This window comes from Aristolochia californica, unplaced genomic scaffold, assembly GCF_029961685.1.
Source record: "Aristolochia californica isolate CCGP_79_NKW_82.1479 unplaced genomic scaffold, dmAriCali1.0.hap1 SCAF_11, whole genome shotgun sequence".
NCBI lineage: Eukaryota > Viridiplantae > Streptophyta > Magnoliopsida > Piperales > Aristolochiaceae > Aristolochia > Aristolochia californica.
Genome location: NW_027181782.1, coordinates 3,196,756 through 3,267,895, shown reverse-complemented (window position 1 = coordinate 3,267,895; position 71,140 = coordinate 3,196,756). Strand labels below are relative to the sequence as shown.

The window sequence follows — 71,140 nt, the reverse complement described above, 5'->3', positions numbered from 1 at the left end:
TAGACAATGCCCCAGGGTGGCCTCCACCATCCTCATATCATTCTGGCTCTGTTGAAATACAACACTCAATATAGCATGCATGATAGTTCGTGTTGCCGCATTGCCATTGAAATCAACATAAAAAAATTTCAATAACACAAAACATTACCAACCTTAACATTGTAAACTTGGAAAAACTTAAAGGAAAATTTATTTGAACAATTTGTAATATTTACCTAAGTGGAAAGATAAGCACAAACTATTTGATGCTCGATGTAGGATTTGAACTTTTCCACCTTCATCTCCTTAAAAGCCCTTTTAACACATAGCCCACCCAATGAGTGAAAATGACAGTATTGGAGTCCCAATGCCCTCCTATGCCATCTCAAAACAACACCACAATCCTCCTTTCATTGGGAACCCTTTCTCGGGCCTCATGATCGCCTCGTGTGCCTCATGATCGCCTCGTGTGCAAGGATGTAGATGGAGCCAATGTGGATGGACACACCGATGATGGAGATGATGTGGATGCATCTATATACACAGAACATAAATTACCGTGGATGAAATATAATTTAACATAAATGACAAGGGCTTAGTTGTTTGGGACAAGATCATCCCATAAGAAGGTTGTACAAGATGATGTGGCGTCACATAGACCGGTTTGACTGACATGGGGGCATTGACTGATGTGTTGTGATTTTAACTTTTGAAATCTGGTATTTTCTTAAGTAATTTTTTTTCTATATTTTTCTAAATATCCCTGGTACTCCCTTTACAGAAACAGCGATCCTCCACCAAGTATCTGAATTTGCTACTCCGTTTTAAACTTGTCTCAACGTGATTTTAATGAGAAACGTTACAGTACAAAACGACAAGGCCTCGTTCAGTTCTTCTGCAAGTGTTTTGATTCTCAGCAAGAAATGGTTGGCTGGTTTTGCTTTTTTTATTTCTGACCTGACTGCAATTTGAAAACGCGACCACCAAGAATTCATTGAACCACATTTTACACACCATTAACCTGACATTTTCTAGTATTTCTATATAAGCTCTCAAAAGTCCCTTCAATACTTGCTCAAGATTTGTAGAATCCAGCTTCTCTTGGGTTGCTCAAGATTTGTAGAATCCAGCTTCTCTTGTTGTAATCGCAAGTGCGTTTGGGTTGAAGCATGAGAAACCAAAGCTCCCATCTCCAGTTTTTCGTGTTTCTGTTTCTGTTAGCCTTTGCTCGTCATTCAAGTTTAACAAGCGCACAAGAAAAAGGTATGGGAGGAAAAGTTATACACAGTCTGTTCTGCTGGTTCTATTCCATGTTTTAATGATCTGATGCAGTCGGTTTATTTGGTTTTCTTGTATTGGGCAGAGAACGAGGAAGAGTTTGATTACATTGAAGGGAGTGGAAGGGGACCTGAACACTGGGGAGAACTTCATGAAGAATGGAGTTTGTGTAAGAATGGGACGATGCAGTCCCCAATTGATTTGCTGTATGAGAGAGTTGAAGTTGTTCCCAGTTTAGGGAGATTGAAAAGGCTTTACAGGCCCTCAAATGCGACAATCAAGAATAGGGGCCATGATATAATGGTAAAAGATCTGACCGCAGACGTTTCTTCATATTGTTATTGTTTTTTAGAACTATTCTTATAAAGTTTTGGTTTGAATGGGATAAATTGATGCAGTTGAAATGGGTAAATGGTAGAGGATCGCTCTATATCAACGGAACTGAGTTTGTGCTGAGACAGTGTCACTGGCACACACCTTCTGAGCACGTCATCGATGGCCAAAGGTAGTCTTTTCAGATCCATTAGTGGATCGGTGTGTTTGTCTTTGTTCAATGAAAATCCCCTTTTCCATGCTGATATATAAACTGGTTTTGATCGTACTTCAGACTGGTTTCTCTATGGCAAAACACATCTAATAGTAAATGTTTCGGCAATCTTTAGGTTCGATCTTGAGATTCACATGGTTCATCAAAGGAGTGGCACCCAATTACCAAACGTGGCTGTGGTCGGAAAGCTGTATAAATTTGGTAAACCGGATTCATTTCTGTCTGAGGTCTCTCTCTCTCTCTCTTCTCTCGTTCATTTGTTCTGTATCTTCAAAACTTGTGTTTTTTTCTTCTTCTATTATCAGCTGGAGATGAGTATAAGCTCCATCGTAGACAAAAAAGAGAAGGTGGTAGGGATGGTGGATCCCAGACTCATCGGAGTGCCCAGCAAGAACTACTACAGATACATGGGCTCCCTCACAACCCCTCCCTGCACCGAAAATGTTGTTTGGACAGTCACAAAAGAGGTATTATCTCATCTTCACTATTCATCTCTCTTCTTTATTCAGCAACGGAGTTTACACTCGAAACTCGTGCCTTCAGGTGGGGACTGTATCAAGAAAACAAGTGAAATTATTGAGGAAGGCCGTAGATGATGTAAGTCTCTTCCTCACTCAACAAGATCATACATATACAGGATGAGTTTGGATTTGCCAGTTAAAATGGATAAAAAAGTTTTCTTTATTAATCAAGTGGAGAAGACTTGATTTATGGTCATTGTATCTTCTTCTTGTGATTGAAGGCTAATCGATGAAAACTGGCAGATTTAAAGCCATTGAAAACTGCCTTTGATAAATTCTGTCTGATTTGGTTAATTTGTCTTAATAAGCTTGCTTTGTTGCATGCAGAATGCGGAAAATAACGCAAGACCACTGCAGGCAATCAACGGGCGCATGATTCAGTTCTATGGCCCGAAAATAGAAATGATGAACAGAGAAGAGGAACCGGAAGCGAGCATGTCCCTTTTATCTTAATGCCACTTGTTGCCACCACCTCGGAGTCTTTGGTGTTTTAATGGCATAAAAGGATAGAATAAACTTAGAGTGGGATGAATATGTTTATCAAGTTAATGAGTCAATCTGAAGTCCATGTGCTTTGAGTCTGCATCTTAATGTAGAGAAAAAAGGAAGGGTGATGGCTCCCTCCTCTCTGTGAGTTTCTTGACTCAGAGGAGAGGAGATCTGTTCATAAGGGCAGGGATTGACTAGTTTGTTAGCTTCTACTACTAATTTTAACTTCTTTTGGTTAATGTTTGTATGTGTATTTATGTTTTTAATTAGTATAAGTACAAACGGAATCTGATTGGGCATACCGGCCAAGACCCACAAAGGGATTTTTTAGTAGCTCATTAAGCTACACAAGCTTAGATTCACATAGGGATTTTAAGCTGCTCACTAAGGATTTTCAACACCACCGGCCTACACAAAGGTCTTATAGCTTAATAATAATTGATGCCACTTGTCAACTTCTACTCTTCGGCCAATCCTAGTTTCCAAATCCTATAGCAATCCCGACAACTTCTTAGTATTTACATCTCAATTCAAACAACTTCTTTCACAAAATTTTCAACAGCTAATTCACCTTTTCAATCTCGACACTTCAACTACCACAACTTCTCTACTTTTATACTACAACCCCAACAACTTTGCTACTTTTATAAATCAGCCTCAACAATTTTTCTCAATTATTTTAACATTAAATATGGTCTTGCCTACTCAAGATTTGACCAAATTTGGAAGGTTTACTTGCTTACAATATAACTCACATAAATTGCCTTTCAAAAGGCAGATTTAGGTACTCTAGTTCTTAAGTACCCACTCAAGAAATCGAATAGCTCAAGAAAGTCCTTAATGACTAGATTTTAAATATATGTAGAATGAAAAGATGGAATTGATTTTTCAAACTAGAAAAACATACCAAGCAACTCGATGTAATGATTGATTTTAAATTACTCCCAAGAGCTGTAACCTAAACTTGTAATTTCAATGAGTAAGATTCACTAGTTTTATGTACTGTACCTAGTAGAATTAATATTACTCAAAGTACATATTTGTATATACTTGGATTTGAAACTTATCCTTAAATTTCAATCTTTTGTGAAACCACTTTCAAATATTTCACCAAATAAGAATACTTGCATATATGATATTATTTTAAAGTTAAAGATCTAGTAATTTTTATTCACTAAAAAAAAAATCTGACTTCTACAAGCGATTTTTTTGCTAGCGGAAGTTCTAATTTTGTTGGCAAAACCATCTACAAGCGAGAGATTTGCTTGCAACTTTCATTGGCTAGTTTTCATTTGTAGAGGGTTCTGCCAATGAAATCTCAAATTTGCTGATAGAGATTTCTCCAAGCGAAATTAAAATTTCGTTAGGTTCGATCTCAACAGATAAAATTTAAATTAAATAAATAATTTTTAGATTAATTTTCATTCTACCAATGAAATTTAAAGTTCATTGGTATAAATAGAATTCTTGGTAGAAATAAATTTTGCTAGAAATTTTTTTCCTTTTGCATAAATCTTTGCTTGAAAATTTTATTTTGTTTTTAGAAATTTTCTTCCTATAGAAATCTATGTCGATGAATTTTAATTTCGTTGGCAAAAGTTACTAAATTTTCAAAAAATATTTATATTTTTCATTTATTCCATGTTTAATGATTGATTAAAATAAAAAAAAGTTAAAATAAAACAAACAATGTATAACTAAAAATTTATATTATTAAATATATTTTTTATGGAATATAAAAAATTGTGTTAACAAATTAAAAAATTTCAAACAATAGAAATTAATACCTAATTAAGTTCATATGCGGGAGAACGATTCAATGACTATTGGTTTCGAGTCGGCATTTGTATTTATAAGTTCTTCATTTTATTCTCTTGTTGTTCAACACGATGATTTACATTTCTCAACTCTTCCAAAGTTTCAGATAGTTATTCTTTAGTTGCCCGCAATCCCTCTTTAGTTACTCGTAACTCATCCTCTATATGTGCTGGTGGTTGAGACAAAGATGGTCGGGCCATCCTGGGTAGAGGCGGTTGAGACAATTCCAACCTCTTAATGTAGCCAGACCAAAATCCATGAACCCGACGCACAATGACACTCTCATCAACTAACTCACTAGCCTCTCAGACAAACCATTTCATCTCTTCCTGTAAAAAATAACATGAGGTAATTTACAATAATTTAATATTAAAATAAAATATGATATTTATAAAAAAAATTATGTTTACATATTGTTGTCAATGCATTCGCCTTCATCGGGCTGATGAGTAAGCCAAAATTGCTCAATATCAGAGCAATATGTAACCTACACATTTATAAGAACACATGCATGTAAATATGATAGAATAGTAATTTATTTGAAATAAAATATACTCCCAATTTAACATACATATCATCGCCTCTTAAAATGCATAAAAGACTTTGATCTCGTGGTATGTCGAACATTTTTTACATTTACTCAAGAATATCTCTATAAATGAAAATCAGACATGATTTAAACTAAAAAATAATTGATATTTTAAAAGAAAATTCATACAAATCTAATTATCTTGAACCTCTATCCCTCAAACACATTCATGCACAACCACTGCCATTTCTCAAGGGAAACTGCTTTGTAATGAGTAGACAATGCCCTAAGGTGGCCTCCACACTCCTTATAGCACCCATCATATCAGTATGGTTCTATCGAAATGCAACACTCAATATAACATGCATGGTAGCTCGTGCTTCCGTATTACCATTGATATCAACATCAAAATTTTCCAATAACACAAAACATTGCTAACCTTAACATTGTCTACTTGGAAAAACTTAAAGGAAAATTTAATTGAACAATTTGTAATATTACCTCAATATAAGGATAAGCACAAGCTATTTAATCCTTGATGTAGGATTTGAACTTTTCTACGTTCACCTACATAAAAGTCCTCAATACATTGCCCACCCAATGAGTGAAAATGACATTATTCGAGTCCTAATGTCCATCTTAGAACAACACCATGATCCTCCTCTTGTTGATGTTTGCCACCAGCTCATCAACTTTGGAGTCCCTATTTGGGCCTCATGATCGCCTCATATGCTAGTATGTAGATGGAGCCAATTTGGATGGACACACCGATGATGGAGATGATGTGGATGTATCTATATACACAGAACATAAATTACTGTGGATGAAATATAATTTAACATATATGAGAGGGGTTTGGTTAACTTTTGCACTTTGTGTCTCTAGGATAAGATCATGACATAAGAATTTTATACAAACTCATTATAAGATGACATGGCATCACATGGACCGGTTTGACTGACATGGGGCATTGATGTCATGTGATTTCAACTTTTAAAGTCTAGCATTTTTTAAATATTTTTTTATTACAATATTTTTTCTCTGTCTTCCATTATAGATACAGAAGAGAATTCCGTTCTACCTACATCTCAAAACAGTTTGTATTTGAATTTGCTACTCCATTTCCAACCTCAAGCTTTAACTTAGCATTGAAGAATTGTTCATGGAATCATTATTAAACATGTCTCAACGTAATTTTAATTAGAAACGTTTCAATACAAAAGGACAAAAGCCTCATTCAGTTCTTCTCCAAGTGTTTTGATTCTCAACAAGAAATGGTTGTCTGGTTTTATTTTATTTTTATTTCCATCTCTTTTTCTTTCTGACTTGACCGCAATTTGAAAATGCGACCACCAAGAATTCATTGAACAACATTTTACACACCATTAACCTGACATTTTCTAGTATTTCTATATAAGCTCTCAAAAGTCCCTTCAATACTTGCTCAAGATTTGTAGAACCCGGCTTCTCTTATTGTAATCGCATGAGAAACCAAAGCTCCCATTTCAATTTTTACATCTCAATTCAAACAACTTCTCTCACACAATTTTCAACAGCTAATTCATCTTCTCAATCTCAACACTTCAACTATTGCAACTTCTTAACTTTTATACTTCAACCCCAACAACTTTGCAACTTTTATAACTCAGCCCCAACAACTTCTCTCAATTAATTTAATGTTAAGGATGGTCTTGCCTACCCAAGGTTTGACCAAATTTGGAAGGTTTGCTTGCTTACGGTGTAACTCAACATAAATTGCCTCAAGCAAGTAGGTACTCTAGTTCCTAACTACCAACTCAATAAATCAAAATCTCATAAAAGTCCTTAATGACTAGATTTGAAATATAATCAAAATGTTAAGATGGAATTGATTTTTCAAACTAGGAAAACATACCAAACAACTCAATGTAATTATTGATTTTAAAATACAACCTAGAGCACTAATCTGAACTTGTAATTTCATATAGTAATATTCACTAGTTTGATGTAATCTACCATTTTTATTACTCAAAAGTACATATTTGTATATACTTGTATTTCAAACTTATCCTTAAATTTCAATCTTTTGTCAAATCCTTTTCAAATGTTCCACCAAATAAGAATACTTGCATATATGAAATGATTTTAAAGTAATAGATCAAGTCAGTTTCATTCACTACAAAAAAATCCGACTTCTGCAAGTGGTTTTTTCTCTAGCAAAAGTTCTAATTTTGTTAGAAAAACCTTCTACGAGCGAGAGATTTGCTAACAACTTTCACTGGCTAGTTTTTGTTAGTAGAGGGTTCTGCCAACAAAATCTCAAATTCGTTGATAGAGATTTCTCCAAGCGAAATTGAAAATTCGTTGGGATAGATCTCTACCAATGAAATTTAAATCATAGAAATAATTTTTAAATTAATTTTCATGTTGCCAATGAAATTTAAAATTCACTGGTAGAAATAGAATTTCTTTGACAAAAATAAATTTGGCTAGCAAAAATATTCATTTTACAGAAATATTTGCCTAGAAATTTTAATTTTGTTTTCAGAATTTTTCTTTTGGTAGAAATCTCTATCAAAGAATTTAATTTCGTTGACATAAATTACTATTTTTTCAAAAAAAAATATTTCCATTTTTATTTCTTCCATGTTTAATGATTCATTAAAATAAAATAAACAATGTATAACTAAACATTTATATTATTAAATATATTTTTTAAGAAATATAAAAAATTGTGTTACAAATTAAAAAATTAATACCTAATTAAGTTCATATGTGAGAAAAGGATTTAGTGGTTGTTCACTATAGGAAATCAATGGGCGCATGATTCAGTTCTGTGGCCCGAAAATAGAAATGATGAACAGTGAAGAGGAACGAGAAGCGAGCATGTCCCTTTAATCAAGACAAAACAGGTGAATGGAGGTGGCCATGAGAGAGATCTTTATTTCCTAGATTCTTCAATATTAACAACAACAATAACAACAACAAATAAAGAGACTCACCGAATTATTTTTCAACCCGGGTAAAACAATGTGTCTTCTAATTTATTTGCTATAGTTCATTTTGATGTTTAGGGACCTATTAATGTCTCAAATATTTCACATTCTAAGTATTTGTTTAATATTTATAGTTAATTATAGTAGAGTTATTGGGTTATATTTGATGACAAATAGATCTGAAGTGGTTTCTATTTTAAATTCCTTCTATGCTATGGTTGAAACACAATTTCAAAAGAAAATTCAGGTTTTTATTTTTAGTTTGATATCATTTTCAATTATTACACTTTCATTTATAATATTTAATATTTAATAATTAATATAATAAAGTTACCGATTTGTTTACCTATTTACCCATCTATGCATGGGTTAACCAATCAAATGAGCAAAAATGAAGTAGCTAGTTGGCTATTTGGATGAACTAGAAAGGAAAATAAGTGGTGAGTAATCAAATAACAAAATACCCATTAATTTACCTTTAGATATCCATTTACAACAGTAGAAGGGTAAAAAAATATTCATGATCAGACAACCCTGAGGGGTAAATAGGAGGCATACATGTGAAAGCAACTAAGAGGTGACTAAAGAGTGAATATGATTAGTTGACTTTCCCTAACTTTCTTATTCAAAATAGAGGAAGCAAGTTCAAAGAAAGGAATTCCTTCACTTTCAAAGTCAAGGGTATCTACGATAGACCCTATTCCTTTCATTAGCTGCTTGAGAAACCCACAAACAGATGAAAGAGAGATATATTTAGATGTTGAACTTAACCACACTTTTACAATTGAGTAAGGGTGATATATATACATGATGAGATAAATACAATGTGGGATAAATCTAATGGGATCTTATCCGATAACTGAAGGGATTATGCTTATCCCTTATCAAGAGAGAGAGAATTACCTCCGTTAAGAAAGTATCAGGTCTGCCAATTTTGTACATAATTCCAACCACAGCAAGCCTTCCATCTGAGCTTTTGTGAACCATGTGAGCCTCTAGGTCAAACCTGCATTGATCATGGATAAACCAGCTAAATTTATTGAAGGGCCTTTATCTAATGTCCCTTAAGATTGACTAAGACTCGCTCTCAAAAAGCTAACTTGGCCCTCATTAAGTCAAGCAGACAATCTACTCGTTTCAATTTAAATTATGATTTTGTCAAAATCATGTAAATGTTTTTGTGGGAAGATGATATATCAGTTGATAATTTGGCCGCTCTAGATGGGTAAAGTTGCAGAGGTTGAGAAAAGGAAAATGTTTGGCGAAATGCCCCAAAGAGATAAACTGGTAACAGGTATGAAGAAATTACAATTTACAGAGGTTCATTTCACGTGGTAGGACGAACTCAAATCTTATTGATTGCTGAAGAAATTTAGCTTACCTCCGGCCATTGATGGTGTGCTCAGAAGGCGAATGCCAATGGCATTGCTGAAGCTCATACTCCGTTCCATTGATAGAAATCCATCCAGCTTCCCCAATCCATTCCAACTACAGTAATCAACCACATATTACTAAAAGATGTTAAATCATTTAATCCAACTGATTCTTAGCAGAAAGAGAAATTGAATCCCAGTAATTGTTCCCATTCCTCTTGTTAATTTTCAACTGTGGCATCAATTTAATATCCCCAGTTAAAAGAAAACTAAAGAAATTAAAACTAGAAAGGAATTGTCTCTCTCACCATGTTTGAACCAGGTTTGAGCTCTAACCTATATTTAAAACTATAAAAATAAATAAATAGAATATTATGATGAACTTAGTATTATTGAACCGCAAGTTATCACATACGAGTCCAAGAGTTTGTAATGGGGAGACTTGCAGAGCTAATATAGAATGACAAGGGCAGGAAAAATGGTGCCTGAGTATAATTTTAAAATCTGATGACGGAAGTTGCGTTTCAAGTCACAGTTTCGAATAGTCACAGTTGCGAATAGAATAAAAAAATCAAGCCGGTCATCTCTTACTTTATCAAACCCAATAAAATGTGAACAAGCAGCACAGAAGAAGGTTCCTGGCTTGTGTACGGTTCTGTCTGTGAAATCCATGGAGGCTGGGAAGATGGATCTCTCACGGCTCGGCTCGTTTGATCTTCTGTCACGGTAGAAACTTTAGTTCTACAAAAAATGGTAGCCCTGTGACAAGGTGGCGCGACGAAGTGACAGACAACAATGGCGACCCTGTGTTTTCTTGTTCGGTGGATGATGAAAAACAAACCGGCCTTCGTTAGACAGAAGCCTGTTTTTTGGTCTTAGCCGTGGAATGAAAATTTGTGACTCCAATCAGTATCTTATTTAAATTTTCCTGTGGCTAAAAGTTAAGGGGTGTTTCAGTCGAAGAGAAAACAACTATTTAGAACAAAAAGTCATCTTAAGTTAGATTAATCAACAAAAGAAAGGAAAAAAATAATTTAGTTTGATATAGGAAAATAAGAGTCTTATATATATTGAAGTGCCTTTCTATTTGTAGGAATTGGGGATTGGTTGGGACTTCTTCTGAGCTCTAGTTTTTTAATTGCAGATTTTATGGAGGGGACGATGTAGGGTTAGATATAAATAGAACTCTAAAACCACCACTAAAACTACAAAAAATGAATATAATTCATAGAAAAATAAGGGGAGATTTGACTTCCTTTCGTCACTATCTTGGTTTCGAAAGGTTTTGCTTACCTCTAGTTATGGTCAACGCTATAACGGCCGCAATTACTCTCTTAGCCAGCTCCTCTTCCCAATCTAGCTGAGATTGCGGGGGTAATGGTAGAGATTTTAAAATCATCACCTCTAGCTGAGAGAGAGAAAATCTGGGGGGGGCGCTTTTTGTCGGGCTCCTCAGCTCTGTAATTTGTTCCTCGGTTACAAAAAATTGATTGACGACGAAGAATGAAGAGATTGAGGAAGAAATCGAATAAAAATGAAAACTTACCTAAAGGGCCAAATTGTAGACCTCTTCTTTCTTTGTTTAGGCTTGGGAAAGATTCGACTGAGGGAAGTTCACATCGCCATCAGTGATTTCCTTCCAATTTTCATATGATTTTGCTGAGCCTTTCGAATCTCTTATTTGCTACTCTCCAATATTGAAGAACAAAAAAGTCGAAGAGAGGAAAGAAGGTTTATCGAAAATATTAGGGTTTGGGCCCAAAATTGCTCATTAAGTAACAAGCCGGCTTGCAAGTCGTTGAACCAAACCGTAGTTCACTCAAGCTCGACTCATTTACATAAACGAGCCCGAACCTCATCTAAACTCGGTCCGAGTTTGGGATTTTTTTAGCAGAGTTTGAGTTGTTCGCAAACCGGCTCGGTTCTATACCACCCCTAATTCCAAGCAAATTTTAATGCACTAGATCAGAAATGTGTATCTAGGGAAAACTTAGAGATTTTTTCATGAATATTATAGGTTTTTAAGATATGTTTAATTTGAGGATTTGTCACTCGCTCTCGAGGAAATTCGTAAAAAAATTCTAGCTTTTTTTATAGTTGTTATTAGTATAGTTTCAAAGGAAATGATAGAAATATCATATTTTGCATATAGTTGAGTTCATTTGAATTCCAACATGAGAATGTACGAGTTACAAGATGAACTTGATTTGCCCCCACATCATTTAAAGACTTAGCTTGAATTGGGCTCACTCAAATGATTTGAACAACCCCATCTCACTAGATCAAAACCATATGTCTTATTTTGGGTTGGTGCTTGGTCAAGAAAACCCGTGTTGAGTGAGTTGGCTCTAATATGGTTGATCTCTATACGAGAATAAGGGAGCTCATGAATTATAATGATGTCATATGAGAAAGTAATTGATAAGTTGCAATGTCACAAGTGTTGGCCCATGAGGGTTCTCAAGAGGGAGGCGAATTGAGAATTTTGAGTTAAAAACTAAATAGTGCATGTAATAAAAAATTGTGTTGTAAGGCAATTTCAATGTAAAGTAAACATGTGCACACCATAGGAGAAGAGAATTTTTGTGATCGATGTTCCCTATTAGTATTTACCGCCCAACAACCCTTGGGAAATTCTACTATTTTTAATAGCTCTAATAGTTGGAATTACATAAAGAGATTTTGGCTCTCTTTAAGCTACATGTAGCTCAATGAACCTTTTTTTACAAATACAATATCTCCAAGAGATTGGTTAGATTCTAGTTCTAGTTGACCCTTTCTATTTAGATTAAATTGGTTCTAGATGAACCTTTGTCATATGGAAAATAAAAGAAAGGAAAACTTACACCTAAAACTCAGAGAGTACATTCTCATTTAGAGATTCAAGCTTCCACTTCTTTTCAGCACAGAGTAAGGTGTTTAGGAGCTTATCTATGATGATATGTAAGGAATAGGTGGAGGAATGAGGCTTGAAAATGCAATTGGGTATTACTCTTTAACTCAAAGAGCACATTTGAGAAATATTGCAAGATTGAAAATAAAGGCATTAAGGATTTGCCAATAAATGTTTATTTTCTTCTTTAGGTGTGATTTGGTGACGTATTTATGGTGGGGGTATTTATAACTTCCCCAAGCCAAACTAGCCATTTTTTGTCAGTTTAAAAAAATTAGACTGGTGATTGATTGATCATTGTAAAGTAATTGATCATAACAACTTTTTTATGTCAGGATGTGACTTATTGATCAATGGATTTGTCAATTAATATGTTATTGGCCTTGAAAAGTTAAGTTGATCGATCATTACTAGGGGATGATCGATCAATGAACTTCCTATGATATTGTATGCTTTATATCCCTGACTAGCAAGATTTTGTTTGATCTACCAATCGGGTGGGATGATCGATCATTTCATACAATTTTTGCTTACTTGGACAACATTAATCGATCAATCCAAATGGGATGATTGATCATGTGTTATAACAAGATATCGCCATGTTCTAGATGATCGATCAATCGACTAAGGTTGATTGATCATTGGCAGTGGTTGATCAATCATTCCAGTGTCAATTCAACTAAATTGATATTTAAAGCATGAGAATGATTTAGTCTAAATGCTCTAACATGTTATAAAGGATATATATGATGTTCCTAAATATGTTTATGTGCAATGTATGTCCTAAAGCTCCATGTTCACCATGGTAAAGAAAAGAGTTATGAAAGGTCTCTTACATTTGTGATTGAGTTTTGACATATAACATTATCACTTAAACTGTAGTCTTACTGTTGACTTCTTCTTCATGGGTGCTTCTTCAAGAGACGTCCTTCAATGTTGCTTGAGGTCTTGAATATGCTTGATCATTTTGAGGCTTTAGACCTTGAGATGCATTGTCTCTTAAACGCAAAGTATCTAAAATACTTTAGTTTGCAAATTGTTAGTTCTATTAAGTTTTGTTATTATCAAAATCAATAAGGGAGTCTAACCTAAGGTCAAAAACAAGAAATAGAGGCCACATGCAACAATTTGGCTTGGAACTTGGGACATTGTTGAGAGAGTTGATGAAAGAACATTGTAAGAATATAAATGGGTCTACAAGACAAAGTACAAGTTAGATAGGTTAATAAAAAAAGAGATATTAAAAGCTTGATGGCCAAAACAATTACACTTTAGACAAAGTTGTGAATATGACATTGTCGAATATAAATAGGTCTGCAAGGTTCTTATGAAGAAGACATTGTCGAATATAAATAGGTCTGCAAAGTTTAAGTACATGTTAGATAGGTTAATAAAAGGATATAAAAATAGTTTGATGACCAAAATGTATAATCAGTACCATTGTTTGGATTCTAAAGAGACTTTTAAACCTATGGAAAAGATATTAACAATTAAGAAAACCTTTTTTTAAGCTTCGACAAAACTTCTGGGTTCTATTTAAGAAACGAATGCACTATTTGCCATAGTTTCATTAGTTGTTCTCCTAGTTGAAATTTTACATTGAAGGTCATCAATGATTTGTTCTAGAGGATGATTAGTCATGAACTTATATATATGGAACAACTAAAAGGATCCACAATATTGGGAGTTGAGTAACACTGGCTATATACTATAAGTAGCATAGTTACTCTTCCTTGACTCTAAGTTGTGCACTGTGATCATATTCGCCATCTCTAATACAGTAGTTGAACACTTTCTTCTTTACTAATAATAAAATTTATTGAAGTTTTTACAAAGGGATATTTAGAAAAATACAAAAAAAATATTTAGGAAAATACCGAAGTTTGAAATTTATTTGCAAGAATACCAGATTTCAAAGATTATTGCCATTCATCCCAAATATAAAAGAAGACAAGTTATTTCCATTCATCCCAAATAGAAAGGAAGATCATTCTATCATGTACCTTTTTGTTGGCTTTTTTTGGTCATTTGATGGTTTGTTTTTTCTAGGTGTTTACAATTTATTTAGACATTTTCTCTTATGTTGCAGCCTTTTCCAAATAAAAAAAATTCCATTGACCAACTCTAGAAGGTCTCCCTAACAAGTATGTTGATTTTACTAATTGAATCTCAGTTGTTTCCCCTCTATTGGAAAATTGGCTCAAACCCACACGACCAAGGAAGGCCTACATGTCCATGTGAGTTAAAAGATGGGCTCAAGCCCACAAGGCCAAGGAAGGCCCACATGTCCAAAAGAGATGGCATCATGGTAAATAAGAAGACTTCTCGTAAAGATGGTACAAAGATGTATTTAGTCAAGGAGGAACATGTCTATTTATGTTATGATCGCTTGTTTTGCTTCATTTTTTAAGGTGACCATTGTTAACTCCAATGAGAATATCTTTTTACATATGGATCATATTGATATTAATGTTATTCCTTCAAAGACTAGAGTTCAATACCTTTCATTCAAGTATATTTTTTCTTCAGAAATATAGTTTCTTTGAGAGAAAGAATCTGATAGAGTTCAGACTCTACAATCTAGTTGAACTGAATACTCTTTCTTCTTTAGTTAACATGACCATTCACTCTTCCTAATTTGATATCTCCCTCTAGAAATTTCAGATTGAGTATTGGTTTTGTAGGTTACAACATAAAATTATGTATAATTCTTTTGACATATAATTTTTTGTATATAGTTTCATTCTTGATGGCATAAAATACCTAAAAAATTGAAGTTTTCTACTACTACTCGAACCTCTCTGACTTTTGTTGTTTCACATATTAGTTTCTTTTTATAAAAAACTCCGATTGTTAAAAATATTTTTGAGTTGGAAGGTAGTCTCAAAGACCTTTCAGTCAATATATAATTTAAAATATGAAAAGTTTAACATGGATGTGCAAATGCCAAGGAAACAATGAGTATTGGGACAAGAAAGGAAGAAAAATGTGGATATGAACCTATACTACTTGAGATGATAAATCATAACAGGATCGCATTATTTCCGTGAATTGATCGAGTCAACTCACATAACCTATTCTGATACCATACTAATTCTTTTAAAAAGGGAAATACTTCACTTATTGTAATTTGAGTACTGCAAACCTTTATTTATAATAGAGGAAACAAGTGAAATCCGATTATAGTTAAACTATCCTTGTCCTAGTTACACCCAAAGTCTAACACTTAATGATAAGTCTTAGAATAATTAAAAAACTGAACATAAATAGAAGAATAATATATCTAAAACAATTTTTAACTGAAGCACTTCTTTAAGACTTTCTCTCATGAGACTCCTGTAAGATTCTGCCATATTAATTGTTGCTCTATGAGACTTCTTTTTATTAGAGTCATGTAAGACTCTTCCATTCATACTCTTCAACACGGATACTTTTCCACATGGTTGGCTGGAAAGGTAATTTTCTCTTCCAATAGGTATCAAGCTTGAAATTGGGTTTGTGATCCTTTTTTTTTCCAATTAGGAGAAAGACTACAAAAGCTATGATTCGCTTCATGTCTGAAATTGGATTGACGCTCTTTCAAGATCTGTGTCGAACACAAAAAATAGTCTCAATTACTTTTTGCCAAATTAAGATGGAAGATTAGTGTCCCCAAACAAATTTTAAAACAAGCACAAGACTGTTTAAGGTTTTGGATTAGGGGTTGGCAAAAGTAGTTCTAAATGTTAAAATATGTATGCCAATCTTATCCTTGAGGAACTGCTAAGTATGTTACATCTCATTAATAACACTTGTAGACTAAGAGAGTGAGGGAGGGACGTTGTTGTAATTTTGGGAGGTAGAGTTATAAAAAAAAAAGGGAGAAGTTGAGATGTTTCATGGAGCTTCGAGAGAAAGGGGAAAACAAGAGAGAGAGAATGGAAGGCAGAGGAGGAGAAGACAAGATGAAGAAGAAAAAAGAGGTAAGCCCGAGAGCTGAGTCGTCTCCCTTCCTACCCTCATAGGCCCCTTCTGATTTTTCGTTTTCTTCGTTGTTCTCCTTTAACTTTTCCTTGGGATTAGATGGAGTTCGTTTCGATAAACATAGAGCTTTGATTTTAGTATTATGGGAGGATTTTAGCATGCACTTTTGTTTTGAATACATGGGTATAGTTTTCTCTATTTTAGTAGCTTTTAGAAGTAGTTTCATTTAGGTGTTATGATTGAATAGGTGGCTGTAATTTCATTTTGTTTCATTTTTTTCTGTTGTTAGTGAATATTGTCTGGGGATTTGTTCTTGTAATCTACTTTTTATTTTTCATTGTTTGGAGGGGTTAGTGCATTTTTAAAGTGAAAGTGAATTATTTTTTCATGTTAGTGTGATTAATGGAAAATACATTGTAAATACTTTCTTGTGTTAATGTGCACAATGGAAAATATAGTAAAAAGTGGAAAATAAAGTTATTACTAAAATACTATGAAGAATTTAACTTTATCAAGATATTTTAATTCAAGTTAAATAATTTAAAATTTAAAATAAAATATTAATTAAATTAAATATTAAAATAATATACCTAAACAAACATGATTACTTTTATAATGTCCAGACACTTAATCAAATTCTTAATGTTACAATATCTAAATTATCACTCTTAAATTAGTAGTTTAATATACTATTTTTATGAATAAATTTACAGAATAATTAAACAGGACATTTGATTAATAAAATAAGATAAATTTTTGTTTAATACAAATTAAAAAAATAATAAAAAAATAAAACTTAATAATTAATTTAGTTAATTTAAAAAAAATACTTAAAAAAATGTTTATTTTTATAATGTTTAGATACTTGATGAAGTTCTTACTTTTACAATATATCGATTATCACTCTTAAAATAATTAAAAGTAAAATAAAATTATTAATTTAGTTAAACATAAAAAATAAAAATAAAATACCTAAACAAAGATGTTTACTTCTATAATTTTTGGGTGCTTGATAGAATCTTTACTTTTACAATATCTACATTATCACTCTTGAATTAGTTATTAAATATATTATTGAAAGTCATAAATTTATATAAATAAATAAATAGGATATTTAGTATAAAAACAATTTGATAGACGGTAATTTATGTTGATAAAATATTTTATTTATAAAAATACTTAATCATGAATTGATAGATTTGTAAAAGTGCACAATTCACAATATAAAAGTAAATGTTTAAACAACAACATGTTTAAATATTTAATATAAAAAAATCTATCCATAATCATGTAACAAGAGTACAACACAACTACAACATAGTTTAAATATTTAATATGAAAAACATCAAGTTAATACCTATAAAATATAACCTAAATGTTCGTATTCATTAAAATACAATAATCAATAACTAAGCCACATTTGAGTTGCCAACATATCTCGAAAATATGATACTCGTTCGGATTGTTCAACACGCTCCCTCCGATAGTCATCATTATCTACAAGATCATCACTATCTTCATCATCATCTATACCATCACCCTCATCATCTTCTCCATCAGACTTATCACTTAAATCATCCACTTCGTTTTCAAAGATATCTTTGTAATCCTTCTTGCGTATATAATTATGTAAAATACAACAAACAATTACAATTTTTACCTGCATATCAAAATTAAATGGAGGAGCACCTTTCAAGATTTCAAATCTAGCTTTTAAATCCCTAAAAGAACATTGAATAATTTTCCTCAAGGATGAGTGCCTTTGGTTGAACAATTCTCTATCATTTTTAGGAAAATTATCTCCACATTCTTGCAAATGATAATGAGTACCTCGATAGGGAGCCAAAAATTCAGGAAGATTTGCATAACCATCATCCACTAAATAATATTTACCTAAAATAGAAGATATATTCCACATGAATCAATTGAAAACATTAATAGATAAAAAATACTAAATAGAAAAATATTATTTACTTTCAGGTACACTAAGTTTATCTCATCTCATCAATGCTGACTTCAGTACATGTGAATCAGATGCTGATACCTCCCATCCAGTAAGTACATAAGTGAATTGCATATCAAATGTACATGCTACCATTACATTCTGTGAGAGAAAACCCTTTTTGTTCCAAAATCTTTCTTGTTGATCAAGCGGGATGTGAGCTTTGATATGAGTTCCATTAATAACCCCAATACAATCCTAAAATAAACAAATTGTTACCATCATACATGTTATATTAACATAAAATTATTCATCAAATAACTTTGTTGTTACCTTAAAGTAAGGATAATACAAGGGATTGTTCAAAAACTTCGAGTGAATATGTCTCGAAGGCCGTTTGATGTAATCAGAATGTATTTTGATAATAGCATCTAACACCTTATTAAAATATTTGTTGATGGTCTCATTCGATCTATCAAACACCTCTGATGTGACACTGTGTGATTGTTGTTGACGAACAATAAAGAGAAAATATGCAAGTTGTTCTTCTAATGAGATGGTCCTTGTATCTGATAAGAATCCTCTAGTCTTTAAAATCTTAGTTTATTTGAGAAAGACATTTGGATTCATCTTGTAAATTTTTCGAAATTTAACTGGTGATTCTTCTAATATATTTTTCAAATATAGTGGACCACCAATCCCATAAGAACGTTGAACAAGCTTGTTACAATGAAATAGATAATATCTTGCCATAGAGAACATAATTGTGGTAAAGACATATATAATGCCAATTTTTTCTTCGACTTACAAATTTTCCGTGAATACCTTCAAAGGTACAAATTTAATAATGAAAGGAAAGACACAAAAACAAATCATTATCTTAACTACTATTGTTTGAACCACAAAAACACAATTTGTATCAACAAAAAAACACAACTTATACCAACACATTCATATCGTTATTTGAAACACGACATGTATTAACACAAAAACACCTATATCAACATAAAAAAACCTGTACCAAAAGATTCATAATAATATTTGAAAAACAACTTGTATCACCGCAAAAAAACCTGTATCAATGCAAAAATAGATTCTAAACCAATACATTCATATTGTTATTTGAATCACAGCCTGTATCAACGCAAAAAACTAAACACAAACACATCCCTATCTTCACCACAAACACATCTATGTCTTAACCACAACCACATCCATATCTGCAACCACAACCACATGTATTCGTGCACAACCACAATTACCAACGTATATTTATCCACAAAAACACATATTAGGTATTCAAAAACATAATGAGATTAATAATAATTTCATTTGTCTTACAATGTTATAACTAATAAAAACATAATTAATGAAGAACAAATATCCCAAAGTCAATACCATCATAAAAAAAGTCAATACAATCATTCATCGAGGATTACAATTTACGGTAGTTAAAATAAAGTCAATCATGCCGCTCTTCCATTGTCATCCTAATGAAAATGTCTTTGTTATCTAAATTGGCCAACTACTAAGGAGTGCGATATGTCAATTCTCTCAGGAGGGGGAAAAAGAGGAGGGGGAAAAAGAGGAGGGGGAAAAAGAGGATGGGGGAGGAAGGAAGGGGAGTGGGGAGGCAGAGGAGGGGGGAGAAAGAGTTGGGAGGAAGGAAGAGGAGGGGGGAGAAAGAGGAGGGGAAGGAAGGAAGCAGAGTGGGAAGGAAGGAAGAGAAGGGAAAAAAAAGTGTGGGAGGAAGATTAAGGTTTAGAGAAAGGATTTAGGACTTATGGTTAGGGTTAGGGGTTAAGGTTTAGGGTTTTGGGTTTAGGGGTTAAAGTTTAGGCTTTAGGGGTTAAGGTTAGAGATAGGGTTAGGATTGGGTTTTAGGGTTAGGGGTTAAGGTTTAGGGTTTAGGGGTTAGGGATAGAGTTATGGTTAGGGTTAGGATTGAGTTTAAGATTAGGGTTTAGGGTTTAAGATTAGAGTTAAGGGTTTGGGTTTAGGGCCTGTGGCTTATAATTTAGGTTTAGGGTTTAGGGCTTAGGATTAGGTTAAGGGTTTTGGGATTAGGGTTTAGGGTTTAGGGTTTAGGGTTTAGTTTTCTAGGCTTAAGGGTTATGGTTTGGGGTTAGGCTCTAAATATAAAAAATGGAAATTTGAATTAAAAACAGAAATTAACTTCTATAGATTATCCATTAAATCATCCACTACAATAAAATCATCATTTAAATCACAGAAATAAAATACAACATTCAAAATAAACATTATTGAATAATCTGCTCAATTTATCAAAAAAATTATAACATTCAATGGCAAAGACCTTTATAAACTAAAATATAGAAAATTAATAAATGAAGAGATCAATTCAATTAAGTTTCAACTAAACTTAGTAATATCTTAGATTTAAATCAAAGTTCAATTTATCTATGATTGATATAAATCCCATTAATAGATATAAATAAATTAAAATGTAAATTACAGGAAAAATTAATAAAGTAATTAAACTCTAAATCACTACAAAAAATCAATGCTGTAATTAAATACAGAAATTAGAGTCAATTAATAGAAACCCTAAAAAAATAATTTTTTTATCTCATTGGGCACGCACTAACGATGTTAGTGAATTCGAAGGTTTTATACTGTTGACAGATATAATTTTTTTGTCTTGTTTCTTTCTCTTTGTCAATTACTCTTGGAAATAATTTTGGGTGATTAATCTCTTGTTTTTGGGCAATGATAAATCTAATTTTAGAAGCTTCTTGCAAGAAAGAAATCATGTTTTTTATTGGTCTAATGTTAATAGATCCTTGTAAGGAGGAAAAATGTTTACTTTTGGGTGAATAGGTAGGTGTTGGAGATAACATTTATTTGATGTTTGGATGGAATAGATATCTTTTGAGACTTGAAATAGTCTTGTTTGATATAAAGTTTTAAATTCATTTGGATCATTTTTGAATCATTTTATATTTTGAATCATTTGGAATGGTCAATTGTTTTTTTATCTCAAAACATATTGAGTTAAAGAACTATAATGAGTGATAGTTTTTCTTCATAGCTTCTTGGGCTTCTTGCCTTATCAACAAAATTTCTCCGTATTGTGATGAACCTTCTCAAGAAACTAGCAGAGGAAGGCTAGAAAACAACAAGTTCTGTTACTAGAAGAGACTAGAGAGTTAAACAATGTCAAGTTACCTTCTCAATTTGTACAAATATCCTTCTCTTTGGCACAATATGCTGAAAATAGTTCTTCTTGATGTCCTGTAGCCAACCTCCATGCTATACTAGTAAGAAACAAACTAATTAAGTACAAATTCTTCTGCAAAAATCCACTACTTTGGTCAATGGAATTGGGACTTTGAGAGAGAGAGAGCACAAACCCTTGAGCATCAGCCATGAGTTCCAATTCACTATCTAAACAATCTTTATTTATTCCTAGTTTTTCAAAAAGAATACCTGAAGATCACATAAAACAAGAGTTAGAAACCCAAAGTATAATAGAAAATCATATTATTTTCAAATATTAGCGCTTCCGACAGGGCCGACTTCTGAGATGTAAACATTTGTGTGAAATTCATGGAAATTTTACTTCTGAAGATATAGATTGCAGACTCAAATCCCCGACCAACCTTGCTAGTGAGAGAGTTATTCTTTATTCCTATATTCTACAGTCAAGGACACTCATTCATGATGCAAAAAATGAGAAAATCAACCTAAATTGCATAAAAGAAAGCAAAAAGGGGATAGTCAAAACACTAGTATATTGTCTGTTCCTCAGCTTATAATAGAATCGTCCCCATTGGAAGCCAAAATCCCCATTGAACCTTTGAGGGACCTCAACACGGGGAATGTGACTGGCTGGCTCCTAGTCTTTGATGATGGCGATGGAGTTGATGGTTGTCGGTGATAGAAGCGAAGTTTGATAGCGATAGCGACAACGATGGAGGTGAAGGTTGTTGGCAAAAATGGAAATGTTCAAAAACAGAGAAAAGAGCTCAGTGTCGATGAGTGGTGATGACAACGACATTGCTGCAAATTTGGCGAGGGTCGGGAAGGTTTGTTTGCTTTGGCTGGGGTACGACATGCCCATAGTGTGAGATATGGGGGAGAGAAAGTGCTCGTTGATGTCACCAACTGTGCGGTTGGCGATTTGACAAGAAATCAATGACTGGCGGGGCAATGAGGGATGCATCGTCGACGGGAAGTCTGGAGGACATTGACGGGAGGAAGTACGATCGTTGACAGAATTTTGGTGTTGGCAACAAGAAGAGGATATCTGGAAGATGAAGATGCAGGCTCGGAAAGGAGGCAACGAAGACGTGGGGCGATGGGAGAGGAGTCGGATGGACAAGGGGCAAGTAGATCTGCTTGTGGCTTCCGGTGCTCTAGTTGAAGACGAAGTGATGTAATTTGGGTACGACGAGATCGTTATTGCAGTTTGGATCAAAGGCGTCTCATGAGCATAGGAGAGAGGGAAGAGGAAGAGATGTTGGGGATGCAACTATTATTTAAAGACTTTATATTGCTTCACAATTAATATTTAAAGACTAGGTACTTATACCAAATTAAAAGAGTTTTTAGTTTATTAAAGTCTTGATTGGTTTAAAAATGTAAGGTTTAGTTGCTTATTTGGTTAAGGCATAATTAAGCCTCTTGATAGAAATATACTACAATAAAACTAAAAAATAAGATAATAAGCAAGTTTGTACAGTCTAGATAGATTGTTAATCCTATCAAACTCAAAATTTGGGGAACCGTGACATAAAGAGACCTAGCCAAACAATAAACTCCATACTCCAACAAATAAGAAAATCGACATCTACTAAGCATTGAGACAAGAACTCAACCCTTTGCCGATTTCCTAACTTGTCATCGCCCCTTGAAGTGACAAAAACTAAAATCAAGGAAGAAGGTCAGACTAATTAATTTTGGCTAGATGGATCCTTTATATAGTATCAAATTAGACTTGTACACACTTCAATTTTTTTAGAAGGCATATCACAAAGTGCTATTGTGGGTAATGGGTGTGTCATTGTTAATTTGAAGTTATGAAATAAACAAACATTGACAAGAGAGGTACTAGTAGAATTCAGGTAGTCAAACACTTGCAAAAACATAACTTGACCTACATGAGAGGACCATGCAAAGACCCATATGAAAGAATGGAACCCCTCAACTTTTCAAGAGGACCCCACACTCCCAATGTTGGTCAGAGACACCCGACAGCTGGGTATACCATGATAGAACATAGACTACAGATGAACCTTAAGCAAACAACTAACTAGGCTACCAAGTTTTACACGAATTCTACAAAGCTTCAATTGAGACTCTACCTGCACAATTCTGACTAACCTTCGACAAAACATTTAGAGTTCTTTGTAGATAACTTCAATTGAGACTTCTTTCCAACACAGTTGCAATGAATACTTTGCTTAAGAAAAAAGATGTCCAAGACTACTTAAGGATACTTAAGCGTTGATTGTTGGACTTTTTCTTCCAATCATCCAATTAGGTTAAGTGGGTTTTTTTTTTTTTGGCAAATTGAAAAGAGAAATATGAGAGCTACTTTAGCAACAAGTCTTGGCACAATAAAGAAACACAATATCCAACAAACTGCACTTAACCAAAACAAAGATAACTAAGGGATAGAAATAACAACAGGAAAAATTGACAAGCAATTGGAGCAAATGAATAAAATAGAGATAAAAACTGGAAAAAAAAATCTTGTCTTCTCTTTTCATGTCCTTTTTCTTTTCTATTCTTTTCATTCTCCATGTCTAATACCATGTGAAATTTTAGGAGAAGCAAATGAGAGAATGTGGGAGAAGAGATAGGGCTTGAGAAAATGTCCACATCAAATTATAAGAGGGAGGTTAAGGGCTCCATCTTCTCTCCAATTTATAACATAATGTAATGATAAAGAAACATTCACAACAATAAAAAAGACTTCTGCCAATGAACCTTTTCTCAGGCCAAAAGTCAAATTTTCATTTGGCTGAACCTTCTATCATAAAAAATTTTGCTGACTAATTTCCTTTGGAAGAGGGTTCTAGCAACGAATTTAAATTTTCCTTGGCATAACTGAGAAAATCAAAATTCGGTGGAAAAGACTTTTGTCAATGAAAAAATATTTTTAAAAAAATTTAACAATCTCATGTGAAATAAAATTTAGTTGGTAGAGGAGAGTTGATCATATGGGCATATGTTGAACCCCAACAACTTCTCAGCTGCTAATTCACCTTCTCAATCTCAAAACTTCAACTATCACAACTGCTCAACTTTTATACTTCAACCCCAACAACTTTGCAACTTTCATAACTCAACCTCAACAACTTTTTTCAATTAATTAAACATTAAAGATGGTCCTGCCTACCCAAGGTTTGACCAAATTTGGAAGGTTTACTTGCTTACGATATAACTCAACATAAATTGTCTTTCAAAAGGTATATTTTACAATCTATGTTCAAGCAAATGGTAGTCTAGTTCCTAAGTACCTACTCAAGAAATCAAAAGCTCAAGAAAGTCCTTTACGAATAGATTTGAAATATATGCAAAATGTAAAGATGGAATTGATTTTTCAAACAAGGAAAACATACCAATCAACTCAATGTAATGGTTGATTTTAAAATACAACCCAAGAAAAGTAATCTAAACTTGTAATTTCAATGAGTAATATTCACTAGTTCGATGTACTCTACCAAGAATAATTAATATTACTCAAAGTACATATTTTTATATACTTGGATTTGAAAACTTATCCTTAAATTTCAATATTTTGTGATACCCCATTCAAAATTTCCACCAAATAAGAATACTTGCATATATAAATTTATTTTAAATTAAAAGATCGAGCAAGTTTCATTCACTACAAAAAATCTGACTTCTGAAAGTGATTTTTTTTGCTAGTAAAAGTTCTAAATTTGTTGGCAAAACCTTCTACGAGTGAAAGTTCTGCTTGCAAATTTCATTGGTAGAGGGTTCTACCAAAAAAATCTCAAATTTGCTAACAAAGATTTCACCAATCAAAATTGAAAAATTCTTTGGGATAGATCTGTACCAATGAAATTTAAATAAAAATTACTTTTCATGTTGCCAACAAAATTTAAAATTCATTGGTAGAAATAGAACTTCTTTGGCTGAAATAAAATTTTCTACTAAATTTAAATTTTGCTAATGGAAATATCCTTTTGCATAAATCTATGCCATCAAATTTTAATTTTGTTGTCAGAAATTTTCTTATTGTAGAAATCTCTATCAGAGAATTTTAATTTCAATGGCATAAACTATAAATTTTCGAAAAATAATTTTATTAATTCCATGTTTAATGATTTATTAAAATAGATAAAATAAAAGAAACAAGGTATAACTAAACAATTATTTCATTAAATATAATTTTAATGAAATTATACAAAATTGTGTTACAAAATTAAAAACACAAATTATACAAAATTAATACATAACTAAGTTTATATGAGGAAGGATTCGGTGGTTGTTGGCTTTGAATCGGCATCTGTACCTCTAAGTTCTTCAATTTATTCTCTTGTTGTTCAGCACGGCAATTTACATTTCTCAAGTCTTCCAGAGTTTTAGATAGCTACTCTATAGTTGCCCGCAACCCCTCTTTAATTACCCACAACTTGTCCTCTATATGTGTTGGTGGCTGAGACAAAGATGGTCGGTCCATCCTTGGTAGAGGAGGTTGAGAAAATTTCAACCTCTTAATGTAGCCAGACCAAAATCCATGAACCCAATGCACAATGGCTCTCTCATCAACTAGTTCACTAGCCTCTTGTGCCACTCAAACCAATTGGGGTCTGCAACCAGTTCATCAACTCTGGAGCCCTTACTCGTGCCTCGTGATCACCTCGTGTGTAAGGATGTAGACGGAGCCAATGTGGATGGACACACCGATGACGGAGATGATGTGGATGTATCTATATACACAAAATATAAATTTAGCGTGGATGAAATATAATTTAACATAAATGACAAAGGGCTTAGTTGTCTGGGACAAGATCATCCCATAAGATAGTTGTACAAGCTCATTACAAGATGATGTGGCGTCACAGTACAAAACGACAAAGGGCTTAGTTTTTCTGACAAAGGGCTTAGTTTGTCTGACAAAACGTGATTTTAATGAGAAACGTTACGGTACAAAACGACAAGGCCTCGTTCAGTTCTTCTGCAAGTGTTTTGATTCTCGGCATGAAATGGTTGGCTGGTTTTGCTTTTTTTATTTCTGACCTAACTGCAATTTGAAAACGCGACCACCGAGAATTCATTGAACCACATTTTACACACCATTAACCTGACATTTTCTAGTATTTCTATATAAGCTCTCAAAAGTCCCTTCAATACTTGCTCAAGATTTGTAGAATCCAGCTTCTCTTGGGTTGCTCAAGATTTGTAGAATCCAGCTTCTCTTGTTGTAATCGCAAGTGCGTTTGGGTTGAAGCATGAGAAACCAAAGCTCCCATCTCCAGTTATTCGTGTTTCTGTTTCTGTTAGCCTTTGCTCGTCATTCAAGTTTAACAAGCGCACAAGAAATAGGTATGGGAGGAAAAGTTATACACAATCTGTTCTGCTGGTTCTATTCCATGTTTTAATGATCTGATGCAGTCGGTTTATTTGGTTTTCTTGTATTGGGCAGAGAATGAGGAAGAGTTTGATTACATTGAAGGGAGTGGAAGGGGACCTGAACACTGGGGAGAACTTCATGAAGAATGGAGTTTGTGTAAGAATGGGACGATGCAGTCCCCAATTGATTTGCTGTATGAGAGAGTTGAAGTTGTTCCCAGTTTAGGGAGATTGAAAAGGCTTTACAGGCCCTCAAATGCGACAATCAAGAATAGGGGCCATGATATAATGGTAAAAGATCTTGCCGCAGATGTTTCTTCATATTGTTATTGTTTTTTAGAACTATTCTTATAAAGTTTTGGTTTGAATGGGATAAATTGATGCAGTTGGAATGGGTAAATGGTGGAGGATCGCTCTATATCAACGGAACTGAGTTTGTGCTGAGACAGTGTCACTGGCACACACCTTCTGAGCACGTCATCGATGGCCAAAGGTAGTCTTTTCAGATCCATTAGAGGATCGGTGTGTTTGTCTTTGTTCAATGAAAATCCCCTTTTCCATGCTGATATATAAACTGGTTTTGATCGAGCTTCAGACTGGTTTCTCTATGGCAAAACACATCTAATAGTAAATGTTTTGGCAATCTTTAGGTTCGATCTTGAGATTCACATGGTTCATCAAAGGAGTGGCACCCAATTACCAAACGTGGCTGTGGTCGGAAAGCTGTATAAATTTGGTAAACCGGATCCATTTCTGTCTAAGGTCTCTCTCTCTCTCTCTCTCTCTCTCTCTCTCTCTTCTCTCGTTCATCTGTTCTGTATCTTCAAAACTTGTGTTTTTTTCTTCATCTATTATCAGCTGGAGATGAGTATAAGCTCCATCGTAGACAAAAAAGAGAAGGTGGTAGGGATGGTGGATCCCAGACACATCGGAGTGCCCAGCAAGAACTACTACAGATACATGGGCTCCCTCACAACCCCTCCCTGCACTGAAAATGTTGTTTGGACAGTCACAAAAGAGGTATTATCTCATCTTCACTATTCATCTCTCCTTCTTTATTCAGCAACGGAGTTTAAACTCGAAACTCATGCCTTCAGGTGGGGACTGTATCAAGAAAACAAGTGAAATTATTGAGGAAGGCCGTAGATGATGTAAGTCTCTTCCTCACTCAACAAGATCACACATATACAGGATGAGTTTGGATTTGCCAGTTAATATGGATAAAAAAGTTTTCTTTATTAATCAAGTGGAGAAGACGAGTAGATCTTCTTCTAAAGACTTGGTTTAAGGTCATTGTATATTCTTCGTGTGATTGAAGGCTAATCGATGAAAACTGGCAGATTTAAAGCCATTGAAAACTGCCTTTGATAAATTCTGTCTGATTTGGTTAATTTGTCTTAATAAGCTTGCTTTGTTGTATGCAGAATGCGGAAAATAACGCAAGACCACTGCAGGCAATCAATGGGCGCATGATTCAGTTCTATGGCCCGAAAATAGAAATGATGAACAGAGAAGAGGAATCGGAAGCGAGCATGTCCCTTTTATCTTAATGCCACTTGTTGCCACCACCTCGGAGTCTTTGGTGTTTTAATGGCATAAAAGGATAGAATAAACTTAGAGTGGGATGAATATGTTTATCAAGTTAATGAGTCAATCTGAAGTCCATGTGCTTTGAGTCTGCATCTTAATGTAGAGAAAAAAGGAAGGGTGATGGCTCCCTCCTCTCTGTGAGTTTCTTGACTCAGAGGAGAGGAGATCTGTTCATAAGGGCAGGGATTGACTAGTTTGTTAGCTTCTACTACTAATTTTAACTTCTTTTGGTTAATGTTTGTATGTGTATTTATGTTTTTAATTAGTATAAGTACAAACGGAATCTGATTGGGCATACCGGCCAAGACCCACAAAGGGATTTTTTAGTAGCTCATTAAGCTACACAAGCTTAGATTCACATAGGGATTTTAAGCTGCTCACTAAGGATTTTCAACACCACCGGCCTACACAAAGGTCTTATAGCTTAATAATAATTGATGCCACTTGTCAACTTCTACTCTTCGGCCAATCCTAGTTTCCAAATCCTATAGCAATCCCGACAACTTCTTAGTATTTACATCTCAATTCAAACAACTTCTTTCACAAAATTTTCAACAGCTAATTCACCTTTTCAATCTCGACACTTCAACTACCACAACTTCTCTACTTTTATACTACAACCCCAACAACTTTGCTACTTTTATAAATCAGCCTCAACAATTTTTCTCAATTATTTTAACATTAAATATGGTCTTGCCTACTCAAGATTTGACCAAATTTGGAAGGTTTACTTGCTTACAATATAACTCACATAAATTGCCTTTCAAAAGGCAGATTTAGGTACTCTAGTTCTTAAGTACCCACTCAAGAAATCGAATAGCTCAAGAAAGTCCTTAATGACTAGATTTTAAATATATGTAGAATGAAAAGATGGAATTGATTTTTCAAACTAGAAAAACATACCAAGCAACTCGATGTAATGATTGATTTTAAATTACTCCCAAGAGCTGTAACCTAAACTTGTAATTTCAATGAGTAAGATTCACTAGTTTTATGTACTGTACCTAGTAGAATTAATATTACTCAAAGTACATATTTGTATATACTTGGATTTGAAACTTATCCTTAAATTTCAATCTTTTGTGAAACCACTTTCAAATATTTCACCAAATAAGAATACTTGCATATATGATATTATTTTAAAGTTAAAGATCTAGTAATTTTTATTCACTAAAAAAAAAATCTGACTTCTACAAGCGATTTTTTTGCTAGCGGAAGTTCTAATTTTGTTGGCAAAACCATCTACAAGCGAGAGATTTGCTTGCAACTTTCATTGGCTAGTTTTCATTTGTAGAGGGTTCTGCCAATGAAATCTCAAATTTGCTGATAGAGATTTCTCCAAGCGAAATTAAAATTTCGTTAGGTTCGATCTCAACAGATAAAATTTAAATTAAATAAATAATTTTTAGATTAATTTTCATTCTACCAATGAAATTTAAAGTTCATTGGTATAAATAGAATTCTTGGTAGAAATAAATTTTGCTAGAAATTTTTTTCCTTTTGCATAAATCTTTGCTTGAAAATTTTATTTTGTTTTTAGAAATTTTCTTCCTATAGAAATCTATGTCGATGAATTTTAATTTCGTTGGCAAAAGTTACTAAATTTTCAAAAAATATTTATATTTTTCATTTATTCCATGTTTAATGATTGATTAAAATAAAAAAAAGTTAAAATAAAACAAACAATGTATAACTAAAAATTTATATTATTAAATATATTTTTTATGGAATATAAAAAATTGTGTTAACAAATTAAAAAATTTCAAACAATAGAAATTAATACCTAATTAAGTTCATATGCGGGAGAACGATTCAATGACTATTGGTTTCGAGTCGGCATTTGTATTTATAAGTTCTTCATTTTATTCTCTTGTTGTTCAACACGATGATTTACATTTCTCAACTCTTCCAAAGTTTCAGATAGTTATTCTTTAGTTGCCCGCAATCCCTCTTTAGTTACTCGTAACTCATCCTCTATATGTGCTGGTGGTTGAGACAAAGATGGTCGGGCCATCCTGGGTAGAGGCGGTTGAGACAATTCCAACCTCTTAATGTAGCCAGACCAAAATCCATGAACCCGACGCACAATGACACTCTCATCAACTAACTCACTAGCCTCTCAGACAAACCATTTCATCTCTTCCTGTAAAAAATAACATGAGGTAATTTACAATAATTTAATATTAAAATAAAATATGATATTTATAAAAAAAATTATGTTTACATATTGTTGTCAATGCATTCGCCTTCATCGGGCTGATGAGTAAGCCAAAATTGCTCAATATCAGAGCAATATGTAACCTACACATTTATAAGAACACATGCATGTAAATATGATAGAATAGTAATTTATTTGAAATAAAATATACTCCCAATTTAACATACATATCATCGCCTCTTAAAATGCATAAAAGACTTTGATCTCGTGGTATGTCGAACATTTTTTACATTTACTCAAGAATATCTCTATAAATGAAAATCAGACATGATTTAAACTAAAAAATAATTGATATTTTAAAAGAAAATTCATACAAATCTAATTATCTTGAACCTCTATCCCTCAAACACATTCATGCACAACCACTGCCATTTCTCAAGGGAAACTGCTTTGTAATGAGTAGACAATGCCCTAAGGTGGCCTCCACACTCCTTATAGCACCCATCATATCAGTATGGTTCTATCGAAATGCAACACTCAATATAACATGCATGGTAGCTCGTGCTTCCGTATTACCATTGATATCAACATCAAAATTTTCCAATAACACAAAACATTGCTAACCTTAACATTGTCTACTTGGAAAAACTTAAAGGAAAATTTAATTGAACAATTTGTAATATTACCTCAATATAAGGATAAGCACAAGCTATTTAATCCTTGATGTAGGATTTGAACTTTTCTACGTTCACCTACATAAAAGTCCTCAATACATTGCCCACCCAATGAGTGAAAATGACATTATTCGAGTCCTAATGTCCATCTTAGAACAACACCATGATCCTCCTCTTGTTGATGTTTGCCACCAGCTCATCAACTTTGGAGTCCCTATTTGGGCCTCATGATCGCCTCATATGCTAGTATGTAGATGGAGCCAATTTGGATGGACACACCGATGATGGAGATGATGTGGATGTATCTATATACACAGAACATAAATTACTGTGGATGAAATATAATTTAACATATATGAGAGGGGTTTGGTTAACTTTTGCACTTTGTGTCTCTAGGATAAGATCATGACATAAGAATTTTATACAAACTCATTATAAGATGACATGGCATCACATGGACCGGTTTGACTGACATGGGGCATTGATGTCATGTGATTTCAACTTTTAAAGTCTAGCATTTTTTAAATATTTTTTTATTACAATATTTTTTCTCTGTCTTCCATTATAGATACAGAAGAGAATTCCGTTCTACCTACATCTCAAAACAGTTTGTATTTGAATTTGCTACTCCATTTCCAACCTCAAGCTTTAACTTAGCATTGAAGAATTGTTCATGGAATCATTATTAAACATGTCTCAACGTAATTTTAATTAGAAACGTTTCAATACAAAAGGACAAAAGCCTCATTCAGTTCTTCTCCAAGTGTTTTGATTCTCAACAAGAAATGGTTGTCTGGTTTTATTTTATTTTTATTTCCATCTCTTTTTCTTTCTGACTTGACCGCAATTTGAAAATGCGACCACCAAGAATTCATTGAACAACATTTTACACACCATTAACCTGACATTTTCTAGTATTTCTATATAAGCTCTCAAAAGTCCCTTCAATACTTGCTCAAGATTTGTAGAATCCGGCTTCTCTTATTGTAATCGCATGAGAAACCAAAGCTCCCATTTCAATTTTTACATCTCAATTCAAACAACTTCTCTCACACAATTTTCAACAGCTAATTCATCTTCTCAATCTCAACACTTCAACTATTGCAACTTCTTAACTTTTATACTTCAACCCCAACAACTTTGCAACTTTTATAACTCAGCCCCAACAACTTCTCTCAATTAATTTAATGTTAAGGATGGTCTTGCCTACCCAAGGTTTGACCAAATTTGGAAGGTTTGCTTGCTTACGGTGTAACTCAACATAAATTGCCTCAAGCAAGTAGGTACTCTAGTTCCTAACTACCAACTCAATAAATCAAAATCTCATAAAAGTCCTTAATGACTAGATTTGAAATATAATCAAAATGTTAAGATGGAATTGATTTTTCAAACTAGGAAAACATACCAAACAACTCAATGTAATTATTGATTTTAAAATACAACCTAGAGCACTAATCTGAACTTGTAATTTCATATAGTAATATTCACTAGTTTGATGTAATCTACCATTTTTATTACTCAAAAGTACATATTTGTATATACTTGTATTTCAAACTTATCCTTAAATTTCAATCTTTTGTCAAATCCTTTTCAAATGTTCCACCAAATAAGAATACTTGCATATATGAAATGATTTTAAAGTAATAGATCAAGTCAGTTTCATTCACTACAAAAAAATCCGACTTCTGCAAGTGGTTTTTTCTCTAGCAAAAGTTCTAATTTTGTTAGAAAAACCTTCTACGAGCGAGAGATTTGCTAACAACTTTCACTGGCTAGTTTTTGTTAGTAGAGGGTTCTGCCAACAAAATCTCAAATTCGTTGATAGAGATTTCTCCAAGCGAAATTGAAAATTCGTTGGGATAGATCTCTACCAATGAAATTTAAATCATAGAAATAATTTTTAAATTAATTTTCATGTTGCCAATGAAATTTAAAATTCACTGGTAGAAATAGAATTTCTTTGACAAAAATAAATTTGGCTAGCAAAAATATTCATTTTACAGAAATATTTGCCTAGAAATTTTAATTTTGTTTTCAGAATTTTTCTTTTGGTAGAAATCTCTATCAAAGAATTTAATTTCGTTGACATAAATTACTATTTTTTCAAAAAAAAATATTTCCATTTTTATTTCTTCCATGTTTAATGATTCATTAAAATAAAATAAACAATGTATAACTAAACATTTATATTATTAAATATATTTTTTAAGAAATATAAAAAATTGTGTTACAAATTAAAAAATTAATACCTAATTAAGTTCATATGTGAGAAAAGGATTTAGTGGTTGTTCACTATAGGAAATCAATGGGCGCATGATTCAGTTCTGTGGCCCGAAAATAGAAATGATGAACAGTGAAGAGGAACGAGAAGCGAGCATGTCCCTTTAATCAAGACAAAACAGGTGAATGGAGGTGGCCATGAGAGAGATCTTTATTTCCTAGATTCTTCAATATTAACAACAACAATAACAACAACAAATAAAGAGACTCACCGAATTATTTTTCAACCCGGGTAAAACAATGTGTCTTCTAATTTATTTGCTATAGTTCATTTTGATGTTTAGGGACCTATTAATGTCTCAAATATTTCACATTCTAAGTATTTGTTTAATATTTATAGTTAATTATAGTAGAGTTATTGGGTTATATTTGATGACAAATAGATCTGAAGTGGTTTCTATTTTAAATTCCTTCTATGCTATGGTTGAAACACAATTTCAAAAGAAAATTCAGGTTTTTATTTTTAGTTTGATATCATTTTCAATTATTACACTTTCATTTATAATATTTAATATTTAATAATTAATATAATAAAGTTACCGATTTGTTTACCTATTTACCCATCTATGCATGGGTTAACCAATCAAATGAGCAAAAATGAAGTAGCTAGTTGGCTATTTGGATGAACTAGAAAGGAAAATAAGTGGTGAGTAATCAAATAACAAAATACCCATTAATTTACCTTTAGATATCCATTTACAACAGTAGAAGGGTAAAAAAATATTCATGATCAGACAACCCTGAGGGGTAAATAGGAGGCATACATGTGAAAGCAACTAAGAGGTGACTAAAGAGTGAATATGATTAGTTGACTTTCCCTAACTTTCTTATTCAAAATAGAGGAAGCAAGTTCAAAGAAAGGAATTCCTTCACTTTCAAAGTCAAGGGTATCTACGATAGACCCTATTCCTTTCATTAGCTGCTTGAGAAACCCACAAACAGATGAAAGAGAGATATATTTAGATGTTGAACTTAACCACACTTTTACAATTGAGTAAGGGTGATATATATACATGATGAGATAAATACAATGTGGGATAAATCTAATGGGATCTTATCCGATAACTGAAGGGATTATGCTTATCCCTTATCAAGAGAGAGAGAATTACCTCCGTTAAGAAAGTATCAGGTCTGCCAATTTTGTACATAATTCCAACCACAGCAAGCCTTCCATCTGAGCTTTTGTGAACCATGTGAGCCTCTAGGTCAAACCTGCATTGATCATGGATAAACCAGCTAAATTTATTGAAGGGCCTTTATCTAATGTCCCTTAAGATTGACTAAGACTCGCTCTCAAAAAGCTAACTTGGCCCTCATTAAGTCAAGCAGACAATCTACTCGTTTCAATTTAAATTATGATTTTGTCAAAATCATGTAAATGTTTTTGTGGGAAGATGATATATCAGTTGACAATTTGGCCGCTCTAGATGGGTAAAGTTGCAGAGGTTGAGAAAAGGAAAATGTTTGGCGAAATGCCCCAAAGAGATAAACTGGTAACAGGTATGAAGAAATTACAATTTACAGAGGTTCATTTCACGTGGTAGGACGAACTCAAATCTTATTGATTGCTGAAGAAATTTAGCTTACCTCCGGCCATTGATGGTGTGCTCAGAAGGCGAATGCCAATGGCATTGCTGAAGCTCATACTCCGTTCCATTGATAGAAATCCATCCAGCTTCCCCAATCCATTCCAACTACAGTAATCAACCACATATTACTAAAAGATGTTAAATCATTTAATCCAACTGATTCTTAGCAGAAAGAGAAATTGAATCCCAGTAATTGTTCCCATTCCTCTTGTTAATTTTCAACTGTGGCATCAATTTAATATCCCCAGTTAAAAGAAAACTAAAGAAATTAAAACTAGAAAGGAATTGTCTCTCTCACCATGTTTGAACCAGGTTTGAGCTCTAACCTATATTTAAAACTATAAAAATAAATAAATAGAATATTATGATGAACTTAGTATTATTGAACCGCAAGTTATCACATACGAGTCCAAGAGTTTGTAATGGGGAGACTTGCAGAGCTAATATAGAATGACAAGGGCAGGAAAAATGGTGCCTGAGTATAATTTTAAAATCTGATGACGGAAGTTGCGTTTCAAGTCACAGTTTCGAATAGTCACAGTTGCGAATAGAATAAAAAAATCAAGCCGGTCATCTCTTACTTTATCAAACCCAATAAAATGTGAACAAGCAGCACAGAAGAAGGTTCCTGGCTTGTGTACGGTTCTGTCTGTGAAATCCATGGAGGCTGGGAAGATGGATCTCTCACGGCTCGGCTCGTTTGATCTTCTGTCACGGTAGAAACTTTAGTTCTACAAAAAATGGTAGCCCTGTGACAAGGTGGCGCGACGAAGTGACAGACAACAATGGCGACCCTGTGTTTTCTTGTTCGGTGGATGATGAAAAACAAACCGGCCTTCGTTAGACAGAAGCCTGTTTTTTGGTCTTAGCCGTGGAATGAAAATTTGTGACTCCAATCAGTATCTTATTTAAATTTTCCTGTGGCTAAAAGTTAAGGGGTGTTTCAGTCGAAGAGAAAACAACTATTTAGAACAAAAAGTCATCTTAAGTTAGATTAATCAACAAAAGAAAGGAAAAAAATAATTTAGTTTGATATAGGAAAATAAGAGTCTTATATATATTGAAGTGCCTTTCTATTTGTAGGAATTGGGGATTGGTTGGGACTTCTTCTGAGCTCTAGTTTTTTAATTGCAGATTTTATGGAGGGGACGATGTAGGGTTAGATATAAATAGAACTCTAAAACCACCACTAAAACTACAAAAAATGAATATAATTCATAGAAAAATAAGGGGAGATTTGACTTCCTTTCGTCACTATCTTGGTTTCGAAAGGTTTTGCTTACCTCTAGTTATGGTCAACGCTATAACGGCCGCAATTACTCTCTTAGCCAGCTCCTCTTCCCAATCTAGCTGAGATTGCGGGGGTAATGGTAGAGATTTTAAAATCATCACCTCTAGCTGAGAGAGAGAAAATCTGGGGGGGGCGCTTTTTGTCGGGCTCCTCAGCTTTGTAATTTGTTCCTCGGTTACAAAAAATTGATTGACGACGAAGAATGAAGAGATTGAGGAAGAAATCGAATAAAAATGAAAACTTACCTAAAGGGCCAAATTGTAGACCTCTTCTTTCTTTGTTTAGGCTTGGGAAAGATTCGACTGAGGGAAGTTCACATCGCCATCAGTGATTTCCTTCCAATTTTCATATGATTTTGCTGAGCCTTTCGAATCTCTTATTTGCTACTCTCCAATATTGAAGAACAAAAAAGTCGAAGAGAGGAAAGAAGGTTTATCGAAAATATTAGGGTTTGGGCCCAAAATTGCTCATTAAGTAACAAGCCGGCTTGCAAGTCGTTGAATCAAACCGTAGTTCACTCAAGCTCGACTCATTTACATAAACGAGCCCGAACCTCATCTAAACTCGGTCCGAGTTTGGGATTTTTTTAGCAGAGTTTGAGTTGTTCGCAAACCGGCTCGGTTCTATACCACCCCTAATTCCAAGCAAATTTTAATGCACTAGATCAGAAATGTGTATCTAGGGAAAACTTAGAGATTTTTTCATGAATATTATAGGTTTTTAAGATATGTTTAATTTGAGGATTTGTCACTCGCTCTCGAGGAAATTCGTAAAAAAATTCTAGCTTTTTTTATAGTTGTTATTAGTATAGTTTCAAAGGAAATGATAGAAATATCATATTTTGCATATAGTTGAGTTCATTTGAATTCCAACATGAGAATGTACGAGTTACAAGATGAACTTGATTTGCCCCCACATCATTTAAAGACTTAGCTTGAATTGGGCTCACTCAAATGATTTGAACAACCCCATCTCACTAGATCAAAACCATATGTCTTATTTTGGGTTGGTGCTTGGTCAAGAAAACCCGTGTTGAGTGAGTTGGCTCTAATATGGTTGATCTCTATACGAGAATAAGGGAGCTCATGAATTATAATGATGTCATATGAGAAAGTAATTGATAAGTTGCAATGTCACAAGTGTTGGCCCATGAGGGTTCTCAAGAGGGAGGCGAATTGAGAATTTTGAGTTAAAAACTAAATAGTGCATGTAATAAAAAATTGTGTTGTAAGGCAATTTCAATGTAAAGTAAACATGTGCACACCATAGGAGAAGAGAATTTTTGTGATCGATGTTCCCTATTAGTATTTACCGCCCAACAACCCTTGGGAAATTCTACTATTTTTAATAGCTCTAATAGTTGGAATTACATAAAGAGATTTTGGCTCTCTTTAAGCTACATGTAGCTCAATGAACCTTTTTTTACAAATACAATATCTCCAAGAGATTGGTTAGATTCTAGTTCTAGTTGACCCTTTCTATTTAGATTAAATTGGTTCTAGATGAACCTTTGTCATATGGAAAATAAAAGAAAGGAAAACTTACACCTAAAACTCGGAGAGTACATTCTCATTTAGAGATTCAAGCTTCCACTTCTTTTCAGCACAGAGTAAGGTGTTTAGGAGCTTATCTATGATGATATGTAAGGAATAGGTGGAGGAATGAGGCTTGAAAATGCAATTGGGTATTACTCTTTAACTCAAAGAGCACATTTGAGAAATATTGCAAGATTGAAAATAAAGGCATTAAGGATTTGCCAATAAATGTTTATTTTCTTCTTTAGGTGTGATTTGGTGACGTATTTATGGTGGGGGTATTTATAACTTCCCCAAGCCAAACTAGCCATTTTTTGTCAGTTTAAAAAAATTAGACTGGTGATTGATTGATCATTGTAAAGTAATTGATCATAACAACTTTTTTATGTCAGGATGTGACTTATTGATCAATGGATTTGTCAATTAATATGTTATTGGCCTTGAAAAGTTAAGTTGATCGATCATTACTAGGGGATGATCGATCAATGAACTTCCTATGATATTGTATGCTTTATATCCCTGACTAGCAAGATTTTGTTTGATCTACCAATCGGGTGGGATGATCGATCATTTCATACAATTTTTGCTTACTTGGACAACATTAATCGATCAATCCAAATGGGATGATTGATCATGTGTTATAACAAGATATCGCCATGTTCTAGATGATCGATCAATCGACTAAGGTTGATTGATCATTGGCAGTGGTTGATCAATCATTCCAGTGTCAATTCAACTAAATTGATATTTAAAGCATGAGAATGATTTAGTCTAAATGCTCTAACATGTTATAAAGGATATATATGATGTTCCTAAATATGTTTATGTGCAATGTATGTCCTAAAGCTCCATGTTCACCATGGTAAAGAAAAGAGTTATGAAAGGTCTCTTACATTTGTGATTGAGTTTTGACATATAACATTATCACTTAAACTGTAGTCTTACTGCTGACTTCTTCTTCATGGGTGCTTCTTCAAGAAACGTCCTTCAATGTTGCTTGAGGTCTTGAATATGCTTGATCATTTTGAGGCTTTAGACCTTGAGATGCATTGTCTCTTAAACGCAAAGTATCTAAAATACTTTAGTTTGCAAATTGTTAGTTCTATTAAGTTTTGTTATTATCAAAATCAATAAGGGAGTCTAACCTAAGGTCAAAAACAAGAAATAGAGGCCACATGCAACAATTTGGCTTGGAACTTGGGACATTGTTGAGAGAGTTGATGAAAGAACATTGTAAGAATATAAATGGGTCTACAAGACAAAGTACAAGTTAGATAGGTTAATAAAAAAAGAGATATTAAAAGCTTGATGGCCAAAACAATTACACTTTAGACAAAGTTGTGAATATGACATTGTCGAATATAAATAGGTCTGCAAGGTTCTTATGAAGAAGACATTGTCGAATATAAATAGGTCTGCAAAGTTTAAGTACATGTTAGATAGGTTAATAAAAGGATATAAAAATAGTTTGATGACCAAAATGTATAATCAGTACCATTGTTTGGATTCTAAAGAGACTTTTAAACCTATGGAAAAGATATTAACAATTAAGAAAACCTTTTTTTAAGCTTCGACAAAACTTCTGGGTTCTATTTAAGAAACGAATGCACTATTTGCCATAGTTTCATTAGTTGTTCTCCTAGTTGAAATTTTACATTGAAGGTCATCAATGATTTGTTCTAGAGGATGATTAGTCATGAACTTATATATATGGAACAACTAAAAGGATCCACAATATTGGGAGTTGAGTAACACTGGCTATATACTATAAGTAGCATAGTTACTCTTCCTTGACTCTAAGTTGTGCACTGTGATCATATTCGCCATCTCTAATACAGTAGTTGAACACTTTCTTCTTTACTAATAATAAAATTTATTGAAGTTTTTACAAAGGGATATTTAGAAAAATACAAAAAAAATATTTAGGAAAATACCGAAGTTTGAAATTTATTTGCAAGAATACCAGATTTCAAAGATTATTGCCATTCATCCCAAATATAAAAGAAGACAAGTTATTTCCATTCATCCCAAATAGAAAGGAAGATCATTCTATCATGTACCTTTTTGTTGGCTTTTTTTGGTCATTTGATGGTTTGTTTTTTCTAGGTGTTTACAATTTATTTAGACATTTTCTCTTATGTTGCAGCCTTTTCCAAATAAAAAAAATTCCATTGACCAACTCTAGAAGGTCTCCCTAACAAGTATGTTGATTTTACTAATTGAATCTCAGTTGTTTCCCCTCTATTGGAAAATTGGCTCAAACCCACACGACCAAGGAAGGCCTACATGTCCATGTGAGTTAAAAGATGGGCTCAAGCCCACAAGGCCAAGGAAGGCCCACATGTCCAAAAGAGATGGCATCATGGTAAATAAGAAGACTTCTCGTAAAGATGGTACAAAGATGTATTTAGTCAAGGAGGAACATGTCTATTTATGTTATGATCGCTTGTTTTGCTTCATTTTTTAAGGTGACCATTGTTAACTCCAATGAGAATATCTTTTTACATATGGATCATATTGATATTAATGTTATTCCTTCAAAGACTAGAGTTCAATACCTTTCATTCAAGTATATTTTTTCTTCAGAAATATAGTTTCTTTGAGAGAAAGAATCTGATAGAGTTCAGACTCTACAATCTAGTTGAACTGAATACTCTTTCTTCTTTAGTTAACATGACCATTCACTCTTCCTAATTTGATATCTCCCTCTAGAAATTTCAGATTGAGTATTGGTTTTGTAGGTTACAACATAAAATTATGTATAATTCTTTTGACATATAATTTTTTGTATATAGTTTCATTCTTGATGGCATAAAATACCTAAAAAATTGAAGTTTTCTACTACTACTCGAACCTCTCTGACTTTTGTTGTTTCACATATTAGTTTCTTTTTATAAAAAACTCCGATTGTTAAAAATATTTTTGAGTTGGAAGGTAGTCTCAAAGACCTTTCAGTCAATATATAATTTAAAATATGAAAAGTTTAACATGGATGTGCAAATGCCAAGGAAACAATGAGTATTGGGACAAGAAAGGAAGAAAAATGTGGATATGAACCTATACTACTTGAGATGATAAATCATAACAGGATCGCATTATTTCCGTGAATTGATCGAGTCAACTCACATAACCTATTCTGATACCATACTAATTCTTTTAAAAAGGGAAATACTTCACTTATTGTAATTTGAGTACTGCAAACCTTTATTTATAATAGAGGAAACAAGTGAAATCCGATTATAGTTAAACTATCCTTGTCCTAGTTACACCCAAAGTCTAACACTTAATGATAAGTCTTAGAATAATTAAAAAACTGAACATAAATAGAAGAATAATATATCTAAAACAATTTTTAACTGAAGCACTTCTTTAAGACTTTCTCTCATGAGACTCCTGTAAGATTCTGCCATATTAATTGTTGCTCTATGAGACTTCTTTTTATTAGAGTCATGTAAGACTCTTCCATTCATACTCTTCAACACGGATACTTTTCCACATGGTTGGCTGGAAAGGTAATTTTCTCTTCCAATAGGTATCAAGCTTGAAATTGGGTTTGTGATCCTTTTTTTTTCCAATTAGGAGAAAGACTACAAAAGCTATGATTCGCTTCATGTCTGAAATTGGATTGACGCTCTTTCAAGATCTGTGTCGAACACAAAAAATAGTCTCAATTACTTTTTGCCAAATTAAGATGGAAGATTAGTGTCCCCAAACAAATTTTAAAACAAGCACAAGACTGTTTAAGGTTTTGGATTAGGGGTTGGCAAAAGTAGTTCTAAATGTTAAAATATGTATGCCAATCTTATCCTTGAGGAACTGCTAAGTATGTTACATCTCATTAATAACACTTGTAGACTAAGAGAGTGAGGGAGGGACGTTGTTGTAATTTTGGGAGGTAGAGTTATAAAAAAAAAAGGGAGAAGTTGAGATGTTTCATGGAGCTTCGAGAGAAAGGGGAAAACAAGAGAGAGAGAATGGAAGGCAGAGGAGGAGAAGACAAGATGAAGAAGAAAAAAGAGGTAAGCCCGAGAGCTGAGTCGTCTCCCTTCCTACCCTCATAGGCCCCTTCTGATTTTTCGTTTTCTTCGTTGTTCTCCTTTAACTTTTCCTTGGGATTAGATGGAGTTCGTTTCGATAAACATAGAGCTTTGATTTTAGTATTATGGGAGGATTTTAGCATGCACTTTTGTTTTGAATACATGGGTATAGTTTTCTCTATTTTAGTAGCTTTTAGAAGTAGTTTCATTTAGGTGTTATGATTGAATAGGTGGCTGTAATTTCATTTTGTTTCATTTTTTTCTGTTGTTAGTGAATATTGTCTGGGGATTTGTTCTTGTAATCTACTTTTTATTTTTCATTGTTTGGAGGGGTTAGTGCATTTTTAAAGTGAAAGTGAATTATTTTTTCATGTTAGTGTGATTAATGGAAAATACATTGTAAATACTTTCTTGTGTTAATGTGCACAATGGAAAATATAGTAAAAAGTGGAAAATAAAGTTATTACTAAAATACTATGAAGAATTTAACTTTATCAAGATATTTTAATTCAAGTTAAATAATTTAAAATTTAAAATAAAATATTAATTAAATTAAATATTAAAATAATATACCTAAACAAACATGATTACTTTTATAATGTCCAGACACTTAATCAAATTCTTAATGTTACAATATCTAAATTATCACTCTTAAATTAGTAGTTTAATATACTATTTTTATGAATAAATTTACAGAATAATTAAACAGGACATTTGATTAATAAAATAAGATAAATTTTTGTTTAATACAAATTAAAAAAATAATAAAAAAATAAAACTTAATAATTAATTTAGTTAATTTAAAAAAAATACTTAAAAAAATGTTTATTTTTATAATGTTTAGATACTTGATGAAGTTCTTACTTTTACAATATATCGATTATCACTCTTAAAATAATTAAAAGTAAAATAAAATTATTAATTTAGTTAAACATAAAAAATAAAAATAAAATACCTAAACAAAGATGTTTACTTCTATAATTTTTGGGTGCTTGATAGAATCTTTACTTTTACAATATCTACATTATCACTCTTGAATTAGTTATTAAATATATTATTGAAAGTCATAAATTTATATAAATAAATAAATAGGATATTTAGTATAAAAACAATTTGATAGACGGTAATTTATGTTGATAAAATATTTTATTTATAAAAATACTTAATCATGAATTGATAGATTTGTAAAAGTGCACAATTCACAATATAAAAGTAAATGTTTAAACAACAACATGTTTAAATATTTAATATAAAAAAATCTATCCATAATCATGTAACAAGAGTACAACACAACTACAACATAGTTTAAATATTTAATATGAAAAACATCAAGTTAATACCTATAAAATATAACCTAAATGTTCGTATTCATTAAAATACAATAATCAATAACTAAGCCACATTTGAGTTGCCAACATATCTCGAAAATATGATACTCGTTCGGATTGTTCAACACGCTCCCTCCGATAGTCATCATTATCTACAAGATCATCACTATCTTCATCATCATCTATACCATCACCCTCATCATCTTCTCCATCAGACTTATCACTTAAATCATCCACTTCGTTTTCAAAGATATCTTTGTAATCCTTCTTGCGTATATAATTATGTAAAATACAACAAACAATTACAATTTTTACCTGCATATCAAAATTAAATGGAGGAGCACCTTTCAAGATTTCAAATCTAGCTTTTAAATCCCTAAAAGAACATTGAATAATTTTCCTCAAGGATGAGTGCCTTTGGTTGAACAATTCTCTATCATTTTTAGGAAAATTATCTCCACATTCTTGCAAATGATAATGAGTACCTCGATAGGGAGCCAAAAATTCAGGAAGATTTGCATAACCATCATCCACTAAATAATATTTACCTAAAATAGAAGATATATTCCACATGAATCAATTGAAAACATTAATAGATAAAAAATACTAAATAGAAAAATATTATTTACTTTCAGGTACACTAAGTTTATCTCATCTCATCAATGCTGACTTCAGTACATGTGAATCAGATGCTGATACCTCCCATCCAGTAAGTACATAAGTGAATTGCATATCAAATGTACATGCTACCATTACATTCTGTGAGAGAAAACCCTTTTTGTTCCAAAATCTTTCTTGTTGATCAAGCGGGATGTGAGCTTTGATATGAGTTCCATTAATAACCCCAATACAATCCTAAAATAAACAAATTGTTACCATCATACATGTTATATTAACATAAAATTATTCATCAAATAACTTTGTTGTTACCTTAAAGTAAGGATAATACAAGGGATTGTTCAAAAACTTCGAGTGAATATGTCTCGAAGGCCGTTTGATGTAATCAGAATGTATTTTGATAATAGCATCTAACACCTTATTAAAATATTTGTTGATGGTCTCATTCGATCTATCAAACACCTCTGATGTGACACTGTGTGATTGTTGTTGACGAACAATAAAGAGAAAATATGCAAGTTGTTCTTCTAATGAGATGGTCCTTGTATCTGATAAGAATCCTCTAGTCTTTAAAATCTTAGTTTATTTGAGAAAGACATTTGGATTCATCTTGTAAATTTTTCGAAATTTAACTGGTGATTCTTCTAATATATTTTTCAAATATAGTGGACCACCAATCCCATAAGAACGTTGAACAAGCTTGTTACAATGAAATAGATAATATCTTGCCATAGAGAACATAATTGTGGTAAAGACATATATAATGCCAATTTTTTCTTCGACTTACAAATTTTCCGTGAATACCTTCAAAGGTACAAATTTAATAATGAAAGGAAAGACACAAAAACAAATCACTATCTTAACTACTATTGTTTGAACCACAAAAACACAATTTGTATCAACAAAAAAACACAACTTATACCAACACATTCATATCGTTATTTGAAACACGACATGTATTAACACAAAAACACCTATATCAACATAAAAAAACCTGTACCAAAAGATTCATAATAATATTTGAAAAACAACTTGTATCACCGCAAAAAAACCTGTATCAATGCAAAAATAGATTCTAAACCAATACATTCATATTGTTATTTGAATCACAACCTGTATCAACGCAAAAAACTAAACACAAACACATCCCTATCTTCACCACAAACACGTCTATGTCTTAACCACAACCACATCCATATCTGCAACCACAACCACATGTATTCGTGCACAACCACAATTACCAACGTATATTTATCCACAAAAACACATATTAGGTATTCAAAAACATAATGAGATTAATAATAATTTCATTTGTCTTACAATGTTATAACTAATAAAAACATAATTAATGAAGAACAAATATCCCAAAGTCAATACCATCATAAAAAAAGTCAATACAATCATTCATCGAGGATTACAATTTACGGTAGTTAAAATAAAGTCAATCATGCCGCTCTTCCATTGTCATCCTAATGAAAATGTCTTTGTTATCTAAATTGGCCAACTACTAAGGAGTGCGATATGTCAATTCTCTCAGGAGGGGGAAAAAGAGGAGGGGGAAAAAGAGGAGGGGGAAAAAGAGGATGGGGGAGGAAGGAAGGGGAGTGGGGAGGCAGAGGAGGGGGGAGAAAGAGTTGGGAGGAAGGAAGAGGAGGGGGGAGAAAGAGGAGGGGAAGGAAGGAAGCAGAGTGGGAAGGAAGGAAGAGAAGGGAAAAAAAAGTGTGGGAGGAAGATTAAGGTTTAGAGAAAGGATTTAGGACTTATGGTTAGGGTTAGGGGTTAAGGTTTAGGGTTTTGGGTTTAGGGGTTAAAGTTTAGGCTTTAGGGGTTAAGGTTAGAGATAGGGTTAGGATTGGGTTTTAGGGTTAGGGGTTAAGGTTTAGGGTTTAGGGGTTAGGGATAGAGTTATGGTTAGGGTTAGGATTGAGTTTAAGATTAGGGTTTAGGGTTTAAGATTAGAGTTAAGGGTTTGGGTTTAGGGCCTGTGGCTTATAATTTAGGTTTAGGGTTTAGGGCTTAGGATTAGGTTAAGGGTTTTGGGATTAGGGTTTAGGGTTTAGGGTTTAGGGTTTAGTTTTCTAGGCTTAAGGGTTATGGTTTGGGGTTAGGCTCTAAATATAAAAAATGGAAATTTGAATTAAAAACAGAAATTAACTTCTATAGATTATCCATTAAATCATCCACTACAATAAAATCATCATTTAAATCACAGAAATAAAATACAACATTCAAAATAAACATTATTGAATAATCTGCTCAATTTATCAAAAAAATTATAACATTCAATGGCAAAGACCTTTATAAACTAAAATATAGAAAATTAATAAATGAAGAGATCAATTCAATTAAGTTTCAACTAAACTTAGTAATATCTTAGATTTAAATCAAAGTTCAATTTATCTATGATTGATATAAATCCCATTAATAGATATAAATAAATTAAAATGTAAATTACAGGAAAAATTAATAAAGTAATTAAACTCTAAATCACTACAAAAAATCAATGCTGTAATTAAATACAGAAATTAGAGTCAATTAATAGAAACCCTAAAAAAATAATTTTTTTATCTCATTGGGCACGCACTAACGATGTTAGTGAATTCGAAGGTTTTATACTGTTGACAGATATAATTTTTTTGTCTTGTTTCTTTCTCTTTGTCAATTACTCTTGGAAATAATTTTGGGTGATTAATCTCTTGTTTTTGGGCAATGATAAATCTAATTTTAGAAGCTTCTTGCAAGAAAGAAATCATGTTTTTTATTGGTCTAATGTTAATAGATCCTTGTAAGGAGGAAAAATGTTTACTTTTGGGTGAATAGGTAGGTGTTGGAGATAACATTTATTTGATGTTTGGATGGAATAGATATCTTTTGAGACTTGAAATAGTCTTGTTTGATATAAAGTTTTAAATTCATTTGGATCATTTTTGAATCATTTTATATTTTGAATCATTTGGAATGGTCAATTGTTTTTTTATCTCAAAACATATTGAGTTAAAGAACTATAATGAGTGATAGTTTTTCTTCATAGGTTCTTGGGCTTCTTGCCTTATCAACAAAATTTCTCCGTATTGTGATGAACCTTCTCAAGAAACTAGCAGAGGAAGGCTAGAAAACAACAAGTTCTGTTACTAGAAGAGACTAGAGAGTTAAACAATGTCAAGTTACCTTCTCAATTTGTACAAATATCCTTCTCTTTGGCACAATATGCTGAAAATAGTTCTTCTTGATGTCCTGTAGCCAACCTCCATGCTATACTAGTAAGAAACAAACTAATTAAGTACAAATTCTTCTGCAAAAATCCACTACTTTGGTCAATGGAATTGGGACTTTGAGAGAGAGAGAGCACAAACCCTTGAGCATCAGCCATGAGTTCCAATTCACTATCTAAACAATCTTTATTTATTCCTAGTTTTTCAAAAAGAATACCTGAAGATCACATAAAACAAGAGTTAGAAACCCAAAGTATAATAGAAAATCATATTATTTTCAAATATTAGACAGGGCCGACTTCTGAGATGTAAACATTTGTGTGAAATTCATGGAAATTTTACTTCTGAAGATATAGATTGCAGACTCAAATCCCCGACCAACCTTGCTAGTGAGAGAGTTATTCTTTATTCCTATATTCTACAGTCAAGGACACTCATTCATGATGCAAAAAATGAGAAAATCAACCTAAATTGCATAAAAGAAAGCAAAAAGGGGATAGTCAAAACACTAGTATATTGTCTGTTCCTCAGCTTATAATAGAATCGTCCCCATTGGAAGCCAAAATCCCCATTGAACCTTTGAGGGACCTCAACACGGGGAATGTGACTGGCTGGCTCCTAGTCTTTGATGATGGCGATGGAGTTGATGGTCGTCGGTGATAGAAGCGAAGTTTGATAGCGATAGCGACAACGATGGAGGTGAAGGTTGTTGGCAAAAATGGAAATGTTCAAAAACAGAGAAAAGAGCTCAGTGTCGATGAGTGGTGATGACAACGACATTGCTGCAAATTTGGCGAGGGTCGGGAAGGTTTGTTTGCTTTGGCTGGGGTACGACATGCCCATAGTGTGAGATATGGGGGAGAGAAAGTGCTCGTTGATGTCACCAACTGTGCGGTTGGCGATTTGACAAGAAATCAATGACTGGCGGGGCAATGAGGGATGCATCGTCGACGGGAAGTCTGGAGGACATTGACGGGAGGAAGTACGATCGTTGACAGAATTTCGGTGTTGGCAACAAGAAGAGGATATCTGGAAGATGAAGATGCAGGCTCGGAAAGGAGGCAACGAAGACGTGGGGCGATGGGAGAGGAGTCGGATGGACAAGGGGCAAGTAGATCTGCTTGTGGCTTCCGGTGCTCTAGTTGAAGACGAAGTGATGTAATTTGGGTACGACGAGATCGTTATTGCAGTTTGGATCAAAGGCGTCTCATGAGCATAGGAGAGAGGGAAGAGGAAGAGATGTTGGGGATGCAACTATTATTTAAAGACTTTATATTGCTTCACAATTAATATTTAAAGACTAGGTACTTATACCAAATTAAAAGAGTTTTTAGTTTATTAAAGTCTTGATTGGTTTAAAAATGTAAGGTTTAGTTGCTTATTTGGTTAAGGCATAATTAAGCCTCTTGATAGAAATATACTACAATAAAACTAAAAAATAAGATAATAAGCAAGTTTGTACAGTCTAGATAGATTGTTAATCCTATCAAACTCAAAATTTGGGGAACCGTGACATAAAGAGACCTAGCCAAACAATAAACTCCATACTCCAACAAATAAGAAAATCGACATCTACTAAGCATTGAGACAAGAACTCAACCCTTTGCCGATTTCCTAACTTGTCATCGCCCCTTGAAGTGACAAAAACTAAAATCAAGGAAGAAGGTCAGACTAATTAATTTTGGCTAGATGGATCCTTTATATAGTATCAAATTAGACTTGTACACACTTCAATTTTTTTAGAAGGCATATCACAAAGTGCTATTGTGGGTAATGGGTGTGTCATTGTTAATTTGAAGTTATGAAATAAACAAACATTGACAAGAGAGGTACTAGTAGAATTCAGGTAGTCAAACACTTGCAAAAACATAACTTGACCTACATGAGAGGACCATGCAAAGACCCATATGAAAGAATGGAACCCCTCAACTTTTCAAGAGGACCCCACACTCCCAATGTTGGTCAGAGACACCCGACAGCTGGGTATACCATGATAGAACATAGACTACAGATGAACCTTAAGCAAACAACTAACTAGGCTACCAAGTTTTACACGAATTCTACAAAGCTTCAATTGAGACTCTACCTGCACAATTCTGACTAACCTTCGACAAAACATTTAGAGTTCTTTGTAGATAACTTCAATTGAGACTTCTTTCCAACACAGTTGCAATGAATACTTTGCTTAAGAAAAAAGATGTCCAAGACTACTTAAGGATACTTAAGCGTTGATTGTTGGACTTTTTCTTCCAATCATCCAATTAGGTTAAGTGGGTTTTTTTTTTTTTGGCAAATTGAAAAGAGAAATATGAGAGCTACTTTAGCAACAAGTCTTGGCACAATAAAGAAACACAATATCCAACAAACTGCACTTAACCAAAACAAAGATAACTAAGGGATAGAAATAACAACAGGAAAAATTGACAAGCAATTGGAGCAAATGAATAAAATAGAGATAAAAACTGGAAAAAAAAATCTTGTCTTCTCTTTTCATGTCCTTTTTCTTTTCTATTCTTTTCATTCTCCATGTCTAATACCATGTGAAATTTTAGGAGAAGCAAATGAGAGAATGTGGGAGAAGAGATAGGGCTTGAGAAAATGTCCACATCAAATTATAAGAGGGAGGTTAAGGGCTCCATCTTCTCTCCAATTTATAACATAATGTAATGATAAAGAAACATTCACAACAATAAAAAAGACTTCTGCCAATGAACCTTTTCTCAGGCCAAAAGTCAAATTTTCATTTGGCTGAACCTTCTATCATAAAAAATTTTGCTGACTAATTTCCTTTGGAAGAGGGTTCTAGCAACGAATTTAAATTTTCCTTGGCATAACTGAGAAAATCAAAATTCGGTGGAAAAGACTTTTGTCAATGAAAAAATATTTTTAAAAAAATTTAACAATCTCATGTGAAATAAAATTTAGTTGGTAGAGGAGAGTTGATCATATGGGCATATGTTGAACCCCAACAACTTCTCAGCTGCTAATTCACCTTCTCAATCTCAAAACTTCAACTATCACAACTGCTCAACTTTTATACTTCAACCCCAACAACTTTGCAACTTTCATAACTCAACCTCAACAACTTTTTTCAATTAATTAAACATTAAAGATGGTCCTGGCTACCCAAGGTTTGACCAAATTTGGAAGGTTTACTTGCTTACGATATAACTCAACATAAATTGTCTTTCAAAAGGTATATTTTACAATCTATGTTCAAGCAAATGGTAGTCTAGTTCCTAAGTACCTACTCAAGAAATCAAAAGCTCAAGAAAGTCCTTTACGAATAGATTTGAAATATATGCAAAATGTAAAGATGGAATTGATTTTTCAAACAAGGAAAACATACCAATCAACTCAATGTAATGGTTGATTTTAAAATACAACCCAAGAAAAGTAATCTAAACTTGTAATTTCAATGAGTAATATTCACTAGTTCGATGTACTCTACCAAGAATAATTAATATTACTCAAAGTACATATTTTTATATACTTGGATTTGAAAACTTATCCTTAAATTTCAATATTTTGTGATACCCCATTCAAAATTTCCACCAAATAAGAATACTTGCATATATAAATTTATTTTAAATTAAAAGATCGAGCAAGTTTCATTCACTACAAAAAATCTGACTTCTGAAAGTGATTTTTTTTGCTAGTAAAAGTTCTAAATTTGTTGGCAAAACCTTCTACGAGTGAAAGTTCTGCTTGCAAATTTCATTGGTAGAGGGTTCTACCAAAAAAATCTCAAATTTGCTAACAAAGATTTCACCAATCAAAATTGAAAAATTCTTTGGGATAGATCTGTACCAATGAAATTTAAATAAAAATTACTTTTCATGTTGCCAACAAAATTTAAAATTCATTGGTAGAAATAGAACTTCTTTGGCTGAAATAAAATTTTCTACTAAATTTAAATTTTGCTAATGGAAATATCCTTTTGCATAAATCTATGCCATCAAATTTTAATTTTGTTGTCAGAAATTTTCTTATTGTAGAAATCTCTATCAGAGAATTTTAATTTCAATGGCATAAACTATAAATTTTCGAAAAATAATTTTATTAATTCCATGTTTAATGATTTATTAAAATAGATAAAATAAAAGAAACAAGGTATAACTAAACAATTATTTCATTAAATATAATTTTAATGAAATTATACAAAATTGTGTTACAAAATTAAAAACACAAATTATACAAAATTAATACATAACTAAGTTTATATGAGGAAGGATTCGGTGGTTGTTGGCTTTGAATCGGCATCTGTACCTCTAAGTTCTTCAATTTATTCTCTTGTTGTTCAGCACGGCAATTTACATTTCTCAAGTCTTCCAGAGTTTTAGATAGCTACTCTATAGTTGCCCGCAACCCCTCTTTAATTACCCACAACTTGTCCTCTATATGTGTTGGTGGCTGAGACAAAGATGGTCGGTCCATCCTTGGTAGAGGAGGTTGAGAAAATTTCAACCTCTTAATGTAGCCAGACCAAAATCCATGAACCCAATGCACAATGGCTCTCTCATCAACTAGTTCACTAGCCTCTTGTGCCACTCAAACCAATTGGGGTCTGCAACCAGTTCATCAACTCTGGAGCCCTTACTCGTGCCTCGTGATCACCTCGTGTGTAAGGATGTAGACGGAGCCAATGTGGATGGACACACCGATGACGGAGATGATGTGGATGTATCTATATACACAAAATATAAATTTAGCGTGGATGAAATATAATTTAACATAAATGACAAAGGGCTTAGTTGTCTGGGACAAGATCATCCCATAAGATAGTTGTACAAGCTCATTACAAGATGATGTGGCGTCACAGTACAAAACGACAAAGGGCTTAGTTTTTCTGACAAAGGGCTTAGTTTGTCTGACAAAACGTGATTTTAATGAGAAACGTTACGGTACAAAACGACAAGGCCTCGTTCAGTTCTTCTGCAAGTGTTTTGATTCTCGGCATGAAATGGTTGGCTGGTTTTGCTTTTTTTATTTCTGACCTAACTGCAATTTGAAAACGCGACCACCGAGAATTCATTGAACCACATTTTACACACCATTAACCTGACATTTTCTAGTATTTCTATATAAGCTCTCAAAAGTCCCTTCAATACTTGCTCAAGATTTGTAGAATCCAGCTTCTCTTGGGTTGCTCAAGATTTGTAGAATCCAGCTTCTCTTGTTGTAATCGCAAGTGCGTTTGGGTTGAAGCATGAGAAACCAAAGCTCCCATCTCCAGTTATTCGTGTTTCTGTTTCTGTTAGCCTTTGCTCGTCATTCAAGTTTAACAAGCGCACAAGAAATAGGTATGGGAGGAAAAGTTATACACAATCTGTTCTGCTGGTTCTATTCCATGTTTTAATGATCTGATGCAGTCGGTTTATTTGGTTTTCTTGTATTGGGCAGAGAATGAGGAAGAGTTTGATTACATTGAAGGGAGTGGAAGGGGACCTGAACACTGGGGAGAACTTCATGAAGAATGGAGTTTGTGTAAGAATGGGACGATGCAGTCCCCAATTGATTTGCTGTATGAGAGAGTTGAAGTTGTTCCCAGTTTAGGGAGATTGAAAAGGCTTTACAGGCCCTCAAATGCGACAATCAAGAATAGGGGCCATGATATAATGGTAAAAGATCTTGCCGCAGATGTTTCTTCATATTGTTATTGTTTTTTAGAACTATTCTTATAAAGTTTTGGTTTGAATGGGATAAATTGATGCAGTTGGAATGGGTAAATGGTGGAGGATCGCTCTATATCAACGGAACTGAGTTTGTGCTGAGACAGTGTCACTGGCACACACCTTCTGAGCACGTCATCGATGGCCAAAGGTAGTCTTTTCAGATCCATTAGAGGATCGGTGTGTTTGTCTTTGTTCAATGAAAATCCCCTTTTCCATGCTGATATATAAACTGGTTTTGATCGAGCTTCAGACTGGTTTCTCTATGGCAAAACACATCTAATAGTAAATGTTTTGGCAATCTTTAGGTTCGATCTTGAGATTCACATGGTTCATCAAAGGAGTGGCACCCAATTACCAAACGTGGCTGTGGTCGGAAAGCTGTATAAATTTGGTAAACCGGATCCATTTCTGTCTAAGGTCTCTCTCTCTCTCTCTCTCTCTCTCTCTCTCTCTTCTCTCGTTCATCTGTTCTGTATCTTCAAAACTTGTGTTTTTTTCTTCATCTATTATCAGCTGGAGATGAGTATAAGCTCCATCGTAGACAAAAAAGAGAAGGTGGTAGGGATGGTGGATCCCAGACACATCGGAGTGCCCAGCAAGAACTACTACAGATACATGGGCTCCCTCACAACCCCTCCCTGCACTGAAAATGTTGTTTGGACAGTCACAAAAGAGGTATTATCTCATCTTCACTATTCATCTCTCCTTCTTTATTCAGCAACGGAGTTTAAACTCGAAACTCATGCCTTCAGGTGGGGACTGTATCAAGAAAACAAGTGAAATTATTGAGGAAGGCCGTAGATGATGTAAGTCTCTTCCTCACTCAACAAGATCACACATATACAGGATGAGTTTGGATTTGCCAGTTAATATGGATAAAAAAGTTTTCTTTATTAATCAAGTGGAGAAGACGAGTAGATCTTCTTCTAAAGACTTGGTTTAAGGTCATTGTATATTCTTCGTGTGATTGAAGGCTAATCGATGAAAACTGGCAGATTTAAAGCCATTGAAAACTGCCTTTGATAAATTCTGTCTGATTTGGTTAATTTGTCTTAATAAGCTTGCTTTGTTGTATGCAGAATGCGGAAAATAACGCAAGACCACTGCAGGCAATCAATGGGCGCATGATTCAGTTCTATGGCCCGAAAATAGAAATGATGAACAGAGAAGAGGAATCGGAAGCGAGCATGTCCCTTTTATCTTAATGCCACTTGTTGCCACCACCTCGGAGTCTTTGGTGTTTTAATGGCATAAAAGGATAGAATAAACTTAGAGTGGGATGAATATGTTTATCAAGTTAATGAGTCAATCTGAAGTCCATGTGCTTTGAGTCTGCATCTTAATGTAGAGAAAAAAGGAAGGGTGATGGCTCCCTCCTCTCTGTGAGTTTCTTGACTCAGAGGAGAGGAGATCTGTTCATAAGGGCAGGGATTGACTAGTTTGTTAGCTTCTACTACTAATTTTAACTTCTTTTGGTTAATGTTTGTATGTGTATTTATGTTTTTAATTAGTATAAGTACAAACGGAATCTGATTGGGCATACCGGCCAAGACCCACAAAGGGATTTTTTAGTAGCTCATTAAGCTACACAAGCTTAGATTCACATAGGGATTTTAAGCTGCTCACTAAGGATTTTCAACACCACCGGCCTACACAAAGGTCTTATAGCTTAATAATAATTGATGCCACTTGTCAACTTCTACTCTTCGGCCAATCCTAGTTTCCAAATCCTATAGCAATCCCGACAACTTCTCAGTATTTACATCTTAATTCAAACAACTTCTTTCACAAAATTTTTAACAGCTAATTCACCTTCTCATTCTCGACACTTCAACTACCACAACTTCTCTACTTTTATACTACAACCCCAACAACTTTGCTACTTTTATAAATCAGCCTCAACAATTTTTTTCAATTATTTTAACATTAAATATGGTCTTGCCTACTCAAGATTTGACCAAATTTGAAAGGTTTACTTGCTTACAATATAACTCACATAAATTGCCTTTGAAAAGGCATATTTAACAATCTTTGTTCAAGCATGTAGGTACTCTAGTTCTTAAGTACCCACTCAAGAAATCGAATAGCTCAAGAAAGTCCTTAATGACTAGATTTTAAATATATGTAGAACGAAAAGATGGAATTGATTTTTCAAACTAGGAAAATGGTTGATTTTAAAATACACCCAAGAGCAATAATCTGAACTTGTAATTTCAATGAGTAATATTCACTAGTTTGATGTACTCTACCGAGTATAATTAATATTACTCAAACTACATATTTGTATATACTTGGATTTGAAAACTTATCCTTAAATTTTAATCTTTTGTGAAATCCCTTTCAAATATTCCACCAAATAAGAATACTTGCATATATGAAATGATTTTAAAGTTGAAGATCAAGTTGTTGTTGCACAATCTCTCCGTTCTTCATGAAGCTACCCCATTGATTAGGGTCCCTTCCACTGTCTTCAGTGCAATAAAATTCCTTTTTCGTTTTCTGAAAAAAAAAAGGAGAAAAACTGATATACCAAGAACTTCATGAAGCTACCCCATTGATTAGGGTCCCTTCCACTGTCTTCAGTGCAATAAAATTCCTTTTTCGTTTTCTGAAAAAAGAAAGGAGAAAAACTGATATACCAAGAACATTTTTGTTCTCATTACCTATATTTCCTGCACCAATCTTGAGTTTGGAAGGATAAATAAAACTAGAGAGAAAGAAAGCACATATGAAGAAATGGGCGTTTGGCTTCTTCATGATTCTCTCTAACCTTGCAACTGCAACAAGAATTAATTAGCTCCACATAAGTTTAACAAATTTGTAGAATGGGAACCTTCACAAATTATATAGAAATCAAAGAGAGTGGATGGTTGGAGGCTCAGGTATGAACATCTAGAGACAACCATTTTTTATTGATTTGATTAACTAACCCGAAAATTATCTGCTAAGGTCAAGAAGAAAACTTATAACTATAGTCTACTCTATATTATATAATGATTTGTATTTATTCAAATACTACGCGAGGACTTCACCGTTTGAAGGATCACAGAAAAGTAATAAAGATGGATTCATTTTGTTGTATGGACAACCGTTTCTTGGAAGATTATCAGAACCATGAAGAACATAAATTATTCTTCGCTGGTCGGTTCAAGCAATATGATCCAAGTTCTTTCTCTTTTCCAAATTGGACCAGATGGGTGGTTTTTAGAATGAAATAAAAGTTTTACCTCTTTAAATGGTTGTAAAAGAGGAATGCTTTCTCATTGTTTTGTTTTGCTTTGACAACAAACAGTCTATAGAAGATGAGGAAGAGGAAAGTAATTGTCATATTTTCATTAATGAGGAATAAAATATTTATAGAGATTTATAGAGACCCATTAACGATTATAAAGATTAACTCTTCGGCTATGTGTCATAGCTGATACAGTATTTACAATTTGAGTTGGAGTTATCTCGAACTCTTATCTTTATCTTTATATCCAACTCTTATCTTCATCTCTATCACAGTCGTCCCTCATTAGGAGATAAACCCATTCTAATATCTTGACCAAACTGCCAAGTAAGCACAAAAGCCAAACCAAACTAGTCCTTTTTTGCATCCAAAACCCGATTCTATTTCATAAAAACAATAATTACTTATATAATTCTGAATTGAATCATATTATAAGCCCCATACTACAATTAATCATAAAAACAGCTCCATGTTTACTTTTATATTTCTGAAGTCCTATTACAAATTCGATTTCCCGGGGATTATGTGATCAAATCAATAGCTAATAGTACCTTCTTGATGATAAAAATTGCCTAGAAGTTGTTTCCTGACCTTGGATGTTTCTATGTCGTCTATTCCTCCTTCTTTTGGGTCATAAAAAATAAAAATCGAATTCTAACATAAGAAATAAGCATGTTATCTCTCCATTTCTTTTGCAATACATGGTAAGATTTCGATCCTCACCCTTTCTTCTAGTACAGGAATATGAGAGCACCCAACTCCCCCTATCAATAAGAGCTTTCCTGCAAACAGAAGGGAGGGCAGCTTTTGGATTGGGTACACCCCTTATCATAAAATTTGTGCTCATGCTGCTCCAAAGTGGGCAAATACCCGTCTCCTAAGTCTATGCAAAGGAAGGAGTATTAGATGTTGAACTGAACTACACCTTTACAATTGATTAAGAGTGGTATTTATACAATTTAAAATAGAAAAAATAAGTTTTACATGAGAAAGTAAATACAACATTGGATAAATCCAATGGGATTTTATCAGATAACTGAAAGGAGTATGCTTATCCCTTATCAAGAAGTACCTATCTCATATCCCTCATGCAAAGTTCAAGTAACTACTCCTTTTTGCTAGTGGACATACCTGCCCATGAGTTTTCTCCAAACTCCTCATAAACTTTTTAATATTTTTTTATCTTTCCTAATTGAAATCACTAAATTTTTTTAACTAAAAGTGCAACATTGCGTTACCCAATGTGTGTTGAGCTAATTTTCAAGCAACATTTGGAAGGACAGATACAGGAAACTTTACATTCTTTTTTGCAGGAGAAGAGAGAGAGAGAGAGAGAGAGAGAGAGAGAGAGAGAGGAGAGTAAAGACAAACATGATAATCTTATAAGAACCCAGACAGCTCTATAGAGAGATTGTACCAGACTCGATGCATTAGACCCAACTACATGAAAACTTTCACTAGACAACATCTAACACAAACCAAACAAACAACATACTGCAAATACTAAAATAGCCATAAAAGCCAGACTTTCTTAGCAGAACCAAAACGTGATTCTAGTTACCACCATCATCACCATCACCACCATCTCCTCCCACTGAGTGCTGCCCTGGGGAGCTATTCCAATTCTGTCTTGGTATATTATGGTGATTGTTAACAATGCTTTCAGAATATCCTTCAACATGGCTTTTCTCCATTCCAGTCTCTCCTTCGTTCAAGTCCAGCGTTGACTGCTCCCTGGCATCATGTTCTCTTTTGCCGGCTATAACCATTCTGCGACTGGCCCAAGCAGGGCTTACCATCAAGAACAGCAAAGCAAGCGCCACCAACTTCATTCCCAAACAAGAAGAATACTGCTTATTGGATTAGAAGAGAGAGAGAGAGAGAGAAATGTTAGCTGCGGGCAAAGAGAAGTTCAGCTTTCGGCCATTTATGGGGAGGACTGTGAGGATGATGGGATCTGGTAAAACTATTAAAAATGGATTATGGGCACTCCACCATTATGAGACAATATTGAGTGGGGTGAACATATTGGCCAAATGAAGCCAATTTCAGTGTCACTAAATGATGGGTTGAGGAGAATTTTGGACACTGAGATGTGCTTCTCTACAGTAGAATGAACCGATATTTTCCACCTTAGGGAAGATAGTTGTTGCATGATGTTGTTGCCTTTGTCTTTTAGCAGTTGGCACTTTGTTCTCTGTTCATCTTTGGACTACTTGAAGCTACTAGATTATGACTACATACATATTTTTTGAACATTTTTCTTTTATGAGAAATCATTTTCAGTTTTCAACAGCTTCTTGAAGGGAGAAGGGAAAGGAAATAAACTTGAACTTTTTCAAAGGTTAATTTGGTTTTTGGTACTCTTTTCTTATTGTCAAAATGTCCAAGTAAATGACTGATGCATCAACCTTTTTTTTTCTTTTTTTTTTTCTCAAATTAAGATTCTACTAATTCAACTTGGCTTTCTAAAGCATGATTTGTTAGCATAAATAAATTTATAAATACATCATGAAATTCATAATCTGTAAACGGAAACATGAACAGTCGCTTACCTCTAATCATGACGGTTAAATTCCAAAAGAACGGAGATCAGCTCGTCTATTCAGAGACTCCTTGATGGAAAGTCACATTTTGCTATACTACATTCGTAAAAATTAAACATTTTTTTCCATCAAAAGAGGAAAAATTATAACTATTAGGCAATTACAACTATCCACTTCTTCCTATGTCTAAGGGAAACTACTTCCTTAAAAAAGGGTCAAAATCTAGAACATGTCTAACATGATTTTTTTTCACAATAGATTAATGGTTGACCAAACATTAAGCAAGTGGTATCAGTACTAACACAGATGTATACATCATCCTGTAAATCTCATTCTACTCACTTTCTACTTTAACATATCTATCTGTTGAAGACTGATGCAGAAAACATGAGAGCATCAATAAGTATGAATGCCCATATCAACTTGTCTGCAGATATGAATGGAAGACTTAACAAGGGCCAGCAATGATCCATGATGCCTTTTGAACCACTTGCCTATAACATAAATTTTTTGGAGGATTATAAAACCATGAAAAGGTCACAAAATGCATCAGATTCAGACCACATTAATGTTTTTAGTGCTAAATAATTTCAGCAATTCAAGTGGTATTAACTGTCCTTGCTTTGGGAAACATGCAGGCCAGGGACAAAACTAAGTTTAGTTTTTCTCTTCTTATCAAAACTCTATTGAAGGTGTCATCAATATCAATACTCTTCTTTAACTTTTTGGAACTGAATGCCGCCTCCCAATACCATTTTCAGTCCTTGATGAAACCAGTTAGGTATGGTAGTCGATTGTGCTTATTGATGAAATGGCGTGTAAGCAACTGAAACAGTATGGTTTCTTCATTTGGAAATTTTAAATGAGTCCTTTGACGAGCTTCTCATCTTGGATCTCCATCAGTTTCACATTTGTTTCAGACATTCCATCGGCCAAGGAGTAAAGAGTTTTACCCATTTCATCCATTACAAGTTATCATCCCTGTTTGCTAACAGAGCTTGCACAGCGTGCATTGTTTTGAGTGAAGAACCTACAAGATGAACACATTGAAGCAGATGCCCCTAAAGCATGAAACAAAGTCTGAAGAATTTGGCTACTCTCATGCAGTAACTGTTAGAACTTTTTATAGGCATCATAAAGTAAGTTCAAATGTTACCTAACCCTGAGGATGCACTTTAACACAATCCAAAGAAGTCCAATCTCAATATTACCTCTGTATGGTTCAGAAGTGAGGAAAACCCAAAGTAAAAACAAAACCATGAAATTCTTAACTGCAAAATCGAAACACAAAAGGCGATGATCATCAGAACATCGTTTGTTCGAGAGAAAATTCAGAGGGAACTTTTAAGTTTCATGTGAAGACAGCACTTAGTTTGTAATTCTCTCCAACAGACAAACTTAATCACATAAGAGACAGCATAACTCTTGTATCATTTAAACCCAGTGATCCTTTATCTCCTCCTTGCTGACAGACCCATGAGACCCCATAAGCTTAATTCCAAATACAAGGTGCTGGCTTACTGCAAGTTTTCCCTTTTTATTTAAATTGGGTTTTCTAGTGCATCAACCAGAAAGAAGGCATAAACTCTATGCTTCACTTTTTTGCTTCCACCAATCTAAAAACTTCATCTGTGCAGACATGGTGTCCAGCCTGTAAAGTTGCAGCCAGTGACTTGCAATCTCCTGTCCGAAAGTCCAACCAAATATTGCTCCAGCTCCAAAAGCCATAACAGCACCTGCCGTAGATACAGGGCAAAGGAGACTGAAACATCCATAGGTAAATATCTCCAGAAAAAATGCACAAAAACTTATGAGTACAAAGAACACAGGGTAACCTTTCTTGAACCAAAAAGCAGGACATAGGCCACCAGAAAATTAGAAAAAAATAAACAGAAGATAAAAAAGGTTAGTTATATGAACCATGTGGACTTTTTGAATATTTCCAAGCCAATCCTGCTGTTGACACTGCACCAATACCGCTTCCATAGGCAGCAATTGTGGCAGCTTCCCTTGCAGTCTTCAGCTGAGAAAAAAGCTCATAATTAAATAATAGTAGAAGAATATAAACAATCTCAATCACCAAAAGTAAATTGCATACTTCGCTACCCACCTACAAGAAAAGTAAGTTCAGTATGCATGTGCAAGTAAATACGCAGATTTGTAAAGAATCATAGCTTTTATCCGAGAAAAATTAAAGAATCAATAGCTCAAAGCTAGAAAATAGATGAAAGAAATAATCTCTATCTTACAATAACGACATCAAATGGCAACCTCCATATAAAAAATACGCACAGAGATAGAAACAGAGTGTGTAGGTGACTGTGCGTCTTAGAAAAACGTAACGAATCAATAGTTCATAGCCACGAAATAGATAAAATAAATAATCTCAACCATACAATAATGACATCACAAATAGGAATAGAGTGTGTATGTGTGTGTGCATTTGTGTGTTTTCATATTGTGTGTGTGTGAGAGAGAGAGAGAAAAACAGATTGAGAGAGAGAGAGAGAGAGAATTTTTCGTTTCTACTTCTGTACACTGTCTGATTCAATTTTTCTGTTAGCAGGAAGTTAGTCCAACAGCCAGACGAAAATTTTCTAGCAGTTAGAATGTAATTTTTTTTTAATGAGGTCTTCAAATTAATGTTAATCTAGAAAGAGTGAACAAGACAGGTCAACTCAGGTTACCATGTATTTCTAGCAGGACAACAAGGATAAAGTAAATATTTTTTAAGGAAATAAAATAATTAAGAGGAAATAAGGAAGAAGAAAAAAGAAATAAAGAGGGGTAGAAAAGTTAATTGCAAGAACAGAGATCTTCCAGGACAAAATGTAATTGTTCGTTTTCTTCAAGCTGACATAAAAAGCATGCATCTTACAGAACGTTCAAACAGAATAGTTAAGTGTTTCTTATTTGAGAGAGATATATGGCTCATACAAGAGAGCAGTTACATCATGTACTACGGTCCGATTTCCAATCTTGAAGCAAGGTGAGCATTATACAGAGTACTCTAATGATATTACCGGGGCCCAGATTTTCATCTAGCAGTCGAAATCCATGACTTACGATGTATAAAAGCGAAAAGGAACAGCCTGTAGAGAATTAACACTAAATGAGTCAGCTACTGAGCTAAAGGCAACTGAGAAAAAGTTTCAGAAATTTTATTGATAATGATAAACTAGCCCTTACTCTCCCTTCATCTTCAATTAACTGAAACTGGTGCATACACTTGCAGTGTGTGGCCAAGACAAGTCCAATTAATAACATTAACTTCCTTTCAACTATAATTAAGCACCACCAAGCAGATGAGACTTTCAACTGCTAGGAAATTCTCTAATTCCACCAATCAGGCAAACCTCCTTACTATGAAGGGTTTCTAGAGCTCAATCAACATTGACGACAAGCATGGCAAGACCCAGCTTTAATGTCTGTTTGTGTTGTCCATTAGATATACTCGTGAAGTTCTACAAAGAGAACAGAAAAGATCTCCGCTCAAGGAATTCTTCATTGCTTTATCGAAGTCAACAGAGGATTCAGGACAAGCCTCATTAGACAGTTTAGTTAAAATGAATAAGCTTTACAACTGTACCATTAAAAGAAGAAAAAACAACCATCTACATATCAAAGTAAAACAAATACAGGTGTACAAATTCAAAACTTCTGAATATAAATGAAAATTAAAAAATCTTCTGTGCTTACACCTCAAGATTCATGAAGATGCAAAAAAACATAGACTTGATGGAATTATAGATTGAGGGAAAGCAACCAAAACAGACAAGCAGCTTATCATAAAATAACAAACAAGCAACTCAAAGCCATTCACTGCTGCAAAGGCCGAACAATACCATCCAAAAAATGAAAAAAGTAGCTTTAAAGGGATGGAGAGAATTTTGGAAAATCAACAGCTACAGCAAGAAGACCCTGAAAAAAGTAACAAAAATAAAACCACAATAAGAACAAGAAGTTACCCACATGATTAAACTCCTTTACATGCTACGCATACACATAAAAACAACTAAGAAATTGAAACAAAGATGAGGCAAGCTCGAATATTCAATAAAATAAAAACTACTAAAGATACGTCGGGGCAACGCATAAATACATACATATTCAGTAAAACATTAAAAAAAAAGAAAAAGATACCACGGGGCCATGTATGTGATCGGAAGCAATGAACTCCTCAACATCGGATGAAGACCATTTCGGCAGCTGCTTCTCTGGAATAAGAAAAATCCTTTTATGATATTCAAGAAAAGCAAATCGCTGACGCCAATAAGCTTTCCAGTTCTCCCAGTAGCCATCAGAAGGCGAACCATCGCTTTCTCCCATCCTAATGAAATCCCTACTGAGTTTATTGCACCGATGTTATATTTCAATCCACACAAGGGAATAGAATACAGAATAAGGGATTAAAAACCAGTCTACAAGTCTAAAAGTCAATATCACACATTAGACATCAAAATCACAATAATGATAAAAAGTTGAGCAGAAAATTAATCCAAAAACGAAAAACGAAGTGGGAATTCAAGATAGTGATTAAAGTTTAAGGTTTTGATACCTGATTGAAGGTCGAAATTAGGGTGTCGATTATTGATCGGGAAAAAGAGGAGAAGAGGAGAAGATGCGGGTGTTAACAGAAAGGGAAGACACAGAAATGAGTTTCCAGTTTTGATTCTTTCAATCGCTCAAGTTCCACGAAACTATTGAGATGGTGGGTTCAGTTTCAAGAAATAGATGAGGGTAAAAACGTAATAAGGTAGGGTTCATCTACTTCAGTGCACTTGTTTCCATCCCTTCTAGAGTCATTCAACGTCTTTTGAATCCACTAATTTTTCATATAAATTTTCTTAATCTAAAGGGTGCAAATCTTTTCCGTTTTATATCATTCTAATTTGGCTATCCTATCAAAATTGAGTTCTTTCATAATAAAAGTTAATGTGCCAAATTAAAAATTAAAGTATGAAATCTAAAAATTAAAACAATGATGTTCTTTTATTTATGTTCTCCTAGTCGTATTCACCGTCCAAAAAAATTTGCTTAAAAATTTTCTCTAATCTGTTCTATTAATTGAAATTTATAAAAAAAAGATCGGTTGTCTTTTAACCCACATGTATGCTCAAATACACGATTTACAACAATCTCCTTTGAGATTAATAATCTAGATTCTAACTCCAGCAAACTCTTTTATTTAGAATTGAAGGCTCTAGATCAACCTATGAAGTAAAACAACTTACACCTTTGAATTTGATTGAGTGACAACCTTCTCCTTCGAGATTTCCAAGCCTCCAACTTTGAAGTGCGATTGATAGTGAATTTGGAACTTGTTATATTATGATGTCAGGAGAAATTTTAAGAGAGATGGTGAGTTTTGCAAATTTTAGTTTCTTTTCCCCAAAAAATAGATTTGGATGGAATTTAAAGTAAGAACTTGAGACTTTTCTATCCAACTTGAACTCTAATCTTTAACTCTTCATTTCTTCACTTGTGGATGCTACTTCAAGATGACTTGACATAGGAATCAAGCTTGAGGTCTTGAGATGCATTTGACGATTCTTTTGCAAAGAGTTTATTTTTGTGTTTTTTAAAGGAAAATCATCTAAAATGTCAGATTTAAAATTGTTATCACTATTAAGTCTTGTTGTCTTTTAAATATGGATGGGAATCAACTCTAGGGTAACAATCTCTCCCTTTTTGTATGATAACAAAACCGAACATATAAAACTAAAAATAACAATGCCCATATGCTTAAAGGAGCATTAAAATTATTCAAGTGCTTGAATCCACTTTAATAACTAGCTGCCTTGAATTTATGCATACAAGATATTTAACTTTTAGTTTTAGAAATAGTTGGTTCTCATTATTTTTCCCCTTTTTTTCATAAGCGAAAATGTATTCAAATATAATCAAAAGGTGGCTTGGGGCCATTCATCTCATAAATAAGCAATTGCATACAAAATTTGAGTTGATTACATAAAAATGAACAAACATGATTATAAGTATCATCTAGGTCAACCTAAGGGTAGGGTAGACTGATCCTAAAATTGAGATGGAGGAGGAGGCGATAGGAGGTTGAAGACATTGCATAGAAGGGAGAATAGCTTAAGTTGACCCTCCTTAAGCTCTTGTTGTCCAACCTTTAGTTATGTGTTGTCTTCCTCTAGCCTTTGAAGTCGGTCGGATGAGGAGGAGGTGGAGGCGTTAGTTCTCTTTTTCTTTATGAATTGACACTACTCTCCTTGAAATTGATCAAGTATAGGCTAATCTCTTGAGCCTTCCTTAGTTAGGGTTTTCCCAATGGTGTCCTTGGGAACCCATATGCCTCTGTGCTTGGAAAGTTTGATTTTACCAACCTTCATTTCACCAATACTCATCTTCTAGGTGAGGTCCACACACTCTTCATCAAAGATGTCGACTTTGAAGTGATGGATGATTGAGGTGATCTGTTGCCACTAAGAGAACTACAACCAGTGATAAAAGAACTCAAATCCCACCAAAAAAACAAAAAATTAGAATAATTTTATGTTTTTAAAGATGAACATAATTACTTCGGTTTTATTTCACGAAGTTGATTATATTAGAATTGTTGAAAATGTAATTTATTTTTTGAGGATAAATTTATTTTTAAGGATGGTTAAATTATGTAAAGTATTAGTTTCATTAAGTCAATTTAGTAGTTTGTTATTTTTTTTAAGTTTTTGAGTACATAGGCATCCTACTAAAATTGTTCAAAACAATTGGATGATGTCTTCAACCTGATTGGATCCAGTTGAATCAAAATAGTATATCTCACTAGGTTGGTTTTAATAAGATTGCTGAGAATGGAGTAGAAGTCAAGAATGAGACAAAACAGAAATAGTTAGATCAATGTTGTTAAAACCAGATTAGATCGGCTAGTGCAACCTAATTGAATCGAAACCAGATCCTTTTTCAGTTTTCACATAAGAAAAAAAAGTATTTAGTTTAAAGCATGAACACGTGATTGATTGGTCTAGTTTCAACTTGAATTTGGTTGGTTAATTTGGTCCAGTTTAATTATCTTCCTATGAAGAAATGGTAAAAAAAAAATTTACTAGAGAGAAGATTCAAAGCCAAGACCAAGTACCTTCATAGAAAAATGGTATCAACTAACTGAAGACTACTTCAACAAGAGAATATCTCGATCTAACGAGTAGGTTAATCTAATCTAACTTGATTGGACCAAAACCAATCATACTATCCATTTGATGGTCGTTTTGACTGTAATCACTTTTAATTAGATAATAGATAAAATAATATAATTATGATGAATAAAAATGTATAAAACAATAAAAGAGCATTATCCTCAAAGAAAAAAGAAAGTGTGACGTGATCTGCTCGGAAGCTATGCATACTTTATACCTATTGACATTGGGGTCCATCATCTTAGACTTAGGGTCTCGTTTCGTTAATTTTCTTCAAGTAAAAATCTCATTTCTTACTCCAATAGAAAAAGGTAAAAGTTTCCCCTCCAACAGCTAGAGAGAGATGGAACTCGGGAGAGCTTAGGAGAAGAGAGAAAGGTTAGGGTTACCTTGAACCTCTATTTATAGTTTATGAGACAGTGTTATAATAACTATAATGCCCTTAGGGCTACAAGCTTTCAAATGGAAAAGACATAAGTAGAAATACATCATCTTACATAATTACACCCTTGTGCCATCCTTATGGGAAGAAAACTTAATTACCTTTTGTGCCACCTCCTTGATGTAGGCAAGGATATTACCTTGATGCCACTCGATGTGTCTTCCAACAATAATCTTAATCACCTTCTTAATGTTGGGATCCTAAAACCATTGATTTGATACCATCTTGGATTTAAGATCCCATGACAAAGTCTTGGACCAAGGTGGTTAGAGAAGAGAAGAAGATGAAGAGGAGAATAAAGGAGAGGAAGAAAGAAGAAAAGAGAGAAAGAGAGAGACGACTAGAGAGAGATGGAGCTCGAGAGAGTTTGGGAGAAGAGAGAAATGCTAGGGACAAATTTGAGAGAAGATGGCAAACTTAATGATTTACCCTTGTCTTGAGCCTCTATTTATAGTTTATGAAGAAAGATTACAATGACTACAATGCGCTTAGGGCTACAAGCTTTCAAAATGAATAGACCTAAGTAAACATGCATCATGTTCTTTAATTACACCCTTATGCCACCTCCGTGACAGGGGTAAGGGTATATTACCTTAATGCCACTTGAGGTGTCTTCCAACAGTTGGCAAACATCACAATGTTTCCCTCTTGCAAAATTTTGATTTGGTAGTCTTCTGCCTAGGTTTTTCTTCACTAATTTTTTCAGGGAATCTACTCCTATATGCCCTAGCTTCTTATGTAATAACCAAGACTCCTCGATATTTGCAGCCAAACAAATGACACTAGTTGAAGGTAAGTACTCTATTCACAACATAGAGATTTTTATTTCTATATCCCTCTTAAACTTGTTCATCATTTTCATTCTTTTCTAAGCATTGTCCTTTTCAAAAGAGACTTTATTTTCTTTATTACAAAATTGACTAATGCTAAGTAAATCATGCATCGAATCTTCTACGTAATAGACATCAAATATGAAAGAGTTGGAAGTACCTATTTTACTAATTCTTTTGATGATACCTATGTTATAGTTTCCAAATGTTACATGACCACCATTCTTCAGTATGAGTTCTATGAATTTCTTCTTATCACCGATCTAGGATCCATATATTCTTTGGTGCCTTGACTCAAAAAATATCATCCCTTAGAGATCCCATTGAGGTTGGGTCCCTTTGGTGAAACATTTTGTCCACTAGGTGATTTGGGCATCCAAACTTATTTCCTTGTTGATTTGTGAGCTACAACTACTTTATTTGTTGATTTTCAGGACTCCATAGATTAGCTCATGGAAAAAAGGGGAGACAACATATTGGGGAGAAAACAAGAGGGAGAAAGAAGTTATGGACTTGTGTCCTAACCCTCCCTTTGAAACTCTATTTATAGATGAATAAAATTATAGTATTATAATTATGCCCCTGGAACTTAAACTAATTATATCAATGTCATCTTTATGAGATGAATCTTTATTTACCATCATGCCACCATGTGTGGGCTTCTCCTTGGTCTGTGGTTGAGCCCATCTTCTAACACACTTGGACTTGTGAGTCTTCCTTGGTCATGTGGGTTTGAGACCATCTTCTAACACACTTGGACTTGTGAGCCTTCTTTGGTCGTGTGGGTTTGGGCCCATCTTCTAATACTAATGGTTATCTTAGACACCCAACTTTGTTTGATGCTATTGGGATTCATGATTTGGCAAATGTGGGCATAATGATCCAACTCATTACAATCTCTCGTAAGTTTAATAAGCTAAATTCTAGCTCTAGCAAGTTCTTCTATCTAAAATTGAAGGTTCTAGATCAACCTATAAAATAAAAAATAAAAGTACAAAATAAGAAAAGCTTACACCCCTGAATTTGTTGGAGAGACAATCTTCTCCTTTTTTATTTCCCAACCTCCAACTTTGAAGCATGATTGATAATGACTTTGGAGCTTGATAAAGTATGATGCAAGGAGAAATTTTGAGAGAGATAGTAGATTTTACAATTTTTAGTTTTTTTTTCACCTCAAAAATGGATTTGGATGGAATTTCAAGCAAGAATTGTTTTAAATGTAGTAAGTTTGCAGATAAATACTCTAAAGCACGTTTTGTGGAGGTATTTATAACTTTCCCATGGCAAACTAGTTATTAATAGTCATTTCCAAAAAAATGACAACTCAATGATCGATCAATCATGTATAATGACTATATTTTTGTCAGATCTCAGGCTAATTGATCAAAAAATGCATGTCTAACTTTATAGAAAACTTATGTTGATCGGTCAATCAACCTTGATTGATTGATCATGCAGTGATGCTCTAACTATGCAAATATTAAGTATGATCGATCGATGCATTATGTATGATCAACCATGCTTTATGTCCCTCAATGACATACTTCTGTTTAATCGATTAATACATGTGTATGATCAATCATGCCTAATAGTTTTTAATGTATGTACATATATGATCAACCAGTCCAGTGAGAAATCAATCCTAAAGCATGGTGAAAATCAATCCTAAGGACTTCATAAAAGTTCATAACATTGATATGCATCAAAAAACTCATTTGTAGGACAAATTGAAGTTTTGGTGTTGTCCTCTTACATGATTAGAGTTTTTGAGACTTTGTTGTACAACTTGGACTCTAATGTTCAATTCTTCATTTCTTCACTTGTGGGTGCTTCTTCAAGATGACTTGACACACGAATTGAGTTTGAGGTCTTGACATGCATTTGACGGTTCTTTTGTAAAGACCTTGATTTTTATGTCTCTTGAAGGAAAAACATCGGAAATGCTACAATTGCAATTATTAGCTCTGCTGAGTTTTGTTACCATCAAAATATGGATGGGAGTCAACTCTTGGTCATCATTAGTTTCTTTCCATTCACTATCTTTTCTTGATTCTTCTGAACTTTAATATTCATTTTTGTCCATGGAATTTATACTAAGATAGATTATGCCGACAATTCTTAGAAATGTATTCCAATTTCTTGGATCTTCGACATAAATTGGTAAAAAATTTCATAGTCAAATTCTTGCCAATGAAACAATTCATAGATCTTGAATTCATTGATTATCAATTTGAGCAAGGATCATTCTATTTGATAAATGGAACTTTTGATTATTACCAAGCAAGACATCTCTCTCCATACATCTAGATAATCAAGAGTTTTCTCACCATTAAACTTGGACAAGATCTCTATCACCATCTATTATTTGAGTGTTTCTTTCATTCGTCTTTATCTCCAATCTATCCCAAGTTTCCTTTTAATGGATGTTAGTGTCTCTAGAATTAGAATTTGATTATAGTAAATAACAATTCTAAAGATAGCATAACTAGAATTCATTTGGAGCATTACTTTTTCTTGTAGTTCTAGGGTTCTTTTTTTCCTTATCCTACAAGTGGAATTTGAACTCATGGATGGGGAGAAAACTTTAAACTTTTCTTTGTGTTCTAATATTTGTGTTACCGCAAAAAAAAAAAGTTATAGAAATTCGTTATAAGCTATTTCATCATATCATATAAAATAATAAAAGCATTGTTGAAACTAACTTTTCCACTATTTTATATAAAATAAAAAATATACCTTTTAATATTTTTCCCATGTATGCTAGGTTGAATAATGATAATGATCATTTCTTTTATTTTTCCATAATATAATCTAATATGTAAAATAATTTTATATTTATAATTTATTTTTATTACTAGAAAATTATCATAATGACATCTTATTTTTTATTCTTTAACATTATTTATAGAATTCAATACATTAATCTTGGTATGCAATTCTCTAATTATTTTTCCTTTAACTATTATAATTAATGAACTAGTGACAAAGTTTTATTATGTGAACATACGAATAGTAACTCCTAAAAACACGTTAACTGAATATTCTATATTATAGAGATATGTTTTGAAAGTTGTATTTTAGTAATAGGATTTCAGTAAATATACAATATAGTAATTCTAAACATGATAATCGTCCATTAATATAATTTTTTTCTCAACAACCAAGTTATAAATCTTGTTTGACATTTTTGGAGAGAAGAAGTCCTATACACACTGGGCAATTTGACAATAACATGCATCCTAATTTGTTAAAATATGTTCACGGGGATTTTTGAATGGTTCTAATCAATGCCATAAAATCTGACCTAGTGAAGTAATCAAGTTCAGTTGCACTCGAGTCAATCAAGTTTAATCATTGGTTGCCCCTTCTATATGATGTTATAATTTAAAATTAAAAAAAAAGTTTTAGATCAAAGGAAGGGTTCCTTTGTTGAACTTTGAGAATTGTGTGATAAAAACTAAACTCATGCCAAAACTTTCAAATATCCTTGTCTACATTAATTCCAAAGCTCCCATCTACTCCTATAGTTACTTGCAAATTCTAGTCCCTCCATTCAAGATGATGTTATGGTCATGGGGTTAAGTACCTATGCCTTCCCCTCCTAACAGACCGGTCTTATGGGTAGTATTGGCTAGGTGCTTAACATTTGGTATCGGAGCGGGCTCCCACGTTGCAAGTTCGAATCCCTAAGGGGAGTTCCCTAGCGCGGGTGATCGCGAACCCCGGACGCAATGGCCGTAAGGGATTATGGGATCCTGACCCGGCTCCTGTCACTAAGTGTTAAGCCGCTGTGGACGTCGCCTCGCGAAGGTGGGGTGTACTATTATGGTCCTGGGGTTAAGTACTTATGTCTTCCAGTCTTAACAGGCCGGTCTTTTGGGTAATATTGGCTAGGTGTTTAACAGATGAACTGATTTTGTCTAAGGTTTTCAATGATAAACTAAGAATTTCAGTACTTTGATTTTAATACTTGGTTTTGATTGGTGTAAGTTTGTTCATCGATTTTCATATTGTAATAGGCTTTGAATTTTCATATTGGTTTACTGATTTGAAAACTTTCTTTCA

General features: G+C 33.6%; 6 protein-coding genes across 7 annotated transcripts; 3 read left to right on the top strand and 3 right to left on the bottom strand.

Annotated features, from left to right (window-relative positions):
• The first annotated feature begins 1,101 nt into the window (after positions 1-1,101).
• LOC137944625 (alpha carbonic anhydrase 7-like) lies at positions 1,102-3,115 on the top strand. The gene is made up of 7 exons (XM_068790325.1): positions 1,102-1,242; positions 1,343-1,560; positions 1,656-1,762; positions 1,920-2,031; positions 2,110-2,271; positions 2,348-2,401; positions 2,653-3,115. The coding sequence occupies exons 1-7, from the start codon at positions 1,149-1,151 to the stop codon at positions 2,776-2,778; spliced, it is 873 nt and encodes a 290-aa protein (XP_068646426.1). The 5' UTR covers positions 1,102-1,148; the 3' UTR covers positions 2,779-3,115.
• Positions 3,116-17,767: 14,652 nt separating this feature from the next.
• Positions 17,768-21,986, bottom strand: LOC137944582 (uncharacterized). The gene is made up of 8 exons (XM_068790266.1): positions 21,971-21,986; positions 21,682-21,757; positions 21,497-21,580; positions 19,251-19,302; positions 19,116-19,132; positions 18,641-18,890; positions 18,389-18,565; positions 17,768-18,025 (listed from the first exon to the last, which is right to left on the bottom strand). Exons 1-8 carry the CDS (start codon positions 21,984-21,986, stop codon positions 17,768-17,770), a joined length of 930 nt encoding a protein of 309 aa, XP_068646367.1.
• A 4,692-nt stretch (positions 21,987-26,678) lies between these two features.
• On the top strand, positions 26,679-28,765 carry LOC137944268 (alpha carbonic anhydrase 7-like). Its single transcript, XM_068789898.1, has 7 exons — positions 26,679-26,851; positions 26,952-27,169; positions 27,265-27,371; positions 27,529-27,640; positions 27,737-27,898; positions 27,976-28,029; positions 28,303-28,765. Exons 1-7 carry the CDS (start codon positions 26,758-26,760, stop codon positions 28,426-28,428), a joined length of 873 nt encoding a protein of 290 aa, XP_068645999.1. The 5' UTR covers positions 26,679-26,757; the 3' UTR covers positions 28,429-28,765.
• A 14,652-nt stretch (positions 28,766-43,417) lies between these two features.
• On the bottom strand, positions 43,418-47,628 carry LOC137944580 (uncharacterized). The gene is made up of 8 exons (XM_068790265.1): positions 47,613-47,628; positions 47,332-47,407; positions 47,147-47,230; positions 44,901-44,952; positions 44,766-44,782; positions 44,291-44,540; positions 44,039-44,215; positions 43,418-43,675 (listed from the first exon to the last, which is right to left on the bottom strand). Exons 1-8 carry the CDS (start codon positions 47,626-47,628, stop codon positions 43,418-43,420), a joined length of 930 nt encoding a protein of 309 aa, XP_068646366.1.
• Positions 47,629-52,320: 4,692 nt separating this feature from the next.
• On the top strand, positions 52,321-54,407 carry LOC137944230 (alpha carbonic anhydrase 7-like). Its single transcript, XM_068789839.1, has 7 exons — positions 52,321-52,493; positions 52,594-52,811; positions 52,907-53,013; positions 53,171-53,282; positions 53,379-53,540; positions 53,618-53,671; positions 53,945-54,407. The coding sequence occupies exons 1-7, from the start codon at positions 52,400-52,402 to the stop codon at positions 54,068-54,070; spliced, it is 873 nt and encodes a 290-aa protein (XP_068645940.1). The 5' UTR covers positions 52,321-52,399; the 3' UTR covers positions 54,071-54,407.
• A 5,405-nt stretch (positions 54,408-59,812) lies between these two features.
• Positions 59,813-63,351, bottom strand: LOC137944138 (succinate dehydrogenase subunit 6, mitochondrial-like). 2 transcript variants are annotated; one of them, XM_068789685.1, is made up of 4 exons: positions 63,202-63,351; positions 62,787-62,988; positions 60,564-60,666; positions 59,813-60,379 (listed from the first exon to the last, which is right to left on the bottom strand). In XM_068789685.1, exons 2-4 carry the CDS (start codon positions 62,970-62,972, stop codon positions 60,231-60,233), a joined length of 438 nt encoding a protein of 145 aa, XP_068645786.1. In that variant the 5' UTR covers positions 62,973-62,988; positions 63,202-63,351; the 3' UTR covers positions 59,813-60,230. The 2 variants fall into 2 exon arrangements, with proteins under 2 accessions (XP_068645786.1, XP_068645787.1); XM_068789686.1 differs by having other exon boundaries at positions 62,787-62,985; positions 63,202-63,350.
• Between the last annotated feature and the right edge of the window lie 7,789 nt (positions 63,352-71,140).

What these genes read in the sequence shown, in the direction of transcription:
- LOC137944268 (XM_068789898.1), top strand. Translation starts at nt 26,758, where the DNA reads ATGAGAAACCAAAGCTCCCATCTCCAGTTATTCGTGTTTCTGTTTCTG. An exon ending in AACAAGCGCACAAGAAATAG is followed by an intron (nt 26,852 to 26,951) that starts GTATGGGAGGAA and finishes TGTATTGGGCAG; the next exon opens with AGAATGAGGAAGAGTTTGAT. An exon ending in ATAGGGGCCATGATATAATG is followed by an intron (nt 27,170 to 27,264) that starts GTAAAAGATCTT and finishes AAATTGATGCAG; the next exon opens with TTGGAATGGGTAAATGGTGG.
- LOC137944580 (XM_068790265.1), bottom strand. An exon ending in CTCATGGCTGATGCTCAAGG is followed by an intron (nt 47,231 to 47,331) that starts GTTTGTGCTCTC and finishes TTACTAGTATAG; the next exon opens with CATGGAGGTTGGCTACAGGA. An exon ending in TATTTGTACAAATTGAGAAG is followed by an intron (nt 44,953 to 47,146) that starts GTAACTTGACAT and finishes ATGTTGATATAG; the next exon opens with GTGTTTTTGTGTTAATACAT.
- LOC137944625 (XM_068790325.1), top strand. Translation starts at nt 1,149, where the DNA reads ATGAGAAACCAAAGCTCCCATCTCCAGTTTTTCGTGTTTCTGTTTCTG. An exon ending in AACAAGCGCACAAGAAAAAG is followed by an intron (nt 1,243 to 1,342) that starts GTATGGGAGGAA and finishes TGTATTGGGCAG; the next exon opens with AGAACGAGGAAGAGTTTGAT. An exon ending in TGAGGAAGGCCGTAGATGAT is followed by an intron (nt 2,402 to 2,652) that starts GTAAGTCTCTTC and finishes TGTTGCATGCAG; the next exon opens with AATGCGGAAAATAACGCAAG.
- LOC137944138 (XM_068789685.1), bottom strand. Translation starts at nt 62,972, where the DNA reads ATGGGAGAAAGCGATGGTTCGCCTTCTGATGGCTACTGGGAGAACTGG. An exon ending in ATCACATACATGGCCCCGTG is followed by an intron (nt 60,667 to 62,786) that starts GTATCTTTTTCT and finishes CTTTTTTCTCAG; the next exon opens with CTGAAGACTGCAAGGGAAGC. An exon ending in ATATTCAAAAAGTCCACATG is followed by an intron (nt 60,380 to 60,563) that starts GTTCATATAACT and finishes TATCTACGGCAG; the next exon opens with GTGCTGTTATGGCTTTTGGA.
- LOC137944582 (XM_068790266.1), bottom strand. An exon ending in TATTTGTACAAATTGAGAAG is followed by an intron (nt 19,303 to 21,496) that starts GTAACTTGACAT and finishes ATGTTGATATAG; the next exon opens with GTGTTTTTGTGTTAATACAT. An exon ending in TGTATTATCCTTACTTTAAG is followed by an intron (nt 18,566 to 18,640) that starts GTAACAACAAAG and finishes TGTTTATTTTAG; the next exon opens with GATTGTATTGGGGTTATTAA.
- LOC137944230 (XM_068789839.1), top strand. Translation starts at nt 52,400, where the DNA reads ATGAGAAACCAAAGCTCCCATCTCCAGTTATTCGTGTTTCTGTTTCTG. An exon ending in CACGTCATCGATGGCCAAAG is followed by an intron (nt 53,014 to 53,170) that starts GTAGTCTTTTCA and finishes GGCAATCTTTAG; the next exon opens with GTTCGATCTTGAGATTCACA. An exon ending in TTTGGACAGTCACAAAAGAG is followed by an intron (nt 53,541 to 53,617) that starts GTATTATCTCAT and finishes TCATGCCTTCAG; the next exon opens with GTGGGGACTGTATCAAGAAA.